This window comes from Electrona antarctica (genome assembly GCF_951216825.1).
Source record: "Electrona antarctica genome assembly, chromosome: 1".
Taxonomy (NCBI): Eukaryota; Metazoa; Chordata; class Actinopteri; order Myctophiformes; family Myctophidae; genus Electrona; species Electrona antarctica.
The window spans coordinates 26,955,235-27,027,323 of record NC_136806.1 but is presented as its reverse complement, the minus strand read 5'-3'; the positions used below and the strand labels follow the sequence as shown (position 1 = coordinate 27,027,323).

At 41.9% G+C, this 72,089-nt stretch overlaps 3 protein-coding genes across 5 annotated transcripts in view; 1 reads left to right on the top strand and 2 right to left on the bottom strand.

Moving 5' to 3' along the window:
* Positions 1-8,860, top strand: part of zdhhc2 (zDHHC palmitoyltransferase 2) — a 21,068-nt gene extending 12,208 nt beyond the window's left edge. Inside the window, exons 5-13 of one of the 2 annotated variants that reach the window (XM_079503006.1) lie at positions 353-422; positions 536-568; positions 1,686-1,806; positions 2,891-3,023; positions 3,647-3,773; positions 4,814-4,909; positions 5,309-5,424; positions 6,179-6,260; positions 6,604-8,860. In XM_079503006.1, coding sequence (XP_079359132.1) covers positions 353-422; positions 536-568; positions 1,686-1,806; positions 2,891-3,023; positions 3,647-3,773; positions 4,814-4,909; positions 5,309-5,424; positions 6,179-6,219 — 737 coding nt within the window. In that variant the 3' untranslated portion in view covers positions 6,220-6,260; positions 6,604-8,860. Of the gene's footprint in view, positions 1-352; positions 423-535; positions 569-1,685; positions 1,807-2,890; positions 3,024-3,646; positions 3,774-4,813; positions 4,910-5,308; positions 5,425-6,178; positions 6,263-6,603 lie in introns of those variants that run through there. The other variant, XR_013790165.1, reaches the window with a different exon arrangement.
* Positions 8,861-16,994: 8,134 nt separating this feature from the next.
* On the bottom strand, positions 16,995-30,693 carry cnot7 (CCR4-NOT transcription complex, subunit 7). Of its 2 annotated transcripts, XR_013790423.1 has the most exons (8): positions 30,519-30,693; positions 25,622-25,750; positions 23,961-24,154; positions 22,522-22,683; positions 21,103-21,247; positions 18,744-18,854; positions 17,465-17,933; positions 16,995-17,434 (listed from the first exon to the last, which is right to left on the bottom strand). XR_013790423.1 is itself a non-coding variant. In XM_079506136.1 (7 exons), the coding sequence occupies exons 2-7, from the start codon at positions 25,736-25,738 to the stop codon at positions 17,802-17,804; spliced, it is 861 nt and encodes a 286-aa protein (XP_079362262.1). In that variant the 5' UTR covers positions 25,739-25,750; positions 30,519-30,693; the 3' UTR covers positions 16,995-17,801. The 2 variants fall into 2 exon arrangements, 1 of the variants encoding a protein (XP_079362262.1); XM_079506136.1 differs by having other exon boundaries at positions 16,995-17,933.
* A 3,197-nt stretch (positions 30,694-33,890) lies between these two features.
* On the bottom strand, positions 33,891-56,676 carry mtmr7a (myotubularin related protein 7a). The gene is made up of 14 exons (XM_079509268.1): positions 56,552-56,676; positions 55,855-55,983; positions 55,446-55,608; positions 54,778-54,938; positions 52,235-52,363; positions 49,255-49,389; positions 48,425-48,557; positions 43,305-43,414; positions 41,707-41,832; positions 39,993-40,042; positions 38,739-38,939; positions 38,101-38,235; positions 37,154-37,280; positions 33,891-36,647 (listed from the first exon to the last, which is right to left on the bottom strand). The coding sequence occupies exons 1-14, from the start codon at positions 56,573-56,575 to the stop codon at positions 36,279-36,281; spliced, it is 1,992 nt and encodes a 663-aa protein (XP_079365394.1). The 5' UTR covers positions 56,576-56,676; the 3' UTR covers positions 33,891-36,278.
* Between the last annotated feature and the right edge of the window lie 15,413 nt (positions 56,677-72,089).

The window sequence follows — 72,089 nt, the reverse complement described above, 5'->3', positions numbered from 1 at the left end:
ATCCGTTTTGGAATTAGATCCAAGTCCAATGATCATTATTCTCACAGCGATCAATTTGTTGTTACGTCATACATGCACGTGTATGATGTAACAACAGATGTGACAGCCTCCAAGTATGAAGTAAGAGCAAATGCATTTGCAAATTCGTTTTTTTGCATTTTGTTGCTGTCGGGTGAAAACCTTGTACTGTATGTCCAAAACTGTTCATTATCGGCTATTTTCGCTACTCTTGTACGATTAAGTAGGGAATTAATGTATGAAAAAAATATGGGGTTATATGGTTTCTGCCCGACACCAACGGTATTATGGTAAAAGGGAGAAGGTGATTGGACAGTCTGGTCTTTCTCCTCAGCAATCCGCTTCTGTGACCACTGTCTGCTGCTGAAGCCTGATCGATGCCATCATTGTTCAGTGTGTGATAAGTAAGGTTCCACCGGCGTCACCTACACTCTCCACAACACAGTCCATTTGTCATTTCTCTGGCTTTGTGGCAGACAGCGTGGTGACATCGCTCTTTACCCTCCTCCCCTTACAGATGCATCCTGAAGATGGATCACCACTGTCCCTGGTACCGTATGTCCTTCTTATATGTCCCACTTGAATCAGTGGGGGGGGGGGAAAACAATAACCCAGAAATGACTGGGAAATGGTTTTATTGACTCGAAAACGGGAAACAAACAGACAGATTGACATGATTAGACTAGAATGAAAATTAGAGACAAGCAGATATAAATGATACAATCTTTAGAAATTGAATTGGAATAGAAATATGAGACATCCATACTGCTCTACAAAGCCACAGTGCAGTAACTACATTTTTGGAGACATTTGTCTAGATTACAGGGGTCTTCAGAGTCACTACAGGTGGGGCACCATCTTTGTCTAGATTACAGGGGTCTTCAGAGTCACTACAGGTGGGGCACCATCTTTGGGTGATAGGATATTTATTTTACATTATCCACTTGAACCCTAGGATCTATATTCTGAGGGGATCATTAGCCAAAAATATAGCCGATCTTGGCGATCTACAAGCTCATAAAGCCTCGCGCTATACGAGGCGTTGAGAGCCTGTATTTTCGGCAAAGAGGTTTTAATTGTGCAGAGGGAAAAAGAGCTGCAACATAATCCTTTAAAATGTGCTCCATCTCTCGTTGAAGACCCCCTGGTCTAGAAGGTCAAATCAGCCTTCTTGATGTTGGGGGATAAACAACCTTAAAAAAAACCAACTCATGAATATTCATACAATTAGTGCAGTGTCACTGCACTTTGGCTTCGTAGAGCAGCATAGATGCATGCAATGCATATTGTATCAGAATGTTGAGCAGTGTTTCTCAACCTTTTTTGGGTCTCTAAAGATTATTAGAGACGTTCAGTAACGGTTTCTGATACTGCCGCCGGTTTGTCCGGAGATAAAAGTAGGCAGCTTGATGTGCAAGTACACTGCCTGGACATGACGCTGGTATGACACAGGGACTTACCCACAATCAAAAGCTTGATGCAGAGCGCTAAGCAGAGAGGCATTGGGCCCATGCCTCCCTGCTCTGTGACGCAGAACATTTTAATACTGAAGGCCACTACATACTGTACACTAGTACTTTTACAGTGTATTGAGGTATTGTTAGTTTTGTAAAAACTGAGTACTTCTTCGACCACTGCTGAATGCTTGTTGTTTTGTCTGGTTTCAGGGTCAACAACTGTGTAGGATTCTCTAACTATAAGTTCTTTATGCTGTTCCTGGCCTACGCCCTGGTCTACTGCCTATTCATCACTGCTACCGACCTACAGTACTTCATTATGTTTTGGATGGTAAGCAGGCTCTGTTTAAATTAAATACTTCATTATAGTATGGTATAAAATGTTCCTGTTGGCATTCTATCTTTCATTTTCCTTATGTACTGTATTATGAAATGTATATTGGCCCTGAAGCACAAAACCAAACTGAACTGAACTCTGACAATAATATTATGCATATTATTGTGTTTCACTTGTGGTATTTATATTTTCCTTTTGGAAGGCTTACAGCTGCACTATATAATGTGTGTGTGTGTGTGTGTGTGTGTGTGTGTGTGTGTGTGTGTGTGTGCGTGCGTGCGTGCGTGCGTGCGTGCGTGCGTGCGTGCGTGCGTGCGTGCGTGCGTGCGTGCGTGCGTGATTACACTAGCTGCAACTTTCTTCAGTGAAGAATTTGAGCCAGGCACAAAGTTGGGAGAGGAAGAAGAGGTTTTGAACAATGAGCCTCTTGTTTATAACACACAGACTGTTCCACTGCACCACAGAAAAACGGAAGACCAATATGACAGTTATGGAAATGACTTTGCCGTAAAGAGTAGGGTGGGATTAGAACAAACAACCTCTGGATAATGTAGACAGCATGTCAACACAGTGAGCTATCTGCTGGCTGGTACAACACAGCTTTTTTTCTCATTTAAGTATCTAGCTAGCTCTAATTCTCTCTTGAACCAGGTGGTGTTGACTGGATTTGAACCAGCACACTCCTACAAGGCAAGCTACCCTGCAGATATCATCCAATTTATCCACTGCCCCACTTTACCTGGACACTTGACTCTGCTTTCTGTGCACACACAGACTCACTCCCCATTATCCCTAACAGTCTGAAAACTCACATCTTCAGACTCCACCTCACCATCTAATAACATAGCCCAAAAGAGGGTAAGCCAGGTTGGTACGAGTGTAGGCTATACGGGTGCTGCGTTGCTACTCGCCCATCGTGCCATGGCTCTTTAGCCGACTGGTAACGTAGGTGTCTTAGGAATATAGGTCCCGGGTTCGCCTTCAGACAGTGGCTACAAGAGTAGTTGACTCTTTATCTCTGCATTACTAATGAGTCGGTGCCCATAATGAGCTGTGTGTTGATTGTTGCTGTTTGCAGAACGAACTGCCAGACACCCAGGCCAAGTTCCACATCATGTTCCTGTTCTTCGCTGCCTCCATGTTCTCTGTGAGCCTGGCCTCGCTGTTTGCCTACCACTGCTGGCTGGTCTGCAAGAACAGATCCACACTGGGTGTGTGTGTGTGTGTGTGTGTGCGTGCGTGCGTGCGTGCGTGCGTGCGTGCGTGCGTGCGTGCGTGCGTGCGTGCGTGCGTACGTGCTTGCATATAGAAGAATATGTGTTTTAATAGATTAGAAAATTAGAAACAATTAGAAAAAGTCTAAAGATTCAGGTTGGGGTTAGGATTAAACATTTAAAGTTAAACATGATTTATACTTTGTTGCGTGCCAGTGTCTGTGTAAATCTGCTATTTTTCGGCTTTAGACTTAAATAGCAAAATATATAGAAATGGCATTCATAAAATTTAAATGACTGTCCTAAAAAATATAATTTCTTTACATTAACCACTTGAACCACTTATAGCGTTCCTATTCTGAAGAGAAGTTTATTTTAAGTATTGATGGTTTAAGTGGAAAATGTCTGAAAATACACATCAGCATGAATCCAACATTACCGTGCTGTCAAACAAGTCTATGAAGCTATCTATGAAATCTATGAAAAAGTTTACACAATTACATACAATAGGTAGTGGAGGGTCCCTGCTTCACATCTCTATCTCAGTCTTTCAGCCCAAGGGGTCCTTGGGCTGAAAGACGTTGAAGACCCCTGCTTATGTCATGTCTCCCCATGCACAGAGGCGGTGCGCTCGCCGGTGTTCCGTCACGGCACCGATAAGAACGGCTTCAGCTTGGGCCTCAGTAAGAACGTCCGGCAGGTGTTTGGTGACGAGGTCAGATACTGGCCTCTTCCTGTCTTCTCCAGGTGAGCGTGACTCATCATCTCTCATCTTCTTTTTTTTCTTCTTTTTTATAATTTGTATCCCACAATTTTGCAACACATTTTTTTTTCACCCAGTGTCAATTATCTAATCTAATCCTGGGCGCTACACTTCCTCTGCCAACCAGCGGACTGACCTCATGCTTCCTTCTATGCATGAGGAGTCCAAGCTGCTTCCTTTCACCTGACAGGGGGGAGTTTCCCCGGCCGGACGTAGCGCATGGAAGGAACACGTTATTCCGACCAGTTCCTTTCCCCTCCATCAGGCGCCCCGGCTGGCCAGGGGGAGGTAGTTTAGAGACCAGGATTACTGCATGGTTTTTGTGAGGGTACCTACACGACATGGGGAGAACATGCAAACTCCACACAGAAAGGCCCTTTCGCCAACTCCGCCTCGGGTATTGGCACTGATGACGCGGAGGAGAGAACATCACTCGTCTTCTGATGCACATTATCTATAGCAGTGATTCTCAACCTTTTCAGGCCGTGACCCCCCCCCCCCCCCCAAGTACAGGGTACAGCTGTGGGCCAAATCATTGATACCCAAACTTTTTCAGCTGAGACCCAAAATGGTGGTGTCTCTACCCGGGACCCAAACGTACAAAAATGCATGATGATGAATTAACCACTGAACCACTTAAAGCTTTTCTGCTTGACCGGAGTCCCTCAGGGCTCTATACTAGTGTATTTTCAGTTTTCTGTTATTGTGAGGAAAGCTTTAGCTGAAAATAGCAGATCGTTTGGAGAAAAAAAAACACATTTTGAGACACATTTACAATTAGATAAATATTTAGGCTGGGGATTAGGGTTCCGGTGAAACATAGAGATTGTTTTAGAGATACGAGTTATTGAGTTATGCCTGATTTACAAATAGTTGCTGGTGTCGTGCACCGGAAAATATAGCTGGTCTATGAGCTCACAACACGCCACGCTAGGGCTAAAAATATAATAATAATAAAAATGCTGTGTGTGTATGTGTGTGTGTGTGTGTGTGTGTGTGTGTGTGTGTGTGTGTGTGTGTGCAGTCTGGGTGATGGATGCTCCTTCCCCACCTGCCTGGTCAACCAGGACCCAGAACAACCATCATCCTCTCCTATCAGCCACAACCCTGCTAGCAAGAGGTGAGATATGCTTATGCTGCTGCTGCTGCTGCTGCTGCCAGAGTAAAAAAGTATCAATACCGCAATGTAAACATACATACTGTTACAGTATTCTGTATTTACTTGAGTAAAAGTACAAAAGTATTGGCATGAGAATGTACTTGCAGTACAAAAAAAAAGTTTTTAAATGTGTAAAAAATCTTTTGCGTAACTGCAAGCTCACACTTTGTAAGCTTGTAGAAGCCGAAGTATATAATAGGCCTGAAGTGGTTAATAGATGTTTTGTAATAATAATCCAAAGAAACTAGTAACTAAAGTTTTCAAATAATTGTAGTGGAGTAAAAGTACAATAGTAACAAAGTGAAGTGGTGTGAGCTTGAAGATCTGCGACTATTATTATTATTATTATTATTCTCCCAGCACAGTGGAGGCCCGCCCATTTCCAGCCAAACCCTTGAGGGAATCACAGAGCAGACTGCTCACTAGCACCCCCTCCTGGACAGGGAGTGACAGTGGAGAGGACAAGGACAAGAAGGGTGAGAGAGGACATGGCCTGTTAACCTGTTAACCTATTAACCTGTTAACCTATTTAGCTAGCCTATTTATACCCTGAAGAAGGCAACCTGCTGGCCGAAACGTTGGTTTATTAAAGTTTCTAGCATCGTGACTACGAGCTGTGCGTCCTCTTTTCTTTAGTCAAATTTAGTCAAATTTATTTAGCTTAACATCTGTTTCTCTGGTTGTTACAAACAGGAAGTTCAATAAATAATAATAAATAATAAAGGTTGGACTCTTCAGGACAATTCTTTTTATTTACTAAAGTAAAAGTAGCAATACACCACAATGTAGAAATACTACGTTATGTTTATGAAATAAAAGTCCTGTATTCAACAATTTACCGGAGCAAAATTACAAAAGTATTGGAAAGTATTGGCATATAGGTAGTACAAAGTTTTGAAAATGTATCAAACCTTTTTGAAAATAAATAGCAAGACAAACTTGTAGATCGTCTATCTTCAAATAACCAAAGTATGAAATGTGTATTTTTGTCATACTAATCTAAATCTGTAAGTAACTAGTAACAAAAGTTTTCAAATAATTGTAGTGGAGTAGTATACAGCATGCGCCTCTGAGATGTAGTGGAGTAGATGGATAAAGTATTGAAAAGTGGAAATAGCCTACTCAGGTAAAGTGAAAGTACCTCAAAAGTGCTTGAAGAAATGCACGTAGTTACTTTCCGCCACTGGTTTACAGAATGAAAGTGGGGTTCATGTGTTATTTATTGTTCAGGTACATCCAATCCAGTGATGACCATAGAGAATGAGGCGTAGCCCCGCCCTCTTTGAGAAGCGTCACCCTGTATCCAGAGACAGTAAGTAGCTTGTTTAACCATCCACATAATATCATCATGACATAAATATCGTCTCTGTCGGGCAGTAAACTGTTACGTTTCCGGATTAGATTCCTAATTCCAAAATCGTAAAGATAGCAGATCGGCAAGATCAAAATATGATGCGTTTCGAGCTTCGAGGATCTGCTACTTTTGTTGCTTTCGTGCGACGCTTTAGTATGATCAAGTAGGGTGTTAATTCATGGGGAAAAAACACCAAAATTAAAATGAAAATACTGTATGGACATAAGAGGTTTCTGCCCGACAGCTTCTTTGATATCATGTATTTTATATAATGACAATCTGCTATTGTCTCCTCCGGCAGGTCCACGAGTCGTGCCTATAAGGAGTGTTCTGGAGATGGAAGTATTCATGTCATATTAATATCATATCAGGGGCCACGGAAAGTGTTTTTTTGTCTTTGGATGTCATGTCCGCAGCGTTTATTGATGCCCACTTTCGAACCGACCAACCTGTCGCTGTGCTCCAACATTCTGTCATGTGCGTTATTACAGGGGCGTTGGGAATCTTGGGATTCAAAATGAATTTACAATTTACAAAAATCGATACATTTTCTTTTTAATTATTATATTTTTTGTTTTGCTGATGAAAGTTACAGGTCTTCTTACTGTATGGTGTGTGATAGGAATGGTACGCTTACCATAATCACAGTAAACATTAACATCTTCAGTCATATTCAAGGGCTTTAGGAGAAACATTGATTAATTATGTTGTGTGACTTGTGTTTCTGTATCAAATAGCACCACACCTAACCTAAGATACCGTCAAAGCCAAGAATTCTTACAAGCGACCTTCTCTGGTATTATATAATGTTTTGAGCTGTTGGAAATAACTAGGCTACACTTTGGTTGTTAAAGTACAGATGACAGCAATAGGAGTGTTGTGAATGAAAATAGATAATAATTTTTTTTTAAATGAGAATAGAGTTTTGAATCGAGACTCGCGTTGAATCGAATCGTGAACCCCAAGAATCTGAATCAAATTGAATCGTAAGATAGCAGAAGATTCACAGCCCTAACTATTACATTATTAGCACAAATGCCTTAGCTATATAAACAACGTGAATGTGGACTTCTCGTGGTTGCGCTGTTGGATTCGACGTCGGGTTGGGTCACAAATGACCGCGTTGTCAGACACAGACAAGGAGGATCGAACGAGAGGAGCTCTCTCCAGAAGTTGAACTATTGTCTGTGTGAAGGCGCTGGGAAGAGGAGCCGCACCAGCAAGTCTTTACCACATGAATGCATAGCAGACATGGCGTCACCAGCTCAGAAAAACACTTTCTCCACGGCCCGTAACGTCATAATCAATACTGAAGTCTGTCTCCTGGTAGGGCTGTCACGATTACAAATTTAAGTTGCCGATTAATTGTCACACGATTAATGGCGATTTAATTGTGTTTTTGGCATTGAACAATGGAACATATGAATACAATTTAAAATTCTGTTTTTTTTTGGGCTTCATTTTCACAAATTCGACAAGTTTGTATGACAAATAACTTAAACATACAAATAAATTACTGACACATTTTAGAATTTTTATACCATACTTTCTTTCTTTTATAGCGGAAATAGCTCATCTACAACCTTACAACACGTCAAGAAGTGAGGAGAAAGTGTTTTGTTGCTTGTAGATCTGCTATTTCCGCTGTTTTTGGAAAATGTTTTTCAACATGGAAACGATTATGATTATGCAAAATAATTGCGATTATCTCAAATAATTGTGATTAGACGATTATGTAATAATTGTGATTTGTGACAGACCTATCTCCTGGCATCACAAATGCGTGCACGTGCGCGTGCACACATGCACACACCACAAAGTAGTACATTATATTCTCTTTTAATTAAACCTGGGCCCAGGGCCTTACTATTTTGGCCATGTTTTTTTTTAAACGGCCCCAACATTTTCCAAATCATTCAAAAATAGCAGATCGACAAGCTCACAGTACGTCGCATGGGCTATTTTCTTTTAACGGGGGGCTTAAGTGGAAGAGGAGGAAATGTACTTTTCCTTACCATTTTGCCTTTTTTATCTGACCTTTTTGCCTTTTAATTTTCCTTTTGTATTGGTAGAAATTGACAACTGTTAGCACATGACTCACATTATTATGTGAGATGCTTTTTGAAATTGCATTCCATTAATCCTAGTTTCATTTTATCGTCGTCTCTGTCGGGTGGAAACCTCATCCAAAACAGTTACTTTTCAGGATTCAAATTAAAAAAAGTAGCAGATCGACAAACTCGGATGTGCTACTTATGATGCTTTTATGTGACACTGTAGTATGACCAAGTAGGGAGTTAATTTACAAAATAAAATAAATAAAATCACACACAAAAAGGTCAAATTTAGAGATAAGGTTTCTGCCCGACAGCAACAATATAGGCCTAATAAGCACAGTGTATACCACTCCGTGGCGTTGCAATCAATGTGACACATTTTTACCATGTATTTTGCACACTGTGTTGTTTCTTCCAGTTATGATTTCTTATGATTGTTTAAATGAAGGGAAGAGCTGGAATAAGCAAGCTACGCGTGGAAATTACACGACTATCTTCCAATCTGTTATTTTTGTTGCATTTCTTAGCTTACATGGCACAAATAATAGGCTACAAAACGTAACTTTGCCAAACATTTGCACACAAGTATTTTAATATAAACTACAAATAGCATCGATGTGACATTATTTTACAGTGCACTGCATCCATTGTCCAAGTGAAGTCGAATCAGGCTTAAAGGATCTTTTTCACTTTCAATTCATATAATTGGTCCACTAAGTGGTTCTCAAACTTCTTTGTGTCAAGGACTCTAATCTAATCTATACTAATATGTATTTGCCACAGACCCCCACCCAAAAATATTTTGTTGGCAGGGCCTAGGAACCCCCATAAGATTTGTGTTGTTAAACTGTTTCAAAAACAATGTGTCACATTTCTTCAAGATGTTTGGAAAATAGCAGATGCCATTTAGGTTTAAAATGGTTAAATTGATTTGGATGACATATCAACAAATTTTGTGTGTGTGTGTGTGTGGAGGGGGGGGGGGGGGGACCCCTAGGACTCATACGATGGCAGCATTTCCGTCTACTCACTCTGTGTCTCATTGGTGGACTGTGGAAACCCGCCTGCCATCACAAATTCAGGATGAGGATTATTACAGGCTGTGACTGAAATAACAGCTTTTCTCTTACTGGAAAGTTAGCATGCTGAACTGTAGAAGCCATTGTTCTTGCATTGAATATTATTTTTAAAAAAACATTTTGGAAGCATCCACCGTCCACCTCTGAGACACAGAGTGTGTCAACACGTGTAAATGACAGCTCATAGTGAGGACCCATGCAGTATGTGGACCACTGTTAATTGATAGCAAATTTTGATTTAGTTTAGTCATAGTCTTTTGAATAAAATGTAATTTAGTTTCATCTAGTCATCTGAAAAGTTTTACTTTTAGTCTAGTTTTAGTCGACTGAATATCACAATATTTTAGTTGACTAAATCTACAGTTGATTATGTCGACAAAAAAAACATTTTGGCCACATAATAATAATAATAATAATAAAATACATTTTATTTATAACGCACTTTACATTTGAAACAAATCTCAAAGTGCTACAAAGCAGACATGTTTAAAAGGACAAAATAAGAATAAAAACAATGAATGCATTCTGTGGTCACTAGTCACCACACAGCTACAAGTTTAAAAAGCACACAGGGCATCTAAAAAGTCACATGACATGTCCCTAAAAAATATATGATTAAAAAAACAAAACAATTTTCAGTAGCATTACAAAGTTATATACAAAAAAAAACAACAACTACCAATTCCATTTCTCCCCTCTATTAAACTAACGCCAGTGCCACTATTCCAAAGCCCCCTCCTCAAGTACATTTTTAAACTGTTTTCAGCAATGGGATAATAGTTTTCTTTGGTGGGTAGATCTTGTTGAGCTGGTCGTTTTGAAAGTAGCTCTCAAGTAAAAAATCAGACCTGTCTGAAGTGAGTGGTGCAACAGCGCCCCCTGTTGGTACTCTAAACATACAGACATAGGGACGGACGGACATTGCTGGTTCTCATTGCTGGTTCTAGGAGTGGTTGCACCACTCAAAAACTGTCGGCACCCCTGTTCTAATGCGTGAGGGGGGGCGTGTTTTTCCAATTGCGTTTTTCATTAATTTAATGTATTTATTATTAGCACAGTACCTTCACGCAACCAGGACTAGGGACAGGTGTTTTCAATAATATGGGTAAAGGTAGGGTAAGTGATGTTCTTTGGTTAAAAAATAAGCTCTTTAAGGTTGGCAGAGGGGGTGTAGTGCCCAGGATTACATTAGACAATTCACACTGGGTGAAAAAATAATGGGTTACAAAAATTGTGGGATAAAAAAATACACTTTAAACCTAAAGAATAAGTTAAAAAAAAAGTACCAATTTTAAACATTCAGGATAGAGAACTCAGAATACAGTGAAATTGGAAGTGAAGTTCTTACACAAAGAAGTGAGCAGACAAAGGTGGAACTGGAACACTATACAAATGATGCCGATACTGTAAATGGGTTCTCTCTCCTGACTGGCTGAAACGGGATTTTCTGTTTATTAAAGAGCTGGAGAGACAGGGAAACTCCTGCTACAAACACTAGAGCAATGAGTGCTATCAGATTATAGTGATTTAAGCTTTTAACAAACAACATTTGTTTTAAATAAAAAATAGTGACCTTACCCTACCTATAAACTGGAATGATCAAATACTGAGTCAAGAAATGTAAACTGTCTAGGGTGCGGCACATGAAAGCCCAAGTGGACATTAAAATGACCCAAAACATGTTTAAAACTGAAGTATTTCTTTAACGTTGTTTTAGTGTGGTAAACACCACAGGATGGACAGAATGTGTACAGTCGCATTGTGATTACGTATAACTTATAAGGGCTCTATTGAATGACTCCGAAACTTGTTCTTGTGTCGTAGCATGAGTGTGAGGAGGACTTATGGTTATTATGTCACATTGACACACTGGCTCTTCCTTCGTGTTAATTAATTCATGTTAATGAAGTCATGTTAATTAACAGCTGTTCCTGTAGACTGCTGCTAACGCTGTCTGTCTGTCTGTCTGGTAGCCTAAATCGCTGGTTCTCAACAATCGGTCCGGGGACCGGGGCCAGAGTCCAAATGGACTCTTGCGGGTCTGCAATGTTAGCGGTTCTCAAACCTTTTCATGTCAAGGACCCCAAAAATTAATATGTATTTGACCACCAACTGAAAAGATTTTGTGTCAGGGACCCCCAGAAGATTTATGTAAAAAGAAACAGATGTACAAGCTCTCAACGCTGAATTTATATGTTGAATAGGCAACATCTAAATGGAAGAAGTGGTTAATGATGATGTGATGATATCATCACAATCATACTATGTTAACTACCCCTCCCCCCAGGACCCCTGGACCACTTTGAGAACCAATGTGTTATAGTTTACAAATGGAACCAAATGGACCTGTAACTCCAACTCCAAATGGTTCCATTTGGTTCCACTTGTACGTTCTCTAAATGAACACTGAGGATGTTACGGATAGATTCGGGGTCCCAGAGATTAAAAAAATAAATCCATCAAAAGGGGGTCCATGGCCTAAAGGCATATACCACTGGGGGTCCTTGAAATTACAACGTTTGAGAATCACTGAACTAAGCTTTATTTATTCAACCCCATACTGCACTGTTAAACTCATTTAACTCTGAGAGTGTAGAGATACTGTATAGGGTTTTACTCATTTATTTTTACAGATCTGTATTAGGGTCCAATTTGGACCCCTGTGGTTCCTCGGACCTGAGGTTGAGACACAGTGGCCTATAATGTCTGGTAGCCTACTATCAAACTGCCAGCCAAAGAAGAAAGAACCCAGACTGTTTGTAAGGGCTGGCACACTGGCCTTTTATAATGAAGACACATTTGTTACGGGGGAATAAATAACACAACCAAAATGAATATCAGTATCGGCCAAATTGTTATTCCAAAACATCAATATCGGAATCACCTTGGAATTACCATATTGTTGCATCCCTAGTTTCAGTGAACTTTGTTTACTCTTATGACTGAATGTGATTAATAATGTCTGTGGGAAATGAAAACACAAGTCTTCTTGTGATTGAATGTATATACAGTATGCTTGTTCCAAAAGCCTTCATGTCGTGTCGATCTATATTTTTCTATTCCCCCGGTCGGTGGGTCGGACGGTGGGGTCTATCTATCACGTGAGGTTGTTGTGTGTGTGTGTGGGGGTGGGGGTGGGGGGGTTGTGTACAGGCGTGATGTCGACAGAGAGAATAAAAAGAGAATAAAATGAGGTCGCCTGCTGTCTGCTTGTTTTTTAATGTGTCTCACACAACACCCACTGGGGAAGCCCTGGACTGTCTCTAATCCAGGGCTTCTCAAAGTGGGTGCTGTAGCACTTAAGGGTGTGATGCAAGTCCAGGGGTGCGTCATAAATACTTTGATAATATTTGGAATTCATCAGGGTCACTTCAGTTTAACCACTTAGACCCTCTATACTTAGTAAAACGAACCCGAGTTAAACTGTATTAGTGCATTCATGTTCAGCCTACAATACAACAGGTCTTCACCAAGCTCGCAACGTGTCACGTTGTGACGCGTTGTGAGTTTGTAGATCGGCTATTTTTGGTGAATGTTCACCAGGAATGCTGGGGTTTAAAGATGGAGCCATTTTGTACTTTTTCTGTTGTGTATGTGTCAAATATGTATTTTTGTTTTTTTCCTGAAAGCTGAAAGCCTTTGAGTCAAAAGGCCCAATGGAAACTGGTGGGTGTGGCCACATAAAAACATAATTTTAACACTTTGTACACTTTTTCCGGCACACGTGGTTAAACACCAGGTATAACATTTATTTTCACTCTGTCCTAATGGAAACAAATATTCTCTCGAGTTTTCCTCGTGACATACTGTATCTTTGGGGGAAAGATTTACATAATTATTTACATACCGTGATTATAAGTAATATAGTAATTACAATGTAATTAATGTGGGGGCCCTGGATGAAAAAGTTATTTACAGGGGTGACCTGAGACAAAAATGTTTGAGAACCACTGCTATAGTCACCGGTTGACGCCGACGGACCACCCGGGGCCCACATGGACCCGAGTCTGTAACTCTGCATTAGCCACACAGAGCCGTTTCTTTCCCTTTTCTTTTTATCTTTTGTATTTTTTTGCTCGGGGACTCCTATTGACATTGTTTATCATGGTTAATGTAACTCTGAGTGCTAAAATGGACCCATAACGTTTATTTTTTTAGCTCTGGACCAATAACATAATTTCAAACAATCCTCAAACAATTTTTTTTATAATTAATATTTAACTGTCATAAATGATCTTAAAGCCAGATTTATAGTTAGTAGCGTGCAGGCGGTGTCACGCACCGAAAACAGCCGATCTACAAGCTGACAACATGCCACGCTGTGAGCTTGTAGATTAGCCTTAGCTTTTCTGCCTACACGGCGGTGGCTCAGGGGTAGAATGGCTGGATGGGAACCGCAAGGTTGCCAGCTCGAACCCGGGCTCCCCCACAGTTACTCTATGTAAAGCGCCTTAGATAAAGGCGCTATATAAATGCACCATTTACCATTTACACTACACCTATTAGATCAACATCTTTCTTAAATAATTTTCCCATGAACAATCTGTAATCTTGCCGTGGACCACCAGTGGTTCATAGACCACTGTTTGAGAAACACTCAGACTTAACGAATTATGACAAAACAATAGAATTACCACTCAAAAATCAGATTGTGTTAGAAAAGTTTCAAGCCTTTATTTACAAAACACTCTTAAAAACAACCTGTATACATATATATATATATATATCTTTTTATATTGCATATGAATTTTTCCTTTTAAACATGAATCCTTTACATCGTGAGGAACATTGTGTTAAAGGAAGAAAAAGTGAACTATGCTTGATCCATGCATTTTCAACTGCTTATCCGTAGTCGGGTCTCGGGGGCAACAGCTCCACCAGAGAGCTCCAGACATTCCTCTCCAGAGCAACATTAGTAACTTCCTCCTGGGGGATCCCGAGGCATTCCAAGGCCAGTAATCCCTCCATCTGCGCCTTGGTCTTCCCCGGGGTCTCCTCCCAGTGGGACGTGCATCGAGGACCTCCCTAGGGAGACGCTCGAGAGGCATCCTAACCAGATGCCCGAACCATGCACCTAAGCTGGCTCCTTTCCAGGCGAAGAAGCAGCAGCTCTACTCGGAGTCTCCCTCGTGTGACTGAACTTCTCACCTTATTTATAAGGGAGATGCCAGCCAACCGTCGGAGAAAACTAATTTTGGCCGCTTGTATTCGCGACCTTATTCTTTCGGTCATGACCCTCACTTCATGACCATAGGTGACATAACTATGCATGAGAGACAAAAAAAGAACAGTATGTTGAACCTGACCCACTCTGGAGGTTATTTGGCTGTGAACATCAACAGTCAACAACACGCATCTAATGGAAGCTGCAGAGAAAACCACTCAACGCTGCATTTGTTCAAAACATCTGGAGTGCATGCAGCTGTTTCTATAGGAGCAACGGATACATTCAACAAATGTATCCCAATGTAACAGACTTCAATACCAAAAAAAGAAAGAAAAATGTTCAAATGAACAGAACTGAGTTTCCCTGAAGCAAGGTTCTTAAGTCGGCTTAAGGTGCATGTAAAAAAACAAATAAGAAAAAGGATTTTATCCAATGAGTCAATGTTTCATTCTTTTTAGAATACTAAAACTACTCTTTCATTTAAATAAAAATAAAAGAAAGAAAAGAAAAGTGTACTGTAAAGAGGAGTCAGGGTGACCTCATTGCATGTTCTACAGCAGGCAAAGTTTTTACTTTATTTTGGGTCAGGTGTCCCAAAAACATCACTCTGCTGACCCTGGGTCAGATCAGTGTTCGTGAACCTGCATATGCTGGCTCCTTCCCCCACCATAGGAACTACCGTAAACCGTGCCATTATTTCACAGTTTCTGGGTTTGTTTCCATACTCTGTTTCAGAAAAAGTTGCTGTCGGCCAGAAACCTCATGTATCCATATTCTAACTTTTTGTGTGTGTGCGCACATTTTTTTCTTTTTCTAAATGAATGCCCTACTTGATCACACTACAGCGCCACACAAAAGCATCAAAAGTAGCAGGTCCACAAGCTTGAAATGTGGCGTGAAGCAAGTACATTTCAATCTTTGTAGATCTGATACTGTTGCCATGTTTTAATATGAATCGTGAAAAGTAACAACTTTGGACATAATGAGGTTTCCACCGGACAGACAAATAAGGTACCTAATGTGGGCCCTGCTCAGGGGGTGGTAACGAACCCTCAGTTCTAGTAGGAACCCAGAACTTCTAAAATAGCTAATAGCAGACCTACAAGCTTGTACTGTAGATCGGCTATTGTCGAGTTTGTTGACATATCAACCCCTTTCAGAGGTGGCTCTGACTATAATAGCAAAAAAAACAAAAAAACATCACATCGACTTGACGGGTTCTGTTCAGGTTCTGTGACAGGTTTTTGGGAGGGTTCTGGGTTAAACCCGTAGTGTAAACTGTAAAGGGGCCATCGTTGTGCTGTACCGCGTTCAGGCTGATCTCAGGTCAGTGGTGTGTCATAACACCTCGGTTATGTTTCTAGTCAAGTTTTTTTTTTTTTCACCTACTCCTCTGGGTTTTAGCAGCGTGTATGTATCATCATCGAGGTCATATTATCAACTATATATCAACTGCAAACCGCAACAAACGGACAGACAGGAAACAGGAACTGGCTACATGACTCAGTCCCCCCCCCCCCCCCCCCCCCACACACACACACACCTTGCTCATATTTCCCACATTTCAAATTGGACTTCGACATGTTTATAATAACTCAGTCCTCAATGTACATACAGTACAGTACTGTACACAAATGAGCACCCCACCCCCTCCACACTTATTAATCTGGTTTAGACTACCATCGGAAAAGACACATTTATCTTTTTTTTTTTTTTACTGATTTTCTCAGTTGGATTCTCTTTGTAAGTCTAGGTTGACAACCCCCGGGTATCCACTCATGAGCTCTCCGATTAATGGTCCTATATTTTTCCATGTAAGTGCTTACCCCCTCGAGCCACGGACTATACCAGTCAAATTGGACCGCTAGTGTTTAGAAGTATTCCGTGCCGTTGTTCACTAAATACGTGTTTGATCCACCCTGTGCCTGAATTTCGTCATGTCCCTCGAGTGTGATGCTGGCTTTCATCTGCTGCAACAGTGACACTGCACCCACTGAGGAATACGGTGAAATTCAGTCACAGACGTGTAAAACCTATGTTTATAGAACAACATAACATCATTACAACCGTGGCTTGAGGTTCAACACTTTATAATTCAAGACTGACCATTTCTAAAGCCTCTATACTTAGTACTTTACTTGGTAAAGTTGACGCTCAAGCTCCCAGCTTGAACTTGTAGGGTTGGTTATTTTGGGCGAATGTTCCACCCAAAATAAGGACGTTAGTTTCAAGTGGTTAAACACAGTGATCTCAGTGGATATCGAGGGTGGTCGACCGAGACTGATAAGAGATCATGTATTGTCAAAATCGATTAAAAAAACAAATCCGTCAGTCTCGTTCCAAGGCTTTAGTTTAGACCAGAAAGCAGCACCATCCTATGACCAAGACAGCAGCTACATACGTCATGTTAGTGTTTAATGGGTCAGCAGCTATTGGAAGTTGTCATGACAATCAGCAGCACAATAAATATATACTATTTAAAACATAAAAAAACAAAATGAGATAGTGCTAAATATTAAGGCTGAGCTTGGTGAAAAAGGGTTTGCTGATGCAAAATACAAAGTTACATATTTTTGTTTTGTATGCGTGTGTAAAATGGGAACTCAACAAAGGAAGGCAACAAATAACAAGACACCACAAACAGTTTACACTTCCCATCCATATAAAACCAGGTCTGGTAACAGCATTAAAGTGCAAAAATCTTCTACCGAACAATTTTAGAAAAAACTAAAATCCCATTGTTTTTCTTTTTTCCATTCAAGCATTTCCTGTTAAATTTCAACCGCACCAACCACCAGACCTTCTACGCTTTGTTGTAGGAATTAAACACTACACACACACAAACGCATTCACACACACACACACACACACACACACACACACACACACACACACACACACACACACACACACGCGTACGTTGTGGTACCGTCTTCACTCCTAACGACCTCCATGTCCAATTCGAGCTAAAGTGAGCAGAGCCATAATTTAAACTCAATCGCACGACGGTGTCTCTCGCACAATGTTTTTCTTTTTTTCTTTTCTAACACGTGACACCGCCGTGCAACGGACAGAAATGTGTTCCTACACGACAGGGTTGTTGCGTGTTCCTGTTCTTCCACTGTCATCTGGTCACAACGCCGCTCTTGATTGGCTGATCCACCACAAGGGAAGGGGAGGGGCGTCGGGAGTGATGTCATGACTGCTGCTTGTTGGCCTCCTCCTCGTAGGCGTTTCCCGTTCCGTTCTGGGCGTACGCTGAGCTGGAGCCCAGGCCGTACAGGTGACCGCAGTACTTAGCGTCGTCGATGTGATCCTCAAAGAACATCTGGAGACCAAGATAAAACCACGTTAACCACACGTCACGTCAGGACATAATAGGAGAACATCTGGCAAAGATGGATGAACATTTGGCAAACATGTGATGAATGTTAGGCAAAAGTGGAACATTAGGAAAATGTAATAGTTGAATGTACAACGAAAACTACAACATGACGTCACGTCACTTACTGGTCACCTCTTCACTGAAAACTGGACTATGAATAGGAGGCAAAAATTGTTGATGAACATTAGGCATAAATGGTTGAATGTTAGCCAAAGATGGTTGATGAATATTAGCCAAAAATGTATGAACATTAGGAAAACATGGATGAATATTGGGTGAAGATTGGCAAAAACGTATGCAGCATTATACAAAAATAAACATTAGGCAAAAATGGATAAAGATTAGGGAATAGGAGATTTACTATCGGCAGAAATGTATGGCCATTTACGAGTTGCAAAACAACGTGTTGTGAGCTTGTGGAATGCCTATTTGTTGCTATTTCATACAATAGGGTAAAATATTCTGATCTAAGGATATCAACGATATTGAGTGTGGCAAGAAATATCCTGTGTCTTCTGTGTATTTCTCTATGAAATGCGTACTGGTAAGTGTACACAAGCTTGCAAAAAGGTGTGTGTGTGTGTGTGTGTGTGTGTGTGTGTGTGTGTGTGTGTGTGTGTGTGTGTGTGTGTGTGTGTGTGTGTGTGTGTGTGTGTGTGTGTCTCAATCAAATCTCAAATCTCAATCTTAATATTATGAAAATAATTGTTAGTTGTAGCCAGTCTGTAAAGTGTGACAGTGTGTAAAGTGTACCTCTCTCATCTTGAAGAAAGCCATGCCTGTAAGTAGAGAGTCTGATCCGGCCTGGTGCTGGGGTCCGATCCGCTCCAGTTCTAGCTGCTCTGCAACTTCCTGTAAGCCCCCCTGTCAAGCAACGGACCACCCAGTCAGTCCACATCTTCCCTTCCTTGACTGAAAAAACATTTCAGTCCACGCGTTGAAACGAATGGGTGGTCATGAACGGATGCCCTCTCCAGTTGTTTTATACCTCCATGCTAGACAGTAGACACTATTAGGGCACGGCTACTCTGTTTTGCCTTTACCACTTAGTTATTATATAGGCATTACTGGTGATGAATTATCCAAAGAAATCTCACTGTCAATATTAAATGTTGCCAGTGCGATAGCCATCCCCTATACGGAGGTATTAGTCAAGCATATTAATCTCTTCACCAAAAACAGCAGGACTACAAACTCACAACATGTCGCAATGTTCATATGGATGCTGGGGTTCAAGTGGTTAGAGAGCTTTAATTAACTCTTGGGAGGCAGACCCAACAGAAAGGTCATCTCTCAAAACAGATGTCTAACGAGCAAAAATCAACTATACATCAGTATTTCCTCATTCATTCAGTCCAGCTTCGAGTTCAATTTGTCGACCATGAATCCAAGGAAACATGGGTAGTTTGGAAGAGACACAAGCCAACCTCCAAATGCTTGTGGTCGGGAGGTGAGCTCTGCAGAGCGGGCAGGGAGGTGAGCTCTGCAGAGCGGCCGGGAGGTGAGCTCTGCAGAGCGGCCGGGAGGTGAGCTCTGCAGAGCGGGCAGTAGCTGCCTCTCACTGGCCATGCGATCTGGCTGCAGTGTTGTTGTCAGACCTGCTACTCTCTCCTCTCCTCTCCTCTCCTCTCCTCTCCTCTCCTCTCCTCTCCTCTCCTCTCACACTCATTCTCAACAATAAAACAAATACTGTCTAAAATAATTACAAACCTATACTAGGCTACACAAATAAAGAACATGTTCACATAATAAACTAGACACAAGATACCTCCGTTTCCAACGCATCGTGTTCTTAACGAGCCGCGTTTGAGACACACACACACACACACACACACACACACACACACACACACACACACACACACACACACACACACACACACACACACACACACACACACACACACACACACACACACACACACACACACACACACACACACACACACACACACACACAGCCTGTTTGTGATTGTGACACAACACCCAGCTGGCTGTAGGAGGAGGACGTCAGCGAGGGTCAGTCAGATATGTATCTGCGTTGCGAAGCTCGGGCAACTCTAGTTCCCAGATCCTTGATTATCGTTTACATGAACACAATTACACAATACACATTGTATTCCGGTTCTAAACCTAAACCACTACATACGTTGACGAATATATAGCCGATCCCCAATATTACTATTTTGGAAATACTTTGACTATGACATGCCCAAAATAGGGATGCCAGGTTGAAAGTGGTTAATTTCACTATTATTGCACATGCTGTAAATTAGAGCTAATTAATTATAATGATTAGTCATATGAAAAGTGATTAATCCCCCACCTACCGTATACTGTAGAGGTAGACTACAACTAAGATCTTCTCTTGTGGGGGTCCCTACATTTGAAAATGTTTTGTGCCAGGGACCCCCAGAAGAGAAAATTGTGTTATTCAACATTATTCAAGCACAAAAAATGTAAAAATAAAATAGCAGATGTACAAACTTGGAGCGCAGCGTGGAACAGTATTAATTATTTCTGTGCCACGCTAAGTGACAGCAGAGTGTAGGTAAACCCTGCCAGGGGGATCCTTCTAATTTTGCTCATGTTAATTTCCTGTTTCCCAGCCTGTAACGATCGGCTATTATTAGCGTTAGCTCACGCTGTTTATCTTTCGCCAGACACGCTAACATATCGGGAGCAATGCGGTACAAAATCAAAAATGACATTCGAACCTTGCATGGATGCCGATTACCAAGGACATCGCTTGTGTGTCCTACTTTGACTGTAGGTAAATGGGGGCCGTGTACAAAGATCCTGAGGCTGGGGATGACAGAGGTGTTGCCTAGCAACCAGACCAATGTTAAAAGCTGATTTTCGGCACAACCGCTTCATATATACTCTAAGGGGGGGAGAGTAACCGGGAAAAGCATCTACAGTATGACCTTTGAGATGTTAGTGTTGGCTATGCAAAAATAACAGATCTACAAGCTCACAAAGTTCTCACACTTTGAGAAATCTTGAAATGTGAGAACTTCAGAAGGCAAATGCGTCGGCCTCAGGTCTTAATGGGTAAAAAAACACTGCCTCATGCCTGAGCAAAGGTGAGCACAGAGCTGCGTTCAAATACCTTGAGATTTTTACAGCTCTTCATCAGGTATTTGACATCGTAGATGATGGGGAAGAACAAACGGAGGATTTCAAAGAAATCCACCTCCTCTTCAGGTAGATTTGTGTTGGACAGGATCTTGATCAGGTACCCAAAATCGTAGCCACTGAAATGCACACGCCCACACCCACACCCACACGCCCATACACACACACACACACACACACACACACACACACACACACACACACACACACACACACACACACACACACACACACACACACACACACACACACACACACACACACACACACACACACACACACACACACACACACACACACACACGCTCTAAATACAGGTATTTTCTTTAGTAATATATAGTATGGTAAAAAATAATACAGTATATCATCATATACCGTATATGATCTCAAATCACAAAAATAACATTTAGGTTGGAAATAAATTATCAAAGTTAATAGTTTCATATCTAGTTGGCACAAAGCATGTGCCATATGACATTTCAACAAACGGATCAATCAACTGCCTTCATGGCAGTTTCTCTGTACATAAATATTCTGCCATTACTAGTACTCTACTCCACCACCTCCTTTTAAGAGTTTTTGACAATGATTTATGGAATTATACAATTTAAAATAACAGCAGACAGTCTATACATTTCCATTCCGTTCTAAGCACATGAACCCTAGCGTCCCTGGGTTGAACATTTGGATGAGTAGCAGATCAAGCTCACAATGCTGGAACACTATAGAATTGAAGGATAAATGGCCTTTGAGGGGTTCTCTCTCTCTCCTGATTTGTTTAATAAAGAGTTGGAGAGACATGAGACCTGCTATTGGACACTATATAGTTTATAGCAATGATTACTATCAGAATATAGAGCTTTACATTTTAAACTAAATATATATTCCACTTCTAGCCCAGAGCGGCCAATGCGTTCCTCCAGGCTTTCATTTTTTTGCACTGACGAAAATGAAAGCCTGGTACCGAGGCTACTAGGCCCCCTACTTCTTTTTCTCCATAGAAATGTTTTCAAATGTTTGAACTTTTCTTTATATACATAGTTTTTAGTCACACGCAGAGAAACAGCACAGGTCTCCACCAGGTCAGGTAGCTTATTGTGGGCCAGCAATAATCGGAATTCACCAATCAGGACGGATTATGAAAGAATATTGAAATAGTCTGGGAGAGTTTGAATAATTTTGCTATATGTTTTAAGATAAATCTTCTCTTCTGGGAGTCCCTGGCACAAAACCTTTTCAGATCTGAGTCCACGGCAAAATTCATATCAGTTTGGTGGTCCTTGGAACAAAAAAAGGTTAGAGAACTACTGCATTAAGGAACCGGAATCGTTGAAATCCTAAAGGTATCTCAACTCTAGTTTTGCCAACAGGGCTAACTAACCCTGAGTCCTACCTGTGGAAGGACAGCCATTTGACGCCCTCGCAGAGGACCACGCCCGACGTCATCAGCAGCTCGGCGAAGTAGAGCGTCTCAATGCCTTCATCCTCATGCTTCTTAAACTGGATGCCTGATGTGGTCAACAGCTCAATGGAGTCCTGGGCATACATGTCCTCTCTGATCAGAGACAAACACATACACACACAAATTGAAAGTGTAAAATTATAAAATGTCAGTAATGTATTTGTATATTTATGTTATTTGTCATATCTGCTATTATTTGCATGACAATTAACTGTCAACGTAACGTCTGTAATTGTGACAGCACTACTGTACATTACTAAAGAAGAAGAATGTGAAGACTATGGACCCTATCTTGCGTGTCCCTAAGAGTCCCTAAACCCTTTATTTTGTATAATATTATTATTATTGTTATTATGCTTTAACTGTGCTGTCTTCTATGTATGTGGGTTTGTATGTGGGGAGGGGGGAGGTCTGTGGACGGGTGGTCTGTGTATTTTGTGAAAAATTGAAAATAAAAACAAAATATATATTTAAAAAAAAGAGTCCCTAAACCCGTAACTTGGGGGTTCAGCATTGCGTAAGAGGCGTTCCTCTGTAAAAATTGCTATCTTGGACACCAGCCTTTATGGCTAAATCACCTCCGCTACCCGTTACATTATGCATAGGTGTGGTTTGGGCGTTACAATAATGAAACCAATCACCATGCCACATGCCACTGCCTTTAAGAGAAGACTGCAGAAACCAATATCGATTACTCATTCAATACATTATCCCCAGTGCAATCTTGGCTCTCAACCTCTCTGCCCATGGAAGAGCAATGCATCGCTGCCTTGGAATAAATGTATATTTGACTAGCCCTTACCCGTTGTGAGATATTGCCCCCCCCCCCCTTGTGGCCGTGGGGGGTATTGCACCCTGGGTGCGTTTTTAATTCACTAATAAATTCATTATTAATCTATAATCATACTATAATTCAGTCAATGTCTGAATGTGTGTCTGTCTGTGTTTCTGACACACAGACAGACACACATTCAGACATTGACTGAATTATAGTATGATGATGATGATATGATGATGATGATGATATGATGATGATGATATGATGATACAGAAGGTTATTTTGTGTGTCCAGCAGAGTTTCTAGTGTCACTATCTCTCTAAGCGCACTCAACATTGGACACCCAACGTTAGTTTGATACTCTCTAGCCTTTGCTTGCCTTTCATCCATCCATCCATCTTCAACCGCTTATCCGTAGTCGGGTCGTGGGTTGCTTGCCTTTCAATAAAACTATATTTGATAGTGATACATATCACGGTTATCACCTACATGTTACTGATTATATAGAATTTTATATTACTGTAATCTATTCGGTATTTCATGCACAATGAATTAATGAAACAGAACAGACCAAATGCAATTGCACACTTACGTGAGGTTGAACTTGAAATTGAACTGCCAGGTGCAGGTGCCAGGAGGATATTCACCCTGTTCGTTCATGAAGGTCAGGCCCAGTTGGATGATCTTCAGCAGGTCAACGTTGCAGCGCAGCAGCTGGTACTGGTAGTCTGCGTTGGAACGGAACTCTCCGATGGGTCGGGCCACCACGCCTGGAAACTCTGTGTCCTAATCAACCACAACCACTCAGTCAGTCAGTCAAAACTCAAAAGTGAGGTAATTATTACAAATTATAAACTTGTAATTATCAGGCTTTCACATATTTGCAGTTTAAAGGAGTAAATCGTCACTGTCGGGTGAAAACCATATACGGTATGTCCAAACAGTTCCTTTTTATCGTTATAAAAGAAAAACAATTGGAATAGTGAAAATACTAAATTTGCCAATCTACATGCTCAGCTCACATTTGATTTGACTCTGATTTTCGATATGAAAATTATTATGGTACAAATAATTGTGATTAACAATATTATCACGATAATCAAAATATACTTAAAACTTTAAATGGCAGTTTTGTTAACTACTTGAACACCCAGCATCCATATTCTGAGGGGAACGTTCGCCAAAAATAGCCAATCTACAAGCTTACAAGTTCAACGTGTTGTGAACTTGTAGATCGGCTATTTTTGGCGATTCGAGCTAATCGAGCGTACCAAATGCGCTCTTTATAGCTCTGTTTTATCAAGTATAGAGGGTGTAAGTGCCAGTGGTACTGAAGTTTCAGCTCAACTAAAAATAATTCCTAGTTCAGTCAGACAACTCAAGAATAGATTTAACCAATATTTATTATAGAATGAGAATACAAGTGTGCATACGATATTAGACTAGGCGTTCGGCTCGGCTGCATTTTCTCCCTGCTCGGTGCGATTAAAACACCATTGTAAAACTTTAAGAGCAGGGAGATAGATATACAATAAAAGTATAAAACCCCCATGGGGAGCATAAATAACAGAGCCCACCGGTGGTGCTGGGGTGGTGGTGGGAGCAAACATCACATAACAACCAGGAACCATATGCAGAGGAAGGCAGGAAGAGCATGCAGACTGGTGAGCTTAAGTAGCCCGCCCAATTGGTCAGCTGACTGCCACATCAGCGAATGACGTGAGGGACTTGGACACACTTATACACCCACATAGTAATGCAGCATGTTAACCCCTTGAGTATAGTATGCGCCTTTGAGCATGGCATGAACACCCTCGAGTATGACTGCCTGAACTACCTCCGCAGGCTACGCATCATTGTATGACGGAGGACAATTTCACGATCTCTACGATACGATCATTGTGAAAGATTTTCTTTTTTTATCACTATAAACGATAATGTTTATCGTCCCATCCCTTATTCAGTGGTTTTCAACCAGTGGTCCGGGGACCACCAGCGGTCCTTGAAGGGATTCCAGATGGTCCCCAGGCCCCAGCTAAATTATGGAAAGTTGGTAACCAAATGGACCCGTATAGATTTTAACTCTTTTTAACTCTTGAGAGCATCAAATGAAAGTACGGGTGAAAGACCCGTTAAATCTCATCGAATGGTGGCCCATGGCTCAAATGCAGAAAAATATTGAACCACGATATGAAAACGGATGAAAACCACTGCCTTATTGTGACTGTGATGTGAACAGTGTTGGTCAGTCACCATGGCAATGTAGTTGTATTTGCGGATAACATGTCGTATCCTCTTCAGTTCGTCATCGAAGTTGTTGGCCCAAACCTCACATATCCTCTGACTGTGATCCACAGTGGCTGCGGGCATAATGGACACCTTCTGTACGGGGGAAATACAGAAAATACAGTAAATACTAATACATTATTGTCTCTGTGTCGGGTGGAAACCTCATATGTGGAAAAACTGAATACTTTTGATGCTTTTGTGTGACACTGTAGTTAGTATGTTCAAGTAGGGCGTTAATTTGCGAAAAGACATTAAAAGAAAAAGTTAAAATATGGAGATATGAGGTTTTGCCCAACAGCAACAATATGATGTACAGCTTCTGCATGCATACAAAACAATAATGTCTCTTTTGGACACAACAAATACATCATTGCTGACAGCTAAAAACCTAATATTTTCAAAACTGTCACAACTTTTCAAGATTCAAAAAATATATATATATATTTTATTAAAAAAAATTAAATTTAAAATTTAAAATTTAAAATTTAAAATTTAAAATTTAAAATTTAAAATTTAAAATTTAAAATTTAAAATTTAAAATTTAAAATTTAAATACAAAATAATAATAATAATATGTTCAAGTAGGGAATTAATTTACGGGCAGAAATAGAAAATAAATACGGAGATCAGAGGTTTCTGCTCGACAGCAACGACATACAATAAATATAATCTACCCCTTCTGTATGCAAGAAATACATAAAGAATAATGGATCGCTTCTGTAGAGAGAAACGGATCACTTTAGAGACAATAATATGTCTTCTTTAACCACTAACTTAACCACTCATCCCTATTATACACTCTATATAAGGCTTCCCTCCTCTTTCCCCTCTACAACAAATCTCTTTCCTCAAAATATGTATTTCAATATCTAACTAGAAAAAGTGCCCTTCTGGGCACAGGTCTCCACCAGGAGGATAGGAGTGTGTGTGATGTTTGGCAAAATGTTTAGGAGCAATATAAACGTGTGTGTGTGTGTGTGTGTGTGTGTGTGTGTGTGTGTGTGTGTGTGTGTGTGTGTGTGTGTGTGTGTGTGTGTGTGTGACGCGACTTGGCCTGTTGTAGCGCCACCATGAGGCTCATTTGAAAACTGTCAAGTGGCATTTCTTCCTCAGCCTAGTAGTGGGAATAGGCATGCACAGTTTCACCGCAATCGGACGCTGCGTTGAGGAGTTGTGGCGATTTGTACAAAACGGGCTACTCCTGAAAACTTTAGAAGCCAATCGTAGCCAATCAGGATGGATAATTATGAGAAATCAAACAAATCACATGATCACATGACTATGGAGAGCATGTGTACCGATTTGCGTGAAATTTGGATAAAATCTGAAGGAGTAATATTAGAAAATGTGTTTTACATATGTCGGCCTCCTGGTGGCGCTATAAAGAGCAGATGTGAAAAATTCCAGGCAAAGGTTTTTCCTTGGCCTCTAGGGAGTGTGCATACATGGTTTTACACAGATCGGTGCAGTTATAGGTAAAAACACAAATCGGCCAGTTATAGCACCACCATGAGGCTGAGTTGAAAATATTAAAGTGGCATTTCTTCCTCGGCCTAGTGAGAATGTGCGTACAAAATTTCACGGAAATCACTCGATGTGTTCATGATTTGCAGCATTTTGTTTGAAACGGAGCACTCCTGCGAACTTTGGAAGCCAATCGTAGCCAATCAGGATCGAGTCTGAAAAATCTGAAAGACCCGTTTCGTTGAATGGCTCTAGAGAGACCAATTTGTGTAATGTTTGGACAAAATCTGTAGGTGTACTGTCAAAACATTTGTTTTGCACAAAGTGGCCTCCTGGTGGCACTATAACAGGCCAATGTGAAAACTTTGGAGCAGAGGTTCAGCTCTGGCATTCAGGGAGTGTGTGTGCAGAGTATGGCTGCGATCAAGCCAACGGTGCCAGAGATTAGCTGTTCACAGACGGACGGACGGACACACGGGCGGACGGACGGACGGACGGACACACGGACGGACGGAGTGCAAAACATACTCTCTCCCCATGCCTTCGGCCTGGTGGAGACAATTAGATGGCCTGTCTACAAGCTCACTGAACGTGATTGTTCACCCGGCCAGGTTCCAATATAACCTGTGGCGATCTTATTAAAAATGCAAACATTATCAGGTTAAACATCGCTGCCATGCAGGGGACAACTCAATTATTTACACGACTTCAGTTACCAACTTACCACCATTCAGAAAAGCTACGGAACTGCAAGTAAGAGCATACACAGTACAGTATACATGTATGTGAATTTTGAGTGATACACTGACTGACTGACTGGGAAATGCATGATTCTATAGTTAACTGTGACCTTTGCAGCAACCACAGTGGTTATCATGAGACTGTCCCAATATGATCATATATTGGCATTCCCATATATGGGCTTAATATTGATCACAGTCAAGGATCTCCATATATGGGCATAACAGGGATTGTATTAGGGTATCAGCTGGGAATGCCCATGTATGGAACTTTTTTTCCCCCAGCAGCGCTGTCGTCTGGCCAGAAGACGGCGCCGCTCTTCGGCAGTCTCCTCCGTGAGTGTCGAGGTCGTACTGCTTTGACATGGGATGAACTTGACCAATAAATACACAATGAAAACAGGTTATGGACAAGGGTTCCTGGCCATGGCCAGGGTTCATGACCATATATAGCGTGTCTTGGAGACCGTGACTAGACGTGATATCACAATGCGTGACCATATATGGTGACATTCCCGTATATGGGGATTGGTGAGTGACAGGGATTGCAAGTTAGGTGCTGTGACAGATGTCATGATGATGTCACGATGCCCTGGGCACCTGGGGGCTTGCCAGGGGTGAGCAGGGGGCTGATGTCATGTGATGTCACGATGATCTGGGGGCTTGCCTTGGGTGTGTGACGGGAATTGCGACTTCATGACAAGAGTGACGGGAATTGTGGGTTATGTGACAAAAACGCAAGATTTCATAGTTATCTGCGACCTTTGGTCGCAAGCAAATATGCGACCTATGGTCGCAAGCAAAAAAGAATCATTTTTATGAATCGATTTTAAAGAGTATTTGCAAAAATAGCAGATCTACTATACAAGCTCACAACGCATTGCAATGTAACTTGTTGAGATTGTACAGTAGATTGTCACTATTGTTGCATGATAAAATATGAAATATTAATCTATTTATTTCTACACGGGCACAGTTGAAGGGTACATTTAGGTCCGATAATGTACCGGCAGTACTGTGCATGTATACTTTACATTACTTCAGAACAATTTCCACAGCATACATTTATTCTTGTTTACATTTAGTTAAGAGCCAATTTAGCCAATTTTAACGTTGAAGTGCCCACAATGTTTACATTTAGTGTTATTTACATTACAACACTCTACCATACCATCCATCCCACCTGGTTGACAATAGCCTGGTATCTATACAGCCTGGCAGGCTGGCACCCATAGCCTGGTATCTATAGGCTGCCTGGCACCTATAGCCTGGTATCTATAGGCTGCCTGGCACCCATAGCCTGGTATCTATAGGCTGCCTGGCACCTATAGCCTGGTATCTATAGAGCGTCGCAGTCCCGCCCCCTTTCATGACGACGCCAGGCCCAGGAAATAGTTTCCAATGCATTTTCCCATAGACATTTCAAAACGTATTTATTTAAAGACCTTATAAGCGTCGTACAAAGCCAACTCTTCTTGTCGTGACAAATCACAATATTTTGGACCAAACAAATAATTACAAAGAAGAAAAACAACAACAAAAAGTGTTGTAACCTGCCGTTTTCTTCTTCTTCCTAATTATTTGTTCAGCCCGAAAATTTTAGTTTGTTATCATGACATTTGTCACGACAAGAGTTGGCTTTGTCCGTGGCGTAAACGTCTTTAAATAAATACTTTCTGAAAAGTCCATGAGGAAAATGAACAGGGATTTATTTTCCGGGTCTCTCGAGGGGGCGGGACTGTGACGCTCTATAGGCTGGCACCCATAGCCTGTTATCTATACAGGCTGACCTGGCACCCATAGCCTGTTATACAGCCTGGCACCCACAGCCTACATGGCATAGCCCTGGCTCTCATACAGCCCTGGCAGTGGCTGGCACCCACAGCCTACATGGCATAGCCCTGGCTTTCATATAGCCCTGGCAGTGGCTGGCACCCAGCCTGCATGGCACCCATAGCCCTGGCACCCACAGCCTGCATGGCACCCATAGCCCTGGCTCTCATACAGCCCTGGCAGTGGCTGGCACCCAGCCTGCATGGCACCCATAGCCCTGGCACCCACAGCCTGCATGGCACCCATAGCCCTGGCACTCATACAGCCCTGGCAGTGGCTGGCACCCAGCCTGCATGGAACCCATAGCCCTGGCTCTCATATAGCCCTGGCAGTGGCTGGCACCCAGCCTTCATGGCACCCGGGCCATAGCCCTGGCTATCATACAGCCCTGGCACCCACAGCCTGCATGGCACCCATAGCCTAATATCATAGCCTGGAAGCCCATAGTCTGAGTGAGACTATAGCAGTTTATTGGGCCAGTTAGGTTGACTGTAGGCTGTAGCACTTAGCTTGCTGACAGTCATTTAACCATCGTTTGCATGACAGCAGACAGGCACACACACACGCCATGTGTGAACTGTATGAAACATTGACATTATTGACATTACATTAACACAAAACAAACAGTGCTTCAATGACACACACTGCAGCAGCGACACTCATTGTGTGTGTGTGTGTGTGTGTGTGTGTGTGTGTGTGTGTGTGTGTGTGTGTGTGTGTGTGTCTGCTGTCTGTGGATCATTATTAATGTTTACACACACACACACACACACACACAGACAGAAAGAAAGCACGTTACCAACCAATGTCTTTATTTATCTTACCGTTCTCCAAACTGCACGGGTATTTATTTTGTTTTGTTTGTTTACGCCTATTTCTGTGTTAAATCAATACACGTGCTCTCCTCCTCTCTCGGGGTTAGGGGGGGGTTTAACAAACTTTTGTTATAGTTTTTATATTCAGTTTTACTGTCTCGACATCAACCTACAGCAGCCATCACAGCTGAGCCCCGGAGCCAGCCCACATGCCTACGTCAGGACGTAAAAGGGAACGTCTATCTGCGTAGGAGCCCAACCACGCGTTATTTGGCATCCCACCATAGCTCCAGGAAAACCCCGCCCCCGCAGTGGGGGCGGGGTTTTCCTGGAGCTAAGGTGGGATCCCAAATAACGCCCCAACCACAGTGCTCCTATTTTGTCCACTGCCCCTATCGTGTAGTATAGGTAACTGCACGTGGCAGCACATGGACGTATCATCATTGATTGATTGATTGATTGATTGATTGATAATCATTGATTGATTGATTGAAAATTGTTATTTACAGTTTGTTGTAGAATGGGTACAGGTTCCAGGTTCAAGGTTCGCTTTATTGTCCCTAGCAGGGAATTGGTTTGCAGCCAGATAATAGTAAAAGATACACACAACAAACAACATTCAAAACACTAATTATAGAAGACATGGGCATAGAGAATTCATGACATTCAATAGTAGCAGAGTCAGAAAAAGTGCATTAGTGGGCAAACTGTGCAAAGAGGCAAGAATAGTTTGCCGGGACAAAGGATAGTTGTATTGAGTTTGTGCTTGAAATGTACTGTAATTCTGCAAACTGCAAACAATACATATTTCAATCAATCAATCAATCATAGTTTGAACCGGTTAGTCTTTGTAGTGGGTAGTGGGCACCCTCAGTCGACGACCTGAGGGCAACAGTTCAAACTCAGTCATCATTAGTCCTACAGATTTTTCCTCAGAAAAAAGTTTGTTGTCAAGAACGACACAACTTAAATTTCTGTGTCCTTAATGAGTGTAGGAGCAGGACTAGGAGGAGTCAATGGAGGAGTTCAATGAAAGTAGGCCTACAGGTCGATCAATACAAAATCTGCAATCATCAGAACATTTTAAGACATATTACAAATACTTTATGCAGAAAATACTGTACATACATGTACATACTATATTAATCCACAGACCCCATCTTGAACATATTTAGTGGCAGCGCACACTTATTAAACTTAAACATAGTCCATGTATTAACAGAGCAAAGTCTGCTGATTTGACTAATGTCCAAATTAGCACTTCATCTGTTACACCACTTGAAAGAGTCCAACACTATAAATATTTGGGCATAGGCTATATATGATACACTTCAAGGTCCATATTGAGAACCTGGTCAAAAACGTTGGTCTACTAAGAAACAAATCTTAATTGTTTTGCAGAAAGAGGATACTAGAGACTGTTCTTATTATGGGGACATCATAATGCTTCTGTCGCTACCACCCATAAGCCCCTATATGGCATCTACCACTTTGATCGCACCTCTTAGGTTCATCACAGGTGAGGTGACCCATACAAATCCCACCATTGCACATTACAGGCCTACTAAAGTTGGTTTGCCCTCTCGATATGAGACGAGATGAACATTGATAGGCTAAATCATCTTATACTTCATCTCTGTTAATCTGAATACTTCAATTTATCAAACCTGCTCTCATGACTACATCGCATTACTTGTCCCTATATGGTAAGCATGCAGTCACTCTGCTATTTTTGAATTTGAATCCTGAAAAGTAAGTTTTGTTTTCCACCCAACAGAGACGATGTAGGCTATATTTTACAGATTCAGTAAGACAAAGGATCAACAGAATAGAGCATTTTACAAGCTTTAATATACTTGGTATTATTTTGTACCAATGAATCCAGTAACATACACACGTTAAAAGAAAAATCCAACCTCCTCTATCATACATACATACAGCAGTCCTTATAAAACAGTGTGCTATACAGAAGTATTACTACAACATGTGCTACATCATGTGCATATAACAATAATAACACATCAACATGCTCTACAGTCTGATCTGTACAAATTTCACATGTAAACAGGCCTAAATCTCTCTGCTCTAGTACAGTAGTGTGTTTGTGTGTATGTGTGTGTGTGTGTGTGTGTGTGGGGGGGGGGGGGGGGGCTCCCCATGTCAGTTCGGCCGTTGTAAAAGGTCAATTGAGAATGAATAAATAATTGAATGTTGTGTTATCATTAAAATCAGATTAAGTGTTTTGCAGATGATTTGGGGACCACACTTATCCTCATCACGGACCACCATGATGTATATGAGTGATGAGTTACTACTCACTATCCTGGCATTAAAGCCATGTTATGTGTATGCATAATTACACCATCAATTCCCTTTGCTATAAAGGTTCACACCAGCAGTTAGTAGTAGTTACTAAGATGCCGGCTACCATTCAGATCCAACGTTTGTAGCAGCTACAAAAAAAGTTGAGCTGGTTTCAATTTTAGCTACAAAGCTACAATATGCTGTGTGAACTCAGCATTGTATTTGTCTCCCTCTGCTGTTTTAATCTGTGTACAGCACTTTGTAAACTTGTTTTGAAAACGGTTCTATAGATAGTTATTATTATGGGGGAGGGGTGGTGGTTGGTATCCTGTAATGCAGTGGTTCTCAAAGTGGGGCCCGTTCAACCATGTTTAACCTTACAGATTGTCCTATTTTCAAATGAGGGTCCTTGACATGAAAGGCCCTTAAAACAAGGCTCCAGACTTCCCAAAACAAACTAGTTCCCCCTTTTTACCTCCTTTATGATGATTTCCTGTTTTGGACTATATAGAAGAGTATATTTGTACGTCTCTAAATGTTATGATGAATTGAAAACGGTGGACCCTCTTGTAAACAAGTGTAATGCTATGGTGTCGGCCACTCACAGTTAACAGTTTTTGTATTGAGTTGTGATTGAAATGTACTGTAATTCTGCAAACTCAAACTGTTAATACTTCAATCAATCAATCAATCAAAATGTTTGAGAACCACTGATGTACAGTATTTTGTGAACTTGTGAAACTGTTGTACCACAAAATAGGGCATTAATTGTTTTGGAGGAAAAAACAAACAAACAAAAAAATATTAAAAGATTAGTATATGGAGATATTAGGTTTCAGCCCGACAGTGACGATATTTAACAGGCTGGTCACATGGTGCATGCTGTGACAGTTTGAACAAGTAACAAAGTACATTTACTCATGTAACTCAAAAGTGTCACTCAAACATGTTTCATTAAAGCAATAAGCCACGAGAGGTCTCAGGTTACCGGGTATTTTACAATGGCTGGGAAACATTAGCAGACCCGACGCGCAGCGGAGGGTCTTCTACCCTCCCAGCCATTGTAAAATACCCGGTAAGCTGGGGCCTCGAGTGGCTTATTGCTTTTCTAAAACGGTTACAAACATATAGCAATATTAACCTAATAAAACTATTTAATTCACAAAAGTAGCTACGCTTTGCGCCACCAGAGCGAGCCACATCACTTCCTTGTTTTGCTCGGCAAGTAGGCTATCATGCTATGTGACGGGAGAATAGCGCTTGATGTCCTTACGGGGCTGCCTGGAGCCACACATTCACAGTCATATGAGCCGGGCGGTGCTTAGACGCCCGCACGGCATGGGTTTGTAAGGCAATCAAGCGCTCCCCTTCCCCAGTACAGCTACAGAGATGCGGAATCAGCTGGGAATGATATAAGTGATTGAAGGTATGGGTTATCGGTGAAATTTACAACGGTCACGTGGCGGTAACCAGCCAATCAGAATCAAGTATTGGACTAAGCGTTTTAATTACTTTATATACTTCACTACATCTCCGAGGCAAATTATTGAACTTCTTACTCTACTACAATCATTTGAAAACGTACAAAACACACATTAAACAATTAAGCCCAACTACTGTATGATATTCTTTGTCCATTCAAAAGCAGAATAGCAGATCTAGGTGTGGGTCGGCTTAGCGATCCAGGCACCTTGGCGAGGAATCCAGCATGACAGTGTGTCGCAGGTTCGCGTCCCGTACCCGACAAACTTTACTGTGACCCCCTTTCCACCGGTTGGTTCCCAATGGGATAGGGTTAGTTCTTTTTGGTTCTTAGTCCATGAGCCAGAGCTCCAAAATTGGTGGGAAAACTAGTAAATTAATACATGATAACCTTTCCACAGTAGTAGCTTTTTCATACTTTAGATTATTTTGCATATTTTCCTACATAATGCCTCATTTGCATATTTAAAAATGTAAAATTTGTAATACAATAAACCATTGTCTTCGTGTAAGTACTCAATTGGGGAAGTTTCATGGTGATAACAATCTAATATAGGTATGGTTTTGCCCACTCAATTCATAATTAACGTTCCAATTTTGGGGCTCTGGCTCAAGGACTAAGAACCAAAAAGAACTGAACCGGTTCCCATTGGGAACCAACCGGTGGAAAAGGGGCCTGTGTGTCTTCCCCCCCATCTCTCTCCCCGTTTCCTGTATACCTACTATACATCTATCGATAAAGGCAAAAAATATCTTTAAAAAAGAATAAAAAAATAGCAGATCTAAAATATCAGTTGTCAGAAGGTTTCGAGACATTTTGAAAACCCAGGAGCACATAACTTTAAAATAATTCCCATCTAATTATCTAAAATGGGTTGTTGTATATTGTAAGGTTTTAAGCAAGACAGGAAAACAAGATTGAACTGCGTACACACACACACATCCAGCATTAACCGTTTCCGTCCATCCGACGTGTCCACACGTCATAGGGAATCCAATCGACGCATCCATAGGACGTGTGTCCTAGCGCATCCTCAATGTTATCAGGCGAGAGAAGAATATTCAGATTTTTTTCCGCTTTGCTCTGCCTTCATATTAGCGTCTCGTTCACTAGCCTGTTAGCGTGGCAGAAAGAATGCCTTGTATCTGCTCATATAGGGCGCTCTCCGTGGTTTTGATCTGATGGATATACTAGCGCTTCATTTCTGCTCCTCATCCGCCTTTCGTTCAAAATATGAACGCTTTTTGGATCATTTATCGTATAAATGAAATCGAGAGCAAGGTAAACTAGCAAAATATTCCTCTGGGGGGGGGGTTCAGAGTAAAAGCGGCCATGTCTTTCCGGCACCCCAGAGCTTCTATTTTGAATGTTTGTGTTAATGGACCCTTTACGGATTCATTTGGTTCCATTTGTACTCTCTTTGGAGTTAAATTAACGCAGAGGATTTTAGAGAGGTATGCAGAGAGGGTTCAGTCATTGCTCAGTGGCTCTGTGGAGGCTCTGTAAAAAGTTCTGTCGAAGGTCCTCCACACTTTGGTTCCCCTCCGCAATCTCACTACCTCTTGGGTGGAAACCTTGTATGACCATGAAAAAATAAATTAAAAAAAATAGCTGATCCTGCAAGCATGTAGATTGGCTATTTTCCCTACTTTTTAACCACACTCGACAAAGTATGGCATTAATTAACAGCAAAAAAAATGTCGGGCAGAAACCTCTTATCCCCATATTCTAACTTTTTGTGTTATTTCGTAAATTAACGCCCCACTTGATCATACTTACTACAGCGTCACACAAAAGCATCAAAAGCAGCAGATGTCCAAGCTCGAATTGTTAGCTTGTGGATCTGCTACTTTTGCCATTTTTGAATTTGAATCCTGAAAAGTAACAGTTTTGGACATATGAGGTTTTCACCCGACAGACGATAAGCTGAAAATATGCAGATACAAGGTTTCCGCCTGACACTACTTTGGTTTCCCTTCCCCTCAGGCGGCCGAGTAGGCATCCTTTTCGTCTGAGTCGTCAGGGTCCTCGCTGAGCGGCGAGCGGCAATCCAGCTGTTCCGTGCTGGACTCCAGTCCGATGCCGGACTCCTGGTCGCTGCCGTTGGAGAGGCTGGCGTCCGACATTTTGCTGCTCGAGTCCTGGGCGAAAATGAGCCGATCGTGGCTCTCTGGCGCGTCCTGCTGACAGGTGCTGGTGGTGGTGGTGGTGTAGTCCTGTGGGGTGTTGGCTAGCAGCAGACCGTTGGAACACGGAGCAGGAGGAAGCAACGACATCTCTGCAGGAACCCCGGAGGAACCCAGTCTGGAAGCACTCTGAGGGCCTTTCTCCTGCTCCAGCCTGGAGATGTTCTGTCGATGAAATTGACAGAATTGAAAAAACGTAGTGTAGAAACCAACATAGGGTTGCGACAGTTAATCAAACTAATCGATTAAAAAAGATTCCCCCAATGTCGTCATTGCAAAAGGCAGCACAGCAGTCAAGATACAGTTGATATGGAGGTATTTGATCAAATGTAATTATGGTGATATTTGGTTTTGTTGACAGTATTTCTGAAAGTGGGATCTGAAAGTGGGATTGAGGGTGTCATGGGGTCCCCAGCTAAATTAGTTAATATATCAAATCAGGCTAACTACTTTAAAAACGTATATATATTGGCTAATTGAAAATAGCAGACCTACTACCCTCCCAAAAAATATATAGATTTTAACAACACAAATCTTGTATGGGGCCCGGGAAGTTCTTGGCACAACATATTTCCATATGGAGGTCCCTGCCAAATATCTGGGGATCCTTGACATGTAAAGGTTTGAGAAGCAGTATACTACTGTATAAGAGTGTGGTGGAGTTAGTGAACCTGCTCATGTGAGGCCAGCTGATCTTCCAGCTGCTGTGTCTCCTCTCGTATCGCCATGAGAAAGTCTTCCACAGACTGCCGTGGGTGCATCCCTGCGTCGAAGCGGTTGTACAGACCTCTCCAAAACCTATGCACACGCACACACACGCACGCGCACACGCACACGCACACACACACACACACACAGGCACGCGCACACGCACGCGCGCACACACACACACACACACACACACACACACACACACACACACACACACACACACACACACACACACACACACACACACACACACACACACACACACACACACACACACACACACACACACACACACACACACACACACACACAGCGAGAAGAGAAATACGTATTTCATATTATCGCTGTCAAGCAGAAATCTCTATATTGAATTAGTTCATGAATGAATGTCCGATCGTATTGTTTGTTGTATAATGCAAACAGTTTAAATGCCTCCAAACGGTTTCTTTAGGCAAATGAACAAACGATTGGCTCAAATCCTACTACTTTTGAGTATGAAAACTCTTCCTCAGGCAGCAATATTTGCATTGGATTTTTGCCTCCTTGGGAACCTCTCCACTTTTTGGTGATTGTTCATCGTATGACAGCAGCAAGGTATAGCAAAAATAGATGATTTACGAGCTCACAAAATAGATAGTCTATGTTAATGTTTAAAAATGTTGAAAATGCTCTACTATGATGCGCCAAATAGGGATGCCTGTGTGTCTGTGTGGGTTTTATAAATATTCAACCAATGAAAGGCATTAACAAGAGCTTGTGACAAAAAAAATAACTAAATTGGATCCATTGGAACACAGGTTCTTATGTTTTTACATCTCCTAAAAAGAGACGGTTATGGACATACAAGGTTTCCACCCGACAGCAATGATAAAAAAAATACTAACATGTGGTGGTTGTGAGGACTCACTTAAAACAGTAGGGGGCAGTGGCGGGCCTCAGCACGCCTTGCGTCTGGCTGTGGTCGGGTCTGTACAGTGGACTGATGTATTCTGGGCGTTTGGACCACAGGAAGGACCACACAGAGTGGCTCTGCTCACGCACGCTGCTCAACAACACATATTACATGCAACGTCAAGTAGAAGAAAGAGGGGCAACACAGGTATCTGTTCTTCACAAGTAAAGACGCTGTTTACAGTATAAACATTATATATGGATATTATAAAAAATATGCTTATTTTTATTTCAAGTGTGCAGAAGTCTACAGCACTGATTCTCAGAGTGGGGCCCAGGGACCCTTAGGGGTCCTTGAGGGGGGTTTCATGGGGTGTCCTGCAAAATGAGGAACCGTTTAAACACTATTGACTACCCTATTTTATTTTCTGGCTATTTTCTTCTCTTACCCTCCCTTAGCCTCATAATCTTTTCAAATTGGGGTCCGCAGCCAAATACATATTCATTTCAGAACCCTTGAAATGAAAATGTTTGAGAACTAAAATATGCAAATTGATTCAAAATTGATCAATTATTGTACGACATGAACTTTCCACATTGTCTACATGAAATGGGCACAGTTCACAGGAATGGTCACAGGTTTAAATCTCTCACCCCAGATGGATCCTCTCTCTCTGGTTGTTGCCGACAAAGTTTCCGTACTGGCAGGAGTAGAGGTGATGGTGGATGGAGATGAGGAACCTCTCGTTGAACTCAAAGGCACAGGGGAACTGCTCCATCAGCTGCCACACACACTCCAGAAACTGATCCATGACGGGAGACACCTCCTTAGGGTCTCCGTCTAGGTGGCCGTACCTTTTTTTAAAGTATAAAATAAGGCACAACTGATTAAAACCAGGAAAACTGAAAGAGAATGCTAGCACCCTGTGGGCTCCAGTTGTAGGATTTTTTGAGCGGTGCAGCCGCTCCAATGTACAGCTTTGTGTGTCCGTTTGAGCACGGAATATGCTCATATGATTGGACATCATGTTGTTGACATCATCAGACGTCCTCATTGTGATGAAAGAGACCACTCACTTCACACAAGTGTGATTTATTTTTATTGGGCCTACAACTGGAGCCCACCGTGTACAAGCATTCTCTTTTAGTCTTCATGATATATTTTTTTGCTTAGCACCTGCCCAATTTTGGGTGTGGATGCGTTTATATAAAACCAAGAAAAGACAACACTTGTGCCATATTACCATATCCAAAATCCCAGGCAATATCTAATCTCATGATATCGATATAATGCCAGTTCATTGTCCACCCTGAGATCAGGAGATGTTTTTTTCTCTTCTTTTACTGACCAAAAGGTCAAATTGCAATTTAGTGATTACATTATTTAGACTGATGCTACGTTTGTTTGTTTACCTCTGATTGTAGTTTATTGAGACACTACACTGTCTCTCTGCATTTGATGTATGTGTTTACCTTGCTCTGCTAAATGCCTAAATTAAATAAATGAAGTTACAAAAACTATAAAAATGGCACCCAATGGTACATTTATATAGTGCCTTTATCCAAGGCACATAGATTGTGCATTACATGCATTACATTCACCCATTCACACACCGGTGACAGAGGAAACCATGCAAGGCACCAACCAGCACATCGGGAGCAATTAGGGGTTCAGCGTCTTGCTCAAGGACACTTCGACGCCAACTCTGGGGGAGCCCGGGTTCGAACTGGCAACCTTGTGGTTACCATCTGGCCACTACACCCCTGAGCCACCGCCGCCCCAATGCCTCCCTGCTTGGCACTCATCGTTTGGATTGGGATTAAGTCTCTGTGGCAAACCAGGGGAGTACACATCATGTCCATATAATGCCTGACCCTATTACAAATAAATAAAATAAAGACTCTAACCTGTGTGAGAACTTGTGTCCAAACGTGACCCAGTCCCTCTCGATGAGAACCTATAGGAGCAGAAACAATACAATAAAAAATACTCTGTGTGAAGAAGACTCAAGTTTCATAGGAAACAACGTGAATGTGACTAGCATGAGAGTGGGCTACAGTCCACAGTCCATGCAGAACACACATCTCTGGGTGAACCTCTTCACCCCGGCCGTGCATGGGTCCATTCCTCCTGTGAACCTAGAGAAGACGATGTCTCCCGAACGCAGCGTTTGCTGTTCTGTCATCTTTTATTCCCAGCAGCCAGGTGCCTCTTGGGCTGGCAGTGCTCCAGCCAGACACACACAATCCTTCTGATCAAAGCAACAACAGCAACAAGTACCCACTGAACTGGCAGTGGCTCAGGAGGTAGAGTGGTTGCTTGGGGATCCACTGTCGTTGTGTTAAAGAGTGTGTGAATGGATGGATATAATGCAAATTCACGCACTTTGGATAAAGGCGCCATTTAACTACACCAACCACCACGCAGCTGAATGTGTCAACATCAATGTGACTGTGGGGTTGAACATTAAAACTGAACTGAAGAAACATGTATCCTTCCCAAGTTCCCTTTTCAAAAGCATAGCCTGTGAATGGCTACAGATATATGCTATATACTGTATGTAAGCGTCCATTTACAAATTTAATTCCATTTAATTTCCTTTTCTCTGGTTCTGTGTTTTATAAATTCTCTATAGATTACACTTTTTTTGCAGGCATTTTGCAGTCCTCTTGTCACCTAGGGCTTATTTTGACATTTTTAGCTCTTCCTGCATTGTAGAAGTGGACAGTATCTATCATATAATTGTATGAATGTAGTCAAGAAGGAGCTATAGGCTGAATCCACATCCTCTGCCTCATACACATTATTCCAATCCTGTAATAACAATTCACGTGGGAATTAATTTAGAGCACCTTCCGTTCTTGTATCTAATAATGTGCTCTAAGGCACCTTTTCCCAAACAAAAGTTTCCCATTTTTACTCAAGTAAAAATAAAATGTTCTTTTCCTACATTTAAAAAAATGTTATATATTTAAAATGTTTTTTTTAAATAAAAAAGTTCCCTTTGTGGCTCCAGCATCTCACTTAAGTTTTTTCAGCGGATGAGCGGTGGTTCTTTTTACATTTTTGTTTAAATAAAAAAGTAAAATAATGTTATACATATTAAAACAAACAATCAAACAAATATAAGAAATTCAAACATTTAATTTTTTATAACTAACAAGTAGTGAAAGCCGATCTACAAGCTCGCAATGACGAGAAGCAACGCGTTGTGTGCTTGTACATCTGCTATTTTCACTAGTTTGAGTCCTGGGCAAACGTCTAATCTTTTCACTTGGCACTAGACTGGGATCAACTCCTTTTACAGTTTTCTGATCCGGGCACTAACCGTTGTGTCAACAGGCAGGCGGAAACCATGGCGGAAACCAAAAGCGCCTGTGCTCCTCCAAAATGATTACCCTTGGCCAGAGTCATCATAACTAATTTCCTTTGGTATAATTGTTTAGTTTGGTATTATTTAACTATCTTTTATTCCAACTAATCGCACTACTGGTGAGATTAGACTTCTCAATTTGGCATTCAGGTGAGACTTTCACTGCTTTGACTCCACCTCCAAGCTACCCCCTCCAACACACACACACACACACACACACAGCAGATGTGTAGCCTACAGGTACATACCATAAATCCTTTGAGGGTCCGGTAGAATGGGTCCAGCAACACGCAGGCCACTGAACACACCTGAGCCGTACGATCCCATCCGTCTGAACAATGAACCAACACACTGACCCCCTCCTCTGCAACTGCCTACACACACACACACACACACACACACACACACACACACACACACACACACACACACACACACACACACACACACACACACACACACACACACACACACACACACACACACACACACACACACACACACACACACACACACACACACACACACACACACACACACACACACGGTTGTGAGGCAAACTACACATTACTGTATGAATAAACAGTGGCATATTCACAATAAGGCGAGGACAGGCGGCCGCCTGTCCAAATCCATTTCTGCCTGGCCAAAATCCATACACTGAGAAAAAAAATCACACCCGTGTGAACTGAGTGGTGCAACTCCCCTCTCCCCCTGCCTCTCTCTCTCTCTGTGTAATTAGCAGGCAACAGTGCAACACTATCTCTCTCTCTCTGTTTCTGGCACAACAGCGCCACTTTTGCCCCTACTGGTACTCTAAACATAGTCACATAGTCCCGGACATTGCTGTTCCTTGGAGTGGTTGCACCACTCAAAAAAGAGAGGACAAACACCAGACCTGAGAACTATTAGTGGACAGCGGATTGGCCGTTGCGCATAGAGCACGCCCCTCAATCACCCATTGGAATGCATGCCTTTCAGCCTTTGTAGCCTACTCGTCTACTCGTCTGGCAGGTATATCTCTTTGAAAACCTTTAGTGCTCCTGATTGTGCGCGGACGACGACAACACATCTTGTCTGCCCAACATGTAATTCCTGGAAACGCGTCTGTGTATAAATTAGACATGTGAAGATGTGAGACACATTCACAAACAGATTGTCGTTGATGTCCAAAAATGCTACTTTTCAGGAAATTGATAAAAAGAACCTGCATTCCAATGGATCTAATGTAGTCACAAGCTCTTATTAATACTTTTCATTGGTTCAATATTTATAAAACCCACAGACACACTTAACCACTCCCACTTACAACCGGGAAGTGCATTGTGCGCTTGTAGATCGGCTATTTTCAAATGGCAGAAAGAGGGTTGAAGTGGGTAATGTTATGTATGTTTTGAAATAATAATCAAAATCTACTAAGTAACTAGTAACTATAGTTTTCAAATGTAGTGAAGTAAAAGTACTCCAAGGGGGGAGGAAATGATCCTACCCCTTACACTAGCATGACTGAAGAAAAAAGGGACAGAAGTAGCAAATACAATTAAGTAATGCAGATGTTTAACAATGATTTAACTGTTGAGAGCGTAAAATTAAACCAAATGGAGCCGTCCATTTGGTTTCATTTTACACTCTCAAAAGTTAAAGAACTAATAAGGGTCCATTTGGTTACAAACTAATCATTTAGCTGGGGACCACCTGTAACCCCCGCAAGGGCCACTGGTGGTCCCCGGACTACTGGTTGAAAACCACTGCTTTACACCACTCGATACAAGGTTTCTGCCCGACAGCGCCGATATGAATATTGTTCCTTCCTGGGCAGACAGGAGGATTATGGGCCAGACGTTACCTTAGCGATGAAGATGCCAGCGTCCAGGACGGCTTTGATGTGCCGCAGCCAACCAGAGCTCTCTAGACCCTCCAGGAAGTCTGACATAGAGGGGGACCGCAGCGCGCACACTGCAACATACATACATACACACACACACACACACACACACACACACACACACACACACACACATCTCAAAACGGGCCTGAAACAACATCTATCAGGAGACCACAAAAAACTCCTTTTCTCCTTTGTGCATATGTTTTGTATAAGTTGATGGTGTGTATTATTGTGTTATTTTTATGCTATGTTGATGAATTGAATACATAGGAGTAGGACCAATGGAAACAAGTCCCCAACCAGGACTATTTTGTGTTATCCTATTAGCCTAATGTCTGACTGTACCTTGTGCTGTTTACATTTCTGACTAATAAAGTAGTCAATCAATCAAACACAGACATTTGTATTACTATACATGTGAGGGTAACAGGAAAAGTGGGCACCTCAATGTAAAATTGGCTATTTATTTCATGGTCCAAAATCTGTAAAGTAATGCAACGTAGCCTAGCTATATATGATTAGAACATGATCGGACATTAATGTCTAATATTTGTACAATTGTTACAGCTACAAAACCTGTATATTATCCACCATTATGATACCATACATATACTGTAGTGTCATAGTACTGAAGAAAACCTGGAGACTTGACATTCAGTATGGCTAATTGGGTCTTATGATCAAATAAGAACATTATCATGCGTAAAATCTAAAATGTGTGAGTACAAGTCTTGCCACGGACACATGTGTACGGACATATTGATGACCCCTGGGTTAAATTCAGTTGTTCATCGCTCCCATGAGAAGAGAGAGCATAGTGGTAGAAGGAGAGCAAAGGAAAACAGATTAAATAGAACACGTACTGTATACAGATAGCGTACGCATGTGAAAATGTGAAAGCAGGTACAATACACGCATGATATTTAAAACGTTAGTATCATATCGTCTCTGTCGGGTGGAAATCCCATATTCTACTATACTTGTGGGGACATTTTGCCGTCACAAGTATGGAAATACAAGCACATGCACGAACACACACACAAACCACAACACAGCTGTCTGTTTCAACCAGCAGGAAACAACGTTTTATTAAAACGCCACATTCCATACCACTTGAACCCTAGCGCAGTGGTTCTCAAATGTTTTCATGCCAATGACCCCCACATTAATTGCCACGGACCCCCATCTGAAAAGGTTTTGTGCCAGGGACCCCCAGACGATTTGTGTTTTAAAAAAAATCTACATTTTTCAAACAATTTCAAGATTTTTCAAAACTGTTCCAGAAATGCCAGAATTCAAACCCAACTGAAAAACCAACAGTGTCATATACATCTACAAGGCCTATAACGCATTTTGCAGGGGGGATCCTGGAATTGCCCAAAGGACCCCCAAGGTTTAAAGTTTGCGGCGAAGATATTTAGCATAGAGTGAAAACGAGAGGGGGGGACCCTATTGTACAGCCCTGGGGCACTCCGGTCAAAGGGGTTTAAGTGCAGGAATGTGTGCAATAGAGAACAAAAGAAATGTAGCTCACAGTTATACCTCGTTTAAGACAACAAAATCAGCATTAGATTTAATATACTGCTAACTTGATGTTAATATTGGAATATTTAACAACACAAACCTTAGAATCCCTATTCTGGGGTGAGCATTATGTTAAATTTAGTTAAAAGATCCGATATGCAAAAGGTTGTTGACCGGATATTTTCAGTAAAGAAATTTGGTGGTCCGTGGCTGGGGGACCGTGGTCATTTTGGGCATGTCATATGCCAATAGGTATGCAAATACATAGGTATGTATTAATTTCAAAAACTTTCTAAAATACCAAAAATAACAGATCTATAATCTCACAGAAAAGAAAGACAGTATAGGTTACATTATGATATGATTAATACATCACTAATATCAGTGATACATCACTCTTTTAGCACAAAAACAGATGCTGCCAACATCAAAAAACCTGGTACAGCTTTTTTTTCTCCCTTTGTTCACAGATGCAGTTTCTTCCTAATGCAAATGGAAAAATCAACATTTCTATATTTATTTAGTAAGTAAGTACGTGTTAATGATAATACTGCACATCTCCTGGTGCTGGGGGTGACAAAGGCTTTGCCTAGCAACCGGGTCAGTGTTAAAAGTTGATTTTCATATTGATAAAGTACATTAATTGACCGAGAATTCCTTCAAAAGCAGACATCAGTTGGATTTTAATTGACGGAATACTCCGTCAAAGGCAGCTAAAAATGGTTCATAATAAAATATGAAATAATAAATTATCTTTTCCAACATACATGTAACCCATTAAAACCAGGAAAGCATCCGTGTCATTTTAGATTTTAGCAATATATTGCAGGCCCTAGGCTGAATATGGCACATTGGTTGGCTATTCAAAAGTAGCAGATATACAAGCTCATAGATCTGCTATTTTTTGAAAAACCGTGAACATTTGTGCAAATCGTTTTATATTTATTTTTTAACTAAAATCTTTGCTTCTGGGGGTTCCTGGAACAAAATAGTTTCAGAAGGGGGTCCGTGACTAAATACATATAATTTGGGGGGGGTCTTTGACATGAAAACGTTTGAGAACTAGTGATATAGCAACATGCGTTTAGAAGACACATGTTTGAACATTTTTAAATAATTTTGATAATTTTCACAAACACAAAATGGTCTCTTCTGGGGGTCGGTCCCAGAAGAGACTTCTCAAATGGGGGTCTGCGGCCAAATATATATAAATGTGGGGGTCCTTCCATGAAAAGGTTTGAGAACTGCTGCTTTCTACACACTTCAGAGTTAAACTAACACTGGGGTTGCACTGTGTCAGATGAGTCAATAAGTGAGCCATGTGACAGCAGGTGAGCGAGTTCATTCAACCTTTGGTTTTAAAACAAAATTGTTCTTTTAACCACTTAAACCCTGTATACTTAGCTGACTGGAGTGCCCCTGAGCTCTATACAAGACAGGGGGTCTTGTATAGAGCCCCGTTTCCGCGCTACACTAAATTATCTTGGCCAAAGATTGCAAGCTCACAGTGAGCTTGTACTGTAGATCGGCTGATCTGATGAGTGAGCTTGAGCTAATCCTGCTGAGAGAGAGAGAGAGAGAGAGAGAGAGAGAGAGAGAGAGATCGGGTGGTCTCTGGGGTTTTAAAGCAGTGGTTCTCAAAATGGGGACCCCCAGAGGTCCTTCAGGGGGTCCCCAGCTAAATGAGGAACAGTTCAACCACCTCAACCCAAAGCAGGAATCCAGGTTGAAAGAGATAATGTTTCACTATAATGTCACCAGCTAGAAGGTAATCCAATGAGAGAACGTATCAGAATAATTATTCAGATCAGAGGTTTCTCTGTCCCCACCTACAATAATAATACATATCAATTTTGGGGTCCTTTACATCGTTTGCCTGCCGCAATTGTCTTTTTTTTTTTTTTTCCATGTTCAGTCATTTTATTTTGGTAAAGGTTTGTTTTCTGGATGTGCACTACGACTGTTTCCGGCAGTTTCCCATATGATGGCGTTATGCCAGTAAGTGCTACGCAATGGTATTACGTGCTTCCATGCAATACTGCACAGCAGTTTGTTTGTGAGCAGCGTGGTGTGGTTTGTTTAAGGTGAAATTATGTATCAATACAAGTTGTGTGTTATATTTTGTTCAAGTTTGATTGATGGATTTATTTTGTTTTCAGTGTGTTCATGGCTGTTTTTCGTTGGGTTCTCTCCCCATTCATTCCCTTTGTTGCCGAATGCAGCCAATGAGGTAAATTGAGTTGTTGAAGTTTATTTGTTTATTTAAGTTTATGATTTTGGTTTGCTTAAGTATTTTTGTTCTGATTGTTATTTTTTGTGTCTTCACCAGTTTTACATTGTGGCCTGTTGATGCTGTTTGCATTGATAAAGCTACCAGTAACAGAAACCAACTGAGTCGTTAATGAAGGCAGTGACACATAGGATCACAAGTTCAAGGACTCCTTGAACTTGTGATCCAATGTAGTTAGTATTAGTCACAAGGTTTTTTTTTTCATTGGTTAAATATTAACCGATATATTATAAATTTGTGTGACACTGACGTAAAAGGTTGAAATACGGAGGTTTCCGCCCAACAGCTCACGCTGCCAAGGGGGCAGGGAGTTATCGCAAGTCCAGCTCTTCATTCTCTCCACATCCCATCACCATTCTCACGCCCTCCGTCCCTCTTTGGGGGGACGAGGTCCTGGATCGGCCAACTCCAGGAAACCAAAATAATTCCTAAATGAGGTCCAGATGGATTCAAAGTAATCCTAGAGAACGCATCCCTCCTGCATGTTACTCAGAAAGTCTCCTGTGGGAGACCCCTGGTCCAGGGGCATGCAGCACTGTGTTGGCTCATATGAACACCACAGGGGTGCAGTGTCAATAAGCAGTGGGCATTAGGGCTAAAAGTACTGTATCTATTATATTCTATGCGAATATTCTATCAATTACTTTGACGAATAATCAAGTATTCCTTTGACAATTTGTCTTGTTTTGTATATATCAAAGAATCGACATGGAAAGATTCTAGCAGATTTTTGAGGGGCGCTAGCCCCTCCTATATCCAGCTTTTGGTGTGTGTCCACAAACTTTGTCCTAAACAAACCTCCTCACTTCACACAGGTGCGATTTTTTTATAATCAACTAAATCGATTAGTTGGATTCACCACTTTGACATCCAACGGTGTTGCACAAATGCATCTCGGTAGATCCCCCCACCAACATCCAGAATCTTTTAACATCGATAATGAATTATTCTTCATAATTGCAAAGATTTGATTATCTTTACAGAAAAGATGATTTATAGAGTGATGCCAAATTTTTCGGTCCTGATTTTGGAGAGTGGGACACAAGCCCGCTGAGCTGATGCTAAGGAGGCAACCCTGTGATGTAAGGCACAAGCTCGCTTATTGGCAGCAGATAGTGGTTAAGTGTCTTGCTCAAGGACACTTAGGAGCCGAGGATCGAACACGATTCGAACAGGGAACCTTCTGATTCCAAGACACTTAAACAGCACATAGAAATGTCTACATGATAACGTGAGTGTGGGATGATTCTGAATTGTTCATTACCTTCTAGCATCTTCTGTTGACTGTTCCTCATCACATGAATGTTCTCGATTCCAATGAACTGAAACTTGATGTTGGAATAATTGTCTTCGTTCTCATAGCCCTTTCCTGCGGCTCGGTTCGCCATGGCATTGAGCTAGAAAGACAGTATAGGTTACATTATGATATGATATGATTTATACATCACTAATATCAGTGATACATCACTCTTTTAGCACAAAAACAAACGCATAAAAAACAGATGCTGCCAACATCAAAAAACCTGGTACAGCTTTTTTTTGCTCCCTTTGTTCACAGATGCAGTTTCTTCCTAAAATCAACATTTCTATATTTATTTAGTAAGTAAGTATGTGTTAATGATATACTGAGATTTGTGATATTATATAGTCAGCTTGGTTTACGTTTGTTTCTGTACCAAAGCATCCTTTCGTTTTAACTACATTATCTTTACATAATATCGACCCCGTTTCCACTAGCATGAAAGCAGGATGTTTTTGAAGGTTCTTGTTGCGAGCGGAGGAGCGAGCCCAGCTGTCTGCCGGTAAATATAACGCACCTGAACATACAGCTTTATGGTACAGTAACGTGTGTGTGTGTGTGTGTGTGTGTGTGTGTGTGTGTGTGTGTGTGTGTGTGTGTGTGTGTGTGTGTGTGTGTGTGTGTGTGTGTGTGTGTGTGTGTGTGTGTGTGTGTGTGTGTGTGTGTGTGTGTGTGTTTTCATAAAGGCCATGGGTTGGGGTCTCACCTTGGGCCTGGTGTTTTTCTAAAGGCCATGGGTTGGGGTCTCACCTTGGGCCTGGTGTTTTTCTAAAGGCCATGGGTTGGGGTCTCACCTTGGGTCTGGTGTCCACCACATACATGAACTGGCTGCGGGGGTTGGAACTCACTATGGCCTCCAGCAGCTGCTCGTCCTCCAGGCAGCGAGCGCTGAAACCCGACAGAGGCTGGCTGCTGCGGCAGATGGCGGCCTGGGGATGGAAGGGAGTGGGGGAGTAGTTTAAGAACAAAAATCTATACGGTAGGGACTGACATTCTTTATCGTTGCTGTCGGGCAGAAACCTCCGCCTATCTCCAAATTCTAATTAGTAAGTAAGTGAGCCCAGTGTCTATGACATCATGGACACTGCTAAAATCTAAACTATCTAAAACCACATATTACACACATAAAAACCCCAGGAAATAATTAACATTTTTTTGCAAAAAGGGTGAAGTGTCCCTTTAAATGAATGTCCTGGCCTACATGATCATCCTACAGCACAACAGCCTCAAAAGTAGAAGATGCAGATCTGCAGCTTTTGCTATTTTGGAATTTGAATTCTCAAAAGTAAGAGATTTGGACATATGAGATTTCCACCTGACAGAGACGTGATAATGACATGCACAAAATAGGAAAGCCAGGTTGAAAGTGGGTAACGAACGTATGATTGCAGACGGGAAAATGTGTCTCTAACACGAGTGTCTCTATGAATTGAATTGAGAGGTGGAGAAATTATGCATACAGTAAGATAACTGAATTTGAGGTTAAATGCAAATTAGCAACTGTCATCCTGGTTCGTAACTGTGGTACTACATGACAATGAGAGAATTTATGAAAGAATCAATGAATTTTCCCCACAGGATCAACAGGTCTATCTAAGTGTTAATTGCTGTATTCCTTAGGGTGTTGTTTGTATTGTTTTGCGGGGTCTTTTATTGCAGTGGTTCTCAAGGATTTCTTGGCAAATGGACAGGTCAAATGAAACTTCCATTTTAAGTTATGTGATCCTATTTCATGTACTTTGGACCTTAGTAAATCTACTTGACATTAGTAAAATATTGGCATTCATAAATTGGAAGCCTCATGGCTCACAAAATGTGGAACATTACATTACAGTCCAAACTGCAGACTCAACCATTTCTTCAGACTCCACCTCACTCCCTTTTGTTTATCAGTTTTGTTTTTCTTGACCACAAACATTAAGAAAGTTATTGGTGAAGCATGATATATGTTCATTGTTTAGCTGGTATCTTATAGTTTCAATGTACAGATTGTTAATTAGATAGCATATCGTTTTAGAGTAGACAGATGCTAGGTTCATTGTTTAGCTGGTAGCCTTTCTTGAGGCAATACACTTCTCTGACTGCACTCGTATGCTCTGGATAAGAGTCGTTTACACTGAAATAATACAAAAAGTATTCATATGCAAGTCTGGGATCATTGGTGCCAAAGTTGATCAAAGTTGATCAACATTTTAATCGTTCCTTTCAGCAGACATGATGACCGGGGATGACGTGACCTTTATGTGATCCCCCCTTTTGGCTTATAAAAATAGATCTGTGCTCATTTGCACATAGTGACGGTGACCCCATGACCCTCAGCCCTGGGAAGATGACCTCACACGCATAAAACATGATGTGTGTCACATGATGGAATCGCACATAAATAAATAAATAAATATATGTTTAGGACACTACAAAACCAAAGTGCAGTAACTACGCAAAGAATCAAACTGATTAAAAAAAAGAAATGGCTTTAAAGAGTTTCAAGGGACTGAACCCCCAACTGCTCCAGTGGAGCTGCTCAGTAGCCAACAGTATAAGACGGTGGTTGTACTAGGCAGATACTTTGATGTGTGCAGTGGTGTCATGCTTGTAGAACGCAGTACCACGCCGTGGTACCAGTAATTTTTACGTGCACACGCAGGGACGGAACGGAACGGTGCATGTGCGTGCATCCTAGAACGCGTCCCCCTAGATTCAAGAGAAGACGCACCTAATCAACCTTGCGTCACCAGACTTTCCAAGTACCCAGTGGTCTAGGTTTACTGGCACCCCCCCTCCCCATTTTCACGCTGTGTCAAGTACCATGCCGAATAAAATGGCTACTACTTTGCATAACAACAGCTTTAACTGTTTATACCTGAGCGCAAGAACAGATTAATTCGTCCAAACTCCAAAGCAAACTTTTTAGTTTCGCTAATGTGCAGTAAAGATGTTTGTCTGACTATTTTAAGCCTACTTTTGTTTGTGTCTAAAACTCTCATACACTATTTAACAATAGGCTTAGGCTATATCAGCTCTTCTGTGTGCATGCCGCGATGCACACATGCACGAGTGTGCACGAGCGTGCACGTGTGTGGGCGCGTGCACGTGACGTCATTATAGCGCCGTGGTACCAGTAAAAAAAACACCATGACACCACTGGATGTGTGTATGTGTGTCTGTGTGAGTGTGAACTTAAAGCAGGGTGTTCCTGAAAAAAGATAATCCATTCTCAGCGAACCTCCCCTGGGCAAATTAAAGAGAAAAAAAACATAACTAAATCTGAAAAGAACACATGTGTTTGTCTGAGAGCAACTTTCGGCCTTGGGGTCCTTGGGAAGGAATTCTGTGCCAAGTCAGACCAACACTAGTATAACTACTGACCACGTACTGTACAGAAATGTAGTGTGCATAGTACCAGAGTAACCAGACCATTCTAATGAATATAGGCAGATATGCCTTTCCTCAGAAGGATTAGTAAAGATTCTTAACTGCTCGTTCCTTGTGTTGTCATTCTCAATGTGAAAGAAAGTGTATTTATTTTCAAAGTACCTCTTCAAACCTGGTTACATTTGGCTACACTGCAATTTGAACACAACAATACAATTTATTGAACTGCAAATGTATTAGCAATGTGGTGCATGCATGTTTTTTTTTTTAAAAGGGCTATACAAATTGTTGTAATACGATGCATTTGTACTGCATGTGACATTGTTATCTTACGTTCCACCACTGGTTTTAGAGTTCTCTATATGGCAGAGGGATAATGATGATGAGAAACTGTGAACTAACGTGATTCTCCTTGCAGTAGTACGCCAGCGCAGGGAAGCGGCCTCTGCTTCGAAACTTAGAACTCCCCACGATGACCGGGGGTGTGGCTGATTTGGGCACGTACACCTCAGCTGGGTACGTGTCGCTCACCTGGGAAAACAACACACCACAGATGGAAAAAAACACATTAATTTGGAGCAGGGGTCTTCAACGTTTTTCAGACCAAGAACCCCTTACATACCCCACTACATATTGTACATAAATTGTGTATCATCTCTGCTCACAATATATCCTATCACTGCTATGCCGATGACACACAACTGTTTCTATCCTTCCCCCCCTCTGCCACTCAGGTGGAAGAGCGCGTCACTGCATGCCTGGCTGACATCTCACAGTGGATGTCCTCCAACCACCTCAAGCTGAACCCAGACAAGACTGAGCTTCTCTTCTTCCCAGCTAAGTCCTGCCCTATGCGGGAACTAACTATTTCCGTAGACAACGCCCTGGTAACGTCTGTCCCAACAGCCAGGAACCTTGGTGTTGTCCTGGACAGTCAGCTCTCGTTTAAAACTCACATCACAGCTGTCACTCGATCCTGTAGGTTCACACTCTATAACATACGACGAATTAGACCGTTCCTCACCCAGGAATCAGCCCAGCTCCTAATCCAGACAACAGTCTTGTCAAAACTTGACTATTGTAATTCGCTCCTTACTGGCCTACCGGCATGTGCACTTAAGCCTCTCCAACTGATCCAAAATGCCGCAGCTCGTCTGGTCTTCAACCAGCCAAAATTCTCACATGTCTCCCCCCTGCTCCGCTCCCTGCACTGGCTCCCAGTTGCTGCCCGCACAGAATACAAAACTCTGATGCTGGCATTCGAAGCAACCAAAGGTATGGCTCCCCCATATCTTGCAACCATGATTGAACCCTACAAACCCTCTCGCGCACTCAGATCAGCCAACGCAGGAAAGCTGGAAGTACCCTCACTAAAAACGCCGGGACAACGCTCCACACGTCCCAAACTCTTCTCCCTTCTGGCCCCAAAACTGTGGAATGCACTCCCCGTTGCAATCAGAACTGCAGCATCACTCCCAATCTTCCGCCGTAGTCTGAAGACCCACCTTTTCAGACTCCATCATGGCCCATAGCACTTATCCTACCCCCTTAGATAGCACTTTTTAGACTTAGATAGCATTTGAAACAGACTTATAGCATGTCATGTAGACAGCACAATAATTGCATTGTATGTAGTCATAGCACATCATAGAACATATGTATAGCATAGTATAGTATATATGTATAGTTAATATGTATAGCGTCATTATATAGATATGTTCTAGTTACGTTCTTAGCTTACGCATGTTTCTTGATAAATGCATTTTATATATGTGATGTATTCCCATACTTTTGTTCTCCAGTCGCTCTGGATTAAGAGCGTCTGCTAAATGCCTAAATTGTAAATTGTGTAGAATTGACTAAATAGATTTCATAGATGGCTTCATACTTGTTTGACAGACCTTTAACCACTTAAACCCTCAATACTTAATAGTAAGTGAACTTGACCTTTGGCTCTGCCCGACACATATCAGCCATTTATTTTAAACTTTGATTTACAACATCTGTGTCTGCAATTATGCAGCTATCTGATGTGTTTGGATTTGTAACCTTTTTAAAAGGTTTGGGGCGACTGTGGCTCAGGAGGTAGAGCGGGTCGTCCAATGATCCATGGGTCGGCGGTTCGAATCCCGGCTCCTCCTGTCTACATGTCGAAGTGTCCTTGGACAAGACACTGAACCCCAAATTGCTCCCGATGTGCTGGTTGGTTAGCCTGGCTAATAAGCCAGACTAATATCACACAACACTGTCGCGGTATATCAGTCTGGGCTGGCTCCACTTGGATTTCATTTCCCGGGGAACATTTTCTCTTTGACGCAATTGGTCAGAGCTACTGTCAGTCAAAAGTCTCAAGCATTGAACGTCACTGTACCAAAGCCCGCCCATATTGCATACCGTGTCCCGATTGGTCCGACCTGTTCTCGATTGTAGGAAAGAGGCGTGCTACTGAGCCTCGCCAGACCGAAATCCGCTGGTAGGCAACTTTTTTTTGCCAACGGCTGATTCGGTCTGGTTTATTAACCAGGCTACTGGTTGGTACCTTGCATGGCTTCCGCCGCAACCAGTGTATGAATGTGTGTATGAATGTGTGAATGTAAAGCACCTTGGATAAAGGCGCTATATAAATGCACCATTTACCATTTACCAAAAGAGTAAAAAAAAAACGAAATTTCAGCAAATTTGCAACTTTCCCTCAATTAAAGACAATTCCAACAATTTTCAAAAGTATTGAAAATCTAATAATTCCCATAAATAATTGAAAACATTTAAGAAGTAGTGAAAATGCCAGATCCACAAGCTCTCAGCGTGAAGCGACACATGGTGAGCTTGTAGATCTGCTATTTTCACTAGTTTGGGTCCCAGGGAAACTTCTCTTTTGGGTCTTGACTCTTGAGCTAAAAAGGCTTTAATCAACCCAGCCTCTGTGAGTTGCAGGTGGTACTGACTTTGTACTCTCGGTTGACAGCAGAGAGCTTCCACAGAGAGTTTGGCAGTCCCATCCTGCTGTAATCAGCCTTGACGTTCACCAAATCCCACTGTCCCTGTGTCCTGTCCTCCTGCTCAGCATTAGGGTTGTAGGAAAAGCAATACAGCTCCTCGTAGCTCTCTGCAAGAAATACACAATGCTGCTTATTAAAATGTTAACAGACTGATAGATACCTGTAGATGCTTTTGGTTCTTGTAAAGGTTTAGTGAAAAGAAAAAACTTATACCAAAACATGTGTACAGTATAATATCAACACAAATCTGTTTTACTCTTACATAGCTGACTAGCTGTACACAATATAGGACAATAAAGAAGAACCTTGAACTGTTCTGTTTTTTGCTTTTTGTTTTATGTTCCTACAGAATCTATTGTTGAACCTTGTGTACTGCTGCTATCCTATAGGCAGGGTGCCCTCGAAAAAGATCTTGTATCTCAACAGGATTTGACCTGTATAAAAGTAATTTAAAAAAATGCAAATGACACTGTGATTTTATAAACGTTTTTACTTGTATTGTATCTTCCTCTTTGAACTCTTCTTTTAACTGCAATGTTGAGTGCTCACACAAAGAATAATTGACTGACTGACTGACTGACTGAGGATCTGTCATGAACAGGACAAGGAGTCACCTGGCTGGGACAGTCGCTGTAGTGAAGCTTCGATGTCGTGACAGTCTCTCTCTTGGGGGATGACAAAATGGATGAGCTGGAAGTTCTTGCAGTGGATGACGAGCGGACATCCTGACGCTGTGATTGGCTGCTTCTCCACACTAGACACCAAGCTGTGAAGCACCTGACACAAAGAGAGAACCAACATAAACTGAACCCAACTGACCTTCAACTCTGTATGCTTGCCAAGAGAAACTTTATAAAGCGTGTTTTTCCACTTAGTTTAAGGTAGGGCCTAGGGGGATTGGGTTTGTTTGGGGGTTAGGCTTGGAGCCCAACCAATGGCAATGTTGTGTGTGTGTGTGTGTGTGTGTGTGTGTGTGTGTGTGTGTGTGTGTGTGTGTGTGTGTGTGTGTGTGTATTTTCGTACCCAGGTTTCGTTGCGGCTCTCAGAAGAGCTGTGGTTCTCTACGTAGATGCTGTGCGTGGCTGTCAGGTACAAAGTCCCAACACTGGACTTCCTGGGAGACACCCGGTCCACCAGTTTGACATTCTCCACCTGCGACAGACAGACACAGACAGACAGACAGAGATAATTCAGTTATTCTCAACCATTTTCATTTCATGGACTCCCAAGTTTGATACGCATCAGGCCACGTACAGAACCCCCCCCCCCCCCAGGGCCCCTGCCCTTTTGGAACCGTAAGGATAAATTTGGTTCCATTTTGTATAGGCCTACAGAGTTACAGTCCCCATAGCTACAGTCCCCACACAGTTACCATGGTTACAGACCCGAAAGGGTCCTTCATTCGGGCCGCTCGTACAAAGGGTGTCGCTTGCCGAAAATAGCCCATTTACAAGCTCACAACAACGCGTCGCTTGTGTAAATCGGCTATTTTCGGAGTATAAAAGGCAAAAATCATTCTTAACACATACATACAAATCGTTCAGAATGAGGAACTAGAATGCCTACGTGGCCGCTGGCTACACGCCCAGATTAACAAACAATCACAATGGATTATAATTATACAAATAAAGTATTTAGCATTTTAAAAAAACAACAATATATAGTCATAAAATCGCAATGTATAGTAATAAAGTAAAATGTAATCACTGCGGTGTGTTACCTTCGGGATGCGGATGTGCTCCATCTCCAGATGAAATCAGAAAATCCCTTTACGGGTTTGGGAGGCTTTATCGATCTCTCTGATTAAACAGTTTTCGTTTAGATGTTGTCATCCAGGTAGCAGGCTACTTCTGCATGCATGGTGTAGATTATAAGGCCTATAGATCATAATAAACAGATGTTTATTCCTGCAATGAAACGCAGGTCGTGATAATAATATTTATTCCTGGGCCTGTCTCTACCATGCAACCTGCTGGGCTGGCTGCATTTCATGGTCCTAGAGCCCGTTACTTTGCTGCCTCACAGCACTGGACGGACCAGGGACGGACGCAGCAGAAGAGTGCATGGGCTAGAGCAGTGGTTACCAAAGTGGGGTCCGGGGACCCCTAGAGGTCCTTGAGGGAGTTCCAGGGGGTCCCCAGCTAAATGATAGGAAACAAATGGACCCGTATGGGTCTGTAACTCAGAGAGTTGTCTGTCAGTGTTTGTAGTTGTACACTCTCAGAGTTAAATTAAGAGATAGAAATGCCATTAAATAGGGGGCCGTAGCCTAATTCAGGTCAAACCGTGGGCCCTAGAGCCGTAAAAATCTTCTCGTTTGGGGGTCCTTGGCATATATTTTCCAATGGGGGGTCCGCTCCGCAGGCTAATGAGTATCATTTTGGGGGTCCTGGTCCTTGATATGAAAAGCATGTGGCAGCGGTGGCCGAACGGATAGCGGCGCGGTCTTGATACCGGAAGGTTCCTAGTTCGAATCAGCCGTCCGACACGTTAACATTACCACCGCTGAAGTGCCCTTGAACAAGGCATTGAACCACTACGATGAAATGTGTTCTATGAGCAGGGCCTGGCTGGAAACAAGTTCTTGAGCTTAGCCCAGATACCCTGGGTAAATATAGATTTCATTTCATTTCATTTCAAAGGTTTGGGAACCACTGGGCTAGAGATTGGGCACAGGGAACCTAAACATTATGGGTAGAGTGCCCATAGCCCATAATGCAGGGAACCTAAACATTATGGGTAGAGTGCCCATAGCCCATAATGCAGGGAACCTAAACATTATGGGTAGAGTGCCCATAGCCCATAATGCAGGGAACCTAAACATTATGGGTAGAGTGCCCATAGCCCATAATGCCCACTTTTAGAAATCCCCCTAAATAAAATAAAATAAAATAAAATAAAATAAAATAAAATAAAATAAAATGAAATAAAATAAAATAAAATAAAATAAAATAAAATAAAATAAAATAAAATAAAATAAAATAAAATAAAATAAAATGAAATGAAATGAAATGAAATGAAATGAAATGAAATGAAATGAAATAAAATGAAATGAAATGAAATTAAATTAAATTAAATTAAATTAAAGTTGGAAATGGTCTGGAGTCATGTAAAGTCGTACAGTTGAGTAGGCTACATGATTTGAACATGCCTGGTTATCATAACCTCGCTTCACCAGGCTTCCGGTTATCAATATAAGATCTAAATTTACCTTTCAACCTTTTGTTTATGCCCATAATGACTATAGATATATATAGCCACAGGTTATATCAATGTTTAAAAGTAGGCCTAAAATGCCTATCAATTAAATATTCTTCTATTTATTGTCTCCACCAGGCCGAAGGCATGGGGAGAGAGTATGTTTTGCACTCCGTCCGTGTGTGTGTCCGTCCGTCCTTCCTTCCTTCCGTCCGTCTGTTACCAGCTAATCTCCGGCACCGTTAACCCGGTCGATGCCAAACTTTGCACACACACTCCCTGGATGCCAACGATGAACCTCTGCCCCACATTTTCCAGAACGGCCTGTTATAGCGCCACCATGAGGCAGCTTTTCACATGTTTTACCTAAAACTGCACCAATCTGCGTGAAACGTTGCATGCACACTCCCTAAAGGCCAAGGACAAACCTTTGACCTGCATTTTCTGCATCTGCCTTTATAGCGCCACCAGGAGGCCGACTTTTGTAAAACACATATTTATTTATTTTGTTAATTTTGTAACCCATTTTCACCTGTGTGTCAATTATCTAATGTGAACCTTGGGCTCTACACACCCTCCGTCAACCTAGTCCCCATATATGGGGGACATGGGGAGAGCAACGGACTTGAACTCATGTTTCCTTCATGCCTGAGTGTCCAAGTTGCTCCTTTACACCTGACAGGGGGGAGTTTCCCTGGTTGGACGTAGCGCGTGGAAGGAACACGTTATTCCAACCAGTTCCTTTCCCTTCCATCAGGCGCCCCGGCTGGCCAGGGGGAGGCAGTTTAGAGACCAGGATTACTGCATGTTTTTTGTGAGGGTACCTACCCTAGGGGACACGGGGAGAACATGCAAACTCCACACAGAAAGGCCCTTTCGCCAACCCCGCCTCGGGTATGGGCACTGATGACGCGGAGGAGGAAACACGCGGCCAGTGCCCACAGCGTCCCGAGCGGGAATCGAACCCATGACCTTCTAGCTGTGAGGCGACAGCACTACCAACTGTGCCACCGTGCCCCCAAAAAAGGAAAAGAAAGAAACGTTGCTTGCACACTCCCTAGAGGCCAAGGACAAACCTTTGACCTGCATTTTCCGCATCTGCCTTTTATAGCACCACCAGGAGGCCGACTTTTGAAAAACAAATTTTTTGATATTACTCCTCCAGATTCTGTCCAAAAATCCCACAAATCGTTACACAGTATCTCTATGGTCATGTGCGCAAGTCGGATCTGTCCGATATTTCATATTCCATCCTAATTGGCTATAATTGGCTTTCACAGTTTGCAAGATTGCCCCGTTTTGAACAAAGGCCTCAAATCATGAACGCAGCGTGCAATTTACGTGAAATCTTTCACACATTTTCTTACTAGGCTGAGGAATATATCCCACCCTTTTCACATTGGCCTGTTATAGCGCCACCAACAGGTTGATTTTTGCAAAACACATTTTTGGAACAAAATCATCCAATTGCCATCAAAGGCGTATGAAGAAATGGCACCCTTTTCACATTGTTTTGCCTGTTTTAGACATGGATAACACTTGAATGTCTATAGGAGCAGACAATTCAGCGACCTTGTATGCAGCTTGGACAGGGAGGGCAATGAGTGTCATATTCAAATGTTAAATGTGTGTGTGCGTGCGTGCGTGCGTGCGTGATTCACCTATAGTGACTTCACTATATCATAACTCACTCACTGCACTACTTAAGTTGTGAACTTGTGATACTATAGACTCTAAAGGGTAGGATACTTCAGTGCTGTCCTTTCTGATCAGCTTGTTAATGTGCCGTTATATGAATATGTCACCCCTTTACGTGACACAATGTGACACGTTCTGAGCTTGTAGATCTGCTATTTTTGGTGAAGAGATTTATTTTTCATGCCTGTAGGCTTATAGTTCCCCTAATGTAAGAGAGTGGGGTTTACTGAGAGGTTGTCAAATGGGAACCTCCCATCACAGATGTTGCATTGAATTTTCCCTTCCAGAAGGCTCCTTAATGAATCTAGTGTCCCAGAGCCGCTGCCTGCCATTGACACTAAAGCATAATTTACACTTGATAGTACAAAAATAACATGTGAAAAACACAACACAATGAAAACTCTACTAGCTCAATGCTATTTTCACTATACATAAGTAGGCCTACATAGGTTTTACAGGCCTGCTGTCATTTTCTTTTCATAGAATTGTGGGCTGCAAGTTCAAGCCAAAAAGACCAGGCAGATGGTAAAGGTCATTCTCTGCCTTAACTCCCAAACCCAGTCACGTGACTCACGTATTCTCCCCTTTTCATTAGGTTCAGAAACACTTACCAGGAGACTGATACAATGCAAGATATCCATGCTTTCCTATGGTGTTTGTGTAAATCGATTAATGAGACAAAATCAAAACAAATTAAACTTCTTTTTAAAGGAAAGCATGAGACTGAAGTCCATTTTTTACCAACTGCATCCTCTATTTTATTGGATGTCTCCACAATGCATTATGGAATATTTGGGTGACTCTGTTGTACAATAATTGTCATGGTGACGCATGATGTATATGGAAAACCATAATTCACATTAATATAGTCTGATTTAGCTAAAATGTAAACCCGGATCTTTGTCTCCCCTGAGAGAGAGACCCACAGCTGCAGGCCCTGTAGGGGTCCTTGTATGCTAATAGATCAGCCTGCTGATAGCAAGCCAGGACACCTACTGTGCCTCCTAGCACTGGGCTTCCTGGTGACCATATATGGGGACAATTTGGTACAGGGGGGTTGGGACCACCTTTGCATTCTTCCTTTGATGTCTCTGTCTTTGAGTTGTATAAGGTCTACTGAAAATGTTTGTAACAGTTAGTCAGTGGCTCACACGCCGTGAGGCGGGTGGCCTATAGGCCCATGCAGGAGAGATGATCTGTACTTTGTGTCTGCAAATAAAACTGGACTCCGGAACCTTCATCTGCTTGCCTGTGCTTCTTCATCCATCTATCTGTCTGCAGAACTTCTCCGTATTTTTGCCTGAGTATACTACTATTTTCTAGTCTAAGTATTTAAGGTCTGATTATGCTCTATGGGGAGAGGAAAAGCACTCTCTCCTTTGTAGATTATATTCTTCACGCAGAAACATTTCAACCTCCTGTAATCATCACACTCTAGCTGTCAGGGTTGACGTCACGACTACCTAGTTGTTACGTCACTCCCTCCTTTTATAAGGCCTTGTGCCAGCAAATATTCTCTGACGGATTTAAGATTTCTGTAGAGTTACTTCAAGAAGATAAATCTAACTTTAAACCTAAGTTAAAGCTTCCATCTCTAAACCCGTAATCCCATCTATTCGGCAGCCTCTAGACAAGACGTTACATCTAGTCAGCACTTCCGCACTTGTGACCACGGAATATCCTCAACCCCTACAGTTAAATCCGTCCAAGATTTTGGTCGCAGCGGTTGAGCATGTCTACAGGCTCCGTTTCACCCAATGATTCTCCCTACCGGCGACAACCCGCACGGTCAAAGTTGAACCCCAAGATGGAGACTAAAATATCCTAAAATATCCCCAAGATGGTCAAAGTGGAACCCCCTCAAGGACCACCTGGAACCCCCTCAAGGACCACCTGGAACCCCCTCAAGGACCACCTGGAACCCCCTCAAGGACCACCTGGATGAGTGGACCCCCGGACAACTGGCCACCTGGATGAGTGGACCCCCGGACAACTGGCCACCTGGATGAGTGGACCCCCGGACAACTGGCCACCTGGATGAGTGGACCCCCGGACAACTGGCCACGACTCTGTTTCCGCAACCGTGGACATCCAACCGTCCCCTGCCCTGACGCCTCTGCCTACCGCGTGGACGCGTTCCTCGAGGGGGGGGGTACTGTCAGGGTTGACGTCACGACTACCTAGTTGTTACGTCACTCCCTCCTTTTATAAGGCCTTGTGCCAGCAAATATTCTCTGACGGATTTAAGATTTCTGTAGAGTTACTTCAAGAAGATAAATCTAACTTTAAACCTAAGTTAAAGCTTCCATCTCTAAACCCGTAATCCCATCTATTCGGCAGCCTCTAGACAAGACGTTACATCTAGTCAGCACTTCCGCACTTGTGACCACGGAATATCCTCAACCCCTACACTAGCCAGAATCTCATCCTCTCATTGTGGGGCGTTCCTTTGTAATACAAGTATTTATAGAGCAAGACAAATGTTATTAACAGATGCGTGTTCCAAATTCACAATGAAAAGACAAAATTACATTCGTAGATTTTTATTATGTTTAGTTTAGTAAGTAGTACTTTCCAAAATGGTACCTACATATACAGTACATGAACATGCTTGATTGAACTTTTAAGGCCTAATATTTCTACAGTCAGGCCCGCGGGAAGTACTTTACACTCGCAGGGGCTGAGCGTCTAGTAGGGGGTGCGCAAAAATGTGCGTGCACGCGCATCATGCACGCGCATTTTCGCGCATTTTCACGCGCAAACGTGGCCTTTACTTTCCCTCTCCACACGCAAGTTATATGAACGAACTGACACAGGCAATTAACCAGGATAAGGTGCCAATACTGTGAAACAGCATATTTTATTCTTTTTTTTCTTCTTCCCCTCCTGTTCGAGGGGGGGCTGTGCCTGGGGGGAGGGGGTGCTACAGCCCCCCCAGCACCCCTACTTCCCTCAGCCATGTCTACAGTTGCTACAAATTGCTACCAAACCTGTGGATAGTCATATGGCATGAACAATAACTTGAAGGGTAAATGTCATTTTGGGTCAATGACAATGTACCGGTGCATGTTCACATCATGTATACTTTACATTATTTCAGATATACCATCATAAAGCATAGCCTACTTTTATCCTCTACTCTTTTCACATTTTGGAAAAGAATACACAGACTTCTCAGGTGCCCACTCTTCCTGTAGTCATAGGACTATACACAGTATAGCTATATGTAACTATCACTGTCTTAAGTCAAGTGATCAGACATTTTGGATTCCCATATTTCAGAAACAGACATGACATTAAGGCTGTACCTTAGCCCTTTTTTTAGGACTCGAATTTAAAAAAAATAACCTTTGAGATATGTCTCGATCAGAGCGCAGCGCGTCTCCCCTGCTCTTTATCAATCTCTCTCGTCTCTCCCAACACACACACACACACACACACACACACACACACACCGTCAAGTGGCTCCGCGAAAACAGCTGATCTGCAAGCTCATGTGAGCTTGCTGGCAGGCAGCTAAAACAGCGTATATTGCTCGTTATTTGTCCCACCTGTGTATTCTCAGAAGCTCATTGAAGTGCTTAACAATGATCAGAGTTCCCTGCTTTTTGTGATGTGATGCTAGAGAGCATATGCTAATATATCATGGCTAAGAACGGTTCCCCCTGTCAGCGATCATGCTGGTGGTGTGTCGTGTGTGTGTGTGTGTGTGTGTGTGTGAGAGAGATGCGTCAGACATTCCATTCAATGGAACTCTTTTGTTCTCACAGAACAAGGTGAGAAAGGTCAATCAACTCAGCTGCAGGCCAATCACCAAATTAAGAGATGCACGGGAGATGGGACAGCAGAACTAGGAGATATTTCTTTAAAAAATCATAACTTCTGACAGCAATGCACTAGAAACTTACTTTCTTTTTTACATGCTCATATCGCATTCTCGCCGAGATATATTTTCGAGTTAATAAAAAAAGGGAAAAAATAATATTTTTTATTTAATACAAAAATAAAAATAAAAAAAACGAATGGTTCAAGCCCATTAATTAAGATTCGAGTGCCAACCCTAACGAGCGAACATTCGAACCTTGAATGTTTGGGGACAGCCTTACATGACATAGGCTTGTATAGAGAGTATGCGCATGTGCTTAAAGTGAGTGGCAAATCGAGTGGCAAAGCAACAGGCAAAGTGAGTTTAACATTGTTTAATGTTGTTTAATGCAATCAGATAGGACTTTTCTGTGTGGATGTATGGGCTGTCAAGGCCAGAAAGTAGTTTTTTGCCACTCAGTAGGCGTTCCTGCATAACTTCCTGGTTTGATGATGATGTCACACGCATACCCTCTATTGTATGTGTAGAGTCAAGTGTGTCTACCTTAGTAATGGCCTGAAACCTAACAAAGAAGGTTTTGTGTAGGTAAAGGGGTCAACGGTAGCCATGTTTAGTAATCTCATCTATAAAGTAGTTCACACAAAATAGCTGTGCCTCATCTCTTTACATAGAGTACATACGATACTCGGTGGTCCATAAAGTTTATCAGCCACTTTGTCTCCTTCTCTTATCTCATGAGTTACAATATTTGGCCAAACAGGGTTACTGCAATCTTCAATTATGGCATAAAAGGAGGGCAGACCAACAATCGAATTAGTCGGTTTCAAAGTTGCAAGATTAAATAAATTGTCGCATTCAAAAGCCAGTAATTGTATTCCTAAGCCAATGGTTTCCGTAAGGAGACTTCGCAACTCTCCTGTCGGATCAAATTATTGGCATGAATTCAAGGCTTCATGGGGTGTGTAATTGATAGAAAATAATATTTTTGGGGAGTGAACTACTACATTTTTAACCACAAAAGCTTTGTTCATTTTTAAATTAACTAATGCCCTGCTGGTACAGAACATTGCTGGATTGGTACCTGCTCTCATAAACAACAGATGTCACTGACTGAACAGGCCTGAGTCCGTATTATTATTGTCTATTAAGTTCAGTGCTGTGAAAAGGAATTTTAATAAAGTCTGAAAGGTGACTATTGGCTTGAATAAAGCCTATACTATTGTACATGTGAGGTTTCATTTAGTGTAATTCAATCAGACATCTGCAAAGGACAGCACATTTAATCATCTGAAATGATACGTGCATTGAATATTCCAATTAGACGTTTAGCACATACTGTAAGCCGTTCTCCTAGTTTAATTCTACAGAAGTTTACTACAATCTAGTGCACTAGTTAAAGGAAAGGCTCGGTCGGCACAAAGGAGTATGTTTGTTTTCTTTACTGTCTGTTTGAGAGGATGGCGCAAGACAGACGAGGGTGGAAACGACTCATCAATGGCCTATGTTCCGAAAGGAATACAAAGGCCTAAGTAAGTAAGTAAGTACTGTCTGTTTGAAGTGGACCACCCTGACCCGCAATCCAGCCTGCAGTGTTTGCTTTTGCTTTTGTCTGTCCGATGGCTGGGGATTAGCTTGTAGATATACCACAGGCCAGGGATCTACAAGGCAGTTCCTTGGGTGTGCAGTTTGATGAGCAAACAGTAGCCAAAGTACGCAGCACACTTCTGGTTCTCAGTAGGCCTATCTGTGCGGCCACAGAGAAAAGTCTAATTGTCTGTAATTGTCTCCACGGACACACGTCCGTCCGTCCGTCCGTCCGTCCGCCCGTCTGCGTACAGCTAATCTCTGGCACCGTTGGCCCGGCCGAGGCCAACACCGAAACTCTGCCCCGATTTTTCCACATCGGCCTGTTATAGCGCCACCATGAGGCCGATTTAGCCAAAGGCATTTCTGTACATTACTCGTCCACATTTCATCCATACATCTCGCAAATTCGTATACACTATCTCCATAGTCATGTGACCTGTCCGTGACCGTCCCCATATTCCACCCCCATTGACTAAGATTGCCTTCCAAAGTTTGCAAGATTGGTCCGCTTTGAACAAAATGCCTCATGAACACAGCGTGCAATTTCCGTGAAATTATGCACGCACATTCCCACTAGGCAGAGGAACAAATGCCACTTTAAAAAAATCTAAACTTACTGAGTGAATAGTCCCTATACACTGGCCCTATAGGACCTATAGGCTATATAGCCTATATATAATATGCAATTACTTCAGATGCTTATAATAAAATAATTGAACATGCCCATTTCTCCAGTCAGTGCCCTGCATGGTGCCCAGTTAAAGGGATATTTCACTTAAAAAAAAACCTTTGGTCTACTCAGGCTTTGTGAACACTCCAGACAGTTTTTAAATTGCTCGGTTCAGTATTTAGATATCTGATATTCATTTTAGCTGCCCGCCCCCTTCCTATACAAACCCATTGTAATTTCAAACTCCATTGATTTTAACCATGATAGATTCATCAAAAACACTTTTGTCTTTTTTTCTGGTGATTGATATATTGTCCTTCTGATACGTGAGGGGGGCATGGTTTTCATTTATTTTTGATAATTGTTTTTGGAAAAGAATGAGGGCTGGAGGACAGGGGACTAAAGATTCAAAAATATATAGGCTACTAAAAATAAATTAAAACAGTAAATGAAAAACCATGGCCACCTCACGGACAATATATCAGTCACCAGAAAAAAGACAGGTGTTTTCGATGAATAATCAGGGGTAGAGTGGCTGGATGGTAAATGGTGGCTCAGGGGTAGAGTGGCTGGATGGCAACCGCAAGGTTGCCAGTTTGAACCGGGGCTCCCCCAGAGTTAGTGTCAAAGTGTCCTTGAGCAAGACTCTAACCACCTCCTTATGTGCTGGTTGGTGCCTTGCATGGTTTCCGCTGCCATCGCCATCTGTGTATGAATGTGTGTGTGAATGGGTGAATGTAATGCACAATCTATGTAAAGCGCCTTGGATAATATAAATGCACCATTTACCATTTACAATGGGTTTGTATAGGAAGGGTGCGGGGCAGCTAAAATTGATATAAAATATATAAATATAGGCCTACTGGAGAGACATAAAAACTGCCTGGGTTGTTCACATAACTTCACATAAGCCTTAATAAGATGACACATTTACCAAAAGTTTTTTCTTTTCTTTTTTTAAGTAAAATATCCCTTTAATCCAGTATTAATGTGCTGTGCATTAAAACCAACAAAACAAAAATAAATCATTAATGTCATTATATCTTTATTATAACCCCTGCCCACTTTGACGCCTCGGCCTATACCAACAGTCATTAAGACATGCAAATCCCTTGACTCCTCCAAAACCAATCAATCAATCAATCAATCAATCAATCAATAGGTAAAAGTTTTTTTTTCTCTTTTTTTTTCTCCAACCTGTTTCAAGTGAGCAGCATGGACATTGTTATAAAATAAAATAAAAAATAAAATAACGAAATCCGTTTAATGTAGCTATAACAGCTGCTGCAGATCAAATGTCAGTTAGATTTCATCATCGCAGCTTCTGCTTCACCTTCTCGCAGCTTCCTGCTTCTGAGTATAGTTTGTGAATACAGTCTATGGTGAATACCGGTAGTCATGAATTTGCTTTTTGAATTGGTTGCTATAGCGCCACCTATAGGCCGAAACATGTATGGGGTCTTCTAGACTCGAGCACATCATACACTCCTGGACCAAATTTGGTGTAAATCGGCCTGACAGATTTGGAGAAATGATGTCGACAGAAATACGACACAAAATATTGCTACACATAGCCATGTATTGCCAATGGTGATAAAATAATGTTAGGGTGGAAATAAAAAATGTAAACGGTTTTTTTGTGTCCTCTAGGGTCCATAGAACAGAAAAACATGGTTTACAAGAATCTTCACGAAACGTTCACTTAAGTACACAATGACACACACTCACACATCCAACCACATCCAACCACATGCTGCAGCTGCAACACGTGTGGGCCGTGGGGGGTTCCAGCGGAGATCAAACCTTCACCAACATCATGATCTGACTACACTGTCAAGCGCGAGAACACAACAAGTAAGTAAAAGTTAATCCTCATTCCTCTCGAATACATCTGGAATTGTGCAATGCGCAATTAAAGGTTATAGCTTACTTTTTGTTTAGCCGATTGCAAATGAATTTAATAATGGGCGTTTTCCGCGTTTATAATTATAAAGACGTTTATTTAATACTAATCAACACTGTAAGCTAACACACACGCACGCGCGCGCACACACGCGCGCGCACACACACACACGACACACACACACACACACACACACACACAACATAGAGGGTTGTGTGGGTGCAAGTTGCAACATAGACTTGGAATGTTATTTGCAGGCTTCAGTTCATTCTACCTAGAATCAATGTGTGTGTATAGTTTGCAGGTCATTGTAATGCAAGCTGTGTAACCAATGCCATGATGTGTCTAAGAGGATTTATAACAGTGTTAAATTTGTTCAACCACACTGTAGGACAAGGGTTCTAAAATAGTTTCATGTCCCCCCACAATTCAGCCGGGCCCCCATTTCAAAAGACTTGGTAAGGACCTTTAGTAGCCTAGTATAGTTAGTATAGGCCTGTTGCAGAATGTCTTGTGCATTATCTGATTGGATTACCACCTTATAGCTGGTGAAATTAGTGAAATTACACTTCACAGCTGCATGGACTCCCTAGCCTAGATAGTGCATGTCATGGGAAATATGTGTGAGCTTGTAGTTCCTATGCTCAGTAATTTAGCTTGAGAATCTCAAGGTAAAGTGCACCGGATTTCCTTGTTGAGTCATTATTATTATTAGGAAATGTGCCCAAACTGCCCATATAATCAAATCAATCGCATTTGTCTGCTCTCTCATACATACGTTGCAATTAATCAGTTAACATGAGTTTAACATGGAAGGTTAAGAGAACGGAATAGGGGAAACCAGGGAATAGATCAGTGGTTTTATTTATTTTTGTTTAGCTCTGGAGTCTGGACCACTAGCTCAGTTAAATGACTTTAGTAAGTCTTGATTTAACTCACCTTGAATTAACGAATTAACGAAATTAAGCCCTTAATGGTCATTATTTAATGTCAAGCTTTTCCCCCCACACCACGCCCATACCCCCCCCCCCCCCTCCCAACCCAACAGTGCAGGTCCCCAGGTCGATTCTTAGTCAGGGTGGTGGTCCCTGCGGCAATTTCAATGAGATTTAGAGCACAACTTTTATTATTACGGTATATGATTTATTTTTAATTTCTAAGTTAATTCAATGTATTATCTGCTGCACAGCACACTCTAAAATAAGGCTCTGGTGTGCAGAGAACCACAGCCAATAAAAGTGTTCAGTTAAACTAAGCAAAAGTGATTGACTTACTGATGCTTGACAACACACACACGCACGCTTGCATGCACGCACATGCACGCACATGCATGCACGCACGCACGCACGCACGCACGCACGCACGCACGCACGCACGCACGCACGCACACACACACACACACACACACACACACACACACACACATACAAACAAATGACAAACTAAACAGCCTGAACTGACTGCCAATGAGCAAACATTGGGTTAAACACGTCATACACTTAAAGTAGATATTTTTGTGCATTATCGTGTACTACAGTCTGGCCTTGTACCTTATGCAGGATGTATGTCTTATGCTGGCTTAATAGGCCTTCTACCTTATTTGCAGGCCTACTATATGCAGGAAATGACGTGAATCTAATAATTTGAAAACTCCAATCGATCGATTTTCTGACTCAGAGTCAGTACATAAATTATGATACTGATATACTATAGTGCTATACTATAGTTCTACTGATAAATATAATAACAAAACACAGGTATTTCATTTGACAGGATTTTGAGCTCAGCATTGCGATGCAGTTTTGTAATATAACGTAATATAACATGTAAACATGATTATTGGGTCAAGAGGGGACATGGCAGTGCCTGTTGTAGTGTAACAGAGAGGGTTCGATTAGCAGGGGTTGTAAACTCATATGTACGCACTGACGCATGTCTCCCCGCCCTGAAGAAAGATGACATCTCTGACAAACATGACCTACTTTCGGCATATACCTGCCACAGTGCCTGTAGCCATTAAAGGCAGAATACTTATAACAAAACCCTTGATATTATATAACTGACCTATTTGACACACTATGTAATTTTCATAGAAATGTAATATGCATTACATAATTTCATTAAGTAATTTCTTATGTAATTGTGTTATTGTATGGACTGACGCAAGACATGGCCAAAGCATTGCCAGGGGTCCCCAGCTAAAAATGTTGAGAACCCCTGTTTTCTAGTACAGTTAGTTTGACGCAATATAGTAGTATAATAGTATGTTGAAAGGGTCTTGAAAGGTTGTCCTTAAATTGTCACTTCAGAAATTGTGTGGGTCCCTGGCACAAATTCCTAAGTGTCCGTGTGACCAAATACATATGAGTTTTGGGGTCCTCAACATGAAAATGTTTGAGAACCACTGCACATACTGTAGCTACTGTACATAGCCCCCCCAAATGACCGTGTACGGTCATTTGGGGTGAACCACATTATTGAGTGGACACATTAACCAAGACGTGAAGCTTAATCTCTTTTGGAATTCATTTTTGGAAGTCATGTGTCCCACGGGGACAGACCCAACGTGACCAACGATCAACCCACAGCCCAAAGAATGCTCTGTTATCTGCAGCCAGCATGAAAACACAATGACATATATGTTTCTGCAAAGCTGCAGCTCTTTATATTTAGTTTTGACTCACAGATACATTTTGTGAAAATAGCCAAACTACAAGCTCACAATGCCTCGCAGCCTCTTTCTTACGTAATATTTATAGGTCTTAGAAGTTATAAAATTGTAACTTTAGACATGTGTATACAGTATACACTTATAATTTATGTTAGGCAAAACCGCAATGTTGGTTACAAGTGACATTAACCTTATCATCTGGGGAGCCCTCAAAATAATTTGCGGTCTCAACCACCAGTTTGGGAAACACTGCTCTAAATCCCAGTGTGACCTCAGGTGGCGCAGTGGTAAAGTATCTTGCCCATCACCGTGGTGCATGCGGCTTTGTCAAGTGTCTATACAAACACAATTGTTCGGAGGAGGGAAGCCGAGTGTGGAGGGTGATAATTATTTGTCACACGTACCGGTATATTCCTACAGGCTGTGGGGCACGCTATGGCTGTCAGCAGGTTGGAGGCTCCCGGTGGGGGCTCCTCACTGGCAGGTGAGCCAGTACGATACAACAGCAGTGACAACATCACCCATGAATGTTGGCATAAGGACTAAAAAAGGGGATAACCTCACGGTTCTCACTCACGGTTCTTTTGCTCATACTAGACAAGGGCTACTCTGAGACAAGTCAGGAACGATGCAAGACAGGAATGCATGCCTCACCAGTACTCAAGTGCTGGGGTTGAGTACTTTGTAAACTACTGTGCACTGTATGTGTATTTATCCAGTATTATATATACTGGATATACCCATGTCAGTATAATGCAAATCTATAGTACAGAAAAAGAGACAGGAAATTACTTTTGATATACCTGGGAGAGACAGGCCTCTGATGAAGTCTTCATCCATAGAGAACACGTCTCAAAAGTTCATAAAAACAGAATTACATGCAGTTAAGAACAGCCAATGTCTGGACTGGAGGCTGCAGCGCCCAGACTGACCTTGAAATCTAATATGTGGAGGATTTGTGTTGTTACATTCAATTTAAGAGGTGAGTCGCTGTTAAAAGCCTCAGATCCTCAGTAAATGCTCTTCTCCAACTGTATTCGTTCTGAAACCACAAATAGTAGTTAATGAATTTGATTCCGAATGCTGGGTGGCAGACAGTGTGTCAGGAGGTAGAGCGGCTGCTTGGGTATCGGAAGAATCTTGGTTGGAATCATGGCTCGGAGTGTCCTTGAGCAAGACACTGAACGCCTTGCATAGTTTCCTCCGCCATCGGTGTGTGAATGCGTGTGAATGTAATAATGCACACTGTAACACACTTTGGAGAAAGGTGCTACATAAATGCACCATGTATTTACCATTTTAGAGAGATGGAATATGACATGGTTCCGTATAGGTTTCAAGCCATCGGGAGCGTCCCTAATATGTTCCCTCAGCACTATGCGCCCTCACCTTTTAACCGCTACCTCACAGGTATTTGTGAGCTTTGCAGATTGATATATTTGTATGTGGCTTGTCAATGAATTTATTGAGTAACCAGGAACATAAGTTGAGTCTCAACTCAACTTATGTTCCTGGTTACTCAATAAATTCAATCATGTGTTTTGTTAAGACGTAGGCCGTAGGGCCTTAGGTCCTGACATGCTGTTCTGCAATTTTGACAAACGGAATAAAAACAGACAAGTCTTGATCTGTACTGTTGGAACGACGACGTGGAACACAGAACAAGTATTTTCACAACGCTTTGCTTTGTCAGTGTTTATTAAAA

Bases quoted from the DNA above. Each gene is read 5' to 3' on its own strand.
- cnot7 (XM_079506136.1), bottom strand. From the start codon at position 25,738: ATGCCCGCAGCCACTGTGGATCACAGTCAGAGGATATGTGAGGTTTGG. The intron at 21,248-22,521 runs GTAGGACTCAGG...TGTGCATTTCAG, and splicing joins AAATGGCTGTCCTTCCACAG to TGGCTACGATTTTGGGTACC. The intron at 18,855-21,102 runs GTATTTGAACGC...GTTGCTTGACAG, and splicing joins AGAGCTGTAAAAATCTCAAG to GGGGGCTTACAGGAAGTTGC.
- mtmr7a (XM_079509268.1), bottom strand. From the start codon at position 56,575: ATGGAGCACATCCGCATCCCGAAG. The intron at 48,558-49,254 runs GTGAGACCCCAA...CTGTCTTTCTAG, and splicing joins TGGTGGACACCAGACCCAAG to CTCAATGCCATGGCGAACCG. The intron at 38,940-39,992 runs GTTAGAGTCTTT...CTTTAAAAAAAG, and splicing joins GGACACAAGTTCTCACACAG to GTACGGCCACCTAGACGGAG.